Source organism: Hemicordylus capensis, chromosome 5 (assembly GCF_027244095.1).
Source record: "Hemicordylus capensis ecotype Gifberg chromosome 5, rHemCap1.1.pri, whole genome shotgun sequence".
In the NCBI taxonomy this organism is placed as follows: Eukaryota; Metazoa; Chordata; class Lepidosauria; order Squamata; family Cordylidae; genus Hemicordylus; species Hemicordylus capensis.
The window spans coordinates 171,141,541-171,213,629 of record NC_069661.1 but is presented as its reverse complement, the minus strand read 5'-3'; positions in this window follow the sequence as shown (position 1 = coordinate 171,213,629).

Here is a 72,089-nt window from a genome sequence, read left to right as displayed (position 1 = left end):
CTGCTGCTGATCAAAGTGTATGGGAGACTGCAAATTGATGGCCCATGAAGTCACTTCCAGTTTGCTTGTTCTGTTCTTTTGTGCCATGAAATTGCCTTCTAAGATACACATGATTATTTGTCTAACTTGAAACTGGTATGGCAAGATTGCACATTCTTCAGAAACCTTATGTATCTTCACACGCATTTCAGAATCCTGGAAGCTGGTCAGACAGGAGTCAGTTTGACACAAACATCTTCATTAGTCCCAGAAGGGGACTAATCTAGCCTTTTCTCCCTCCAACAAACTAACAAGAAGAGGAGAGTTTTGCAGGGGCTGTTTCTCTTTAAGGGATAGGTCTTAGTCTCTCTATCTTTGTGAGTGTTACTTGTTAGGGTTCCTTGCTAGGGTTCCTTGTTAGGGTTAAGATATCAGAGGGCTAGGAGTTCTTAGGGTTCCCTAAAGGCACTGTTTGCTGATTGGTGGGGGTGGAGTCAGCTAGGGCTGGGCGGGGCCCCACATTTCCTTTCCTTTGGCTCTCATCCTGTGCGACAGTTGGAAGGCTACTCTACATATGAGGTGAAGGCCCGAGAGCATAGCGAACAGGGATAGCAAACAGGACATAGGAGTTTTGCAGGAGTTTAGCGGGAAGTGTGCGGGGGAGCCTGGAATGAGCCCCTGAAATCGTGATCGCAATCGCGATCACAAGGAGCCTGGTGGAGAAGAGAACGTAAGTACATATCCCTCCCTCATATTCCTCATATTCTTGGGAAAGGCTGTTTGGACAGTTAAATAGCTGACCATTACAGCTGAGACCTATCCTAACAAAATATCTAATAAACGGACAATAAGCTCTCTGTAAAGAGCTAACTAAAACAGTATGAAGATAGAAGGTCAGCAGGGGAAGGGGCACTTCCCAGTGTATTGCACAGAGTGCCACATGTACGACTATTTGCCCCATGGGCAGAAGTCGTGGGTGTGTGCTCGGTGCAAGGAGCTCCTGGCTCTCAGGGAACAAATCCGTTCCCTCGAGACCAAGGTGGCGGATCTGGAGAAGCTCAGAGAGACAGAGAGGCATGTGGACGAGACCTTCAGGGATGTGATAGAGGCATCCCACTCCAGGGCTCATAGCTCCTCTGCTGTCAGGGAGAATGAAGGTCTTGGGCAAGGAGGACATCAGTCTGAGGAAGAGGGAGATGCTCCTTTAGAAGGGACCCCTTCCGTGGATGATGAGCCCATATCGTCTCGCACAGGGGATACTCCTCTGGGGGGTGGGGGCCTCCTTGTAGTTGGTGATTCGATCATTAGGGGGATAGAGAGATGGGTTTGTGACCCGCGTGTTGACCGCACAGTGACTTGCCTGCCTGGTGCGAAGGTTGCGGACATTACGCAGCGTCTAGACAGGCTCCTAGGCAGTGCTGGGGAGGAGACAGCTGTCGTGGTGCACGTCGGCACCAACGATGTGGGGAAATGCAGTCGGGAGGTCCTGGAAGCCAAATTTAGGCTGATAGGTAGCATTTTGAAGTCCAGGACCCCCAAGGTAGCATTCTCAGAAATGCTACCTGTTCCACGCGCAAGTACAGTGAGACAGGCAGAGCTGAGGGGTTTCAATGCGTGGATGAGACGCTGGTGCCGGGAGGAGGGGTTTAGATTTGTTAGGCACTGGGACACATTTTGGGGCAAGCAAGGCCTGTACAAAAGGGACAGGCTGCACTTGAACCAAGATGGAACCAGACTGCTGGCGCTTAAAATCAAAAAGGTTGCAGAGCAGCTTTTAAAATGACACTTGGGGAACAGCCGATGGGAGCTGGGCAGTATCCCGTTTGGCAAAAGCCATCCTTTAAAGTGTGAGGCTGCAAAGAATGCAAATAAAACAGAAGGGGATGGAGCAAAACCGCATAAAGAGCAGATGGGAGCCTGTGCCAGCAGGTCAAAGAGTCAAAAGAGTAGCATACATCAGGGGAGAGATTCAGGGTATAGGGGCTTGTATGCCAATGCCAGAAGCCTCCGAACCAAGATAGGTGAGCTGGAGTGCTTGGTTGCTAACGCAGAAATAGACTTAGTGGGCATAACAGAAACATGGTGGAACAGTGAGAACCAGTGGGACACTGTTATCCCTGGGTATAAACTCTACAGAAAGGACAGGGAGGGGCGCCTTGGAGGAGGGGTAGCACTGTATGTTAAAGAAGGGATAGAATCTAATAAGCTAGAAAACCTAAGTGGACTGGAGTCCCCCACAGAAACCCTGTGGGTGACTATACAAGGTCGGAAAGGAAACGTGCTACTGGGGACGTGCTATCGCCCTCCGGATCAAAATGATGACAGTGACTGGGAGTTGCAGGAGGAAATCAGGGAGGCATCAAGGAGAGGCAGGGCTGTAATAATGGGTGATTTCAACTACCCACACATAGACTGGGTAAATTCACATTCAAGTCAGGACAAAGAGGTCAAATTTCTAGATACGCTAAATGACTGTGCCCTAGAACAGTTGGTCATGGAACCAACCAGAGAGAAGGCGACCTTAGATCTAATTTGGAGTGACACCCAGGACCTGGTGCGTTATGTCAGTGTCATCGACCCTTTAGGGAACAGTGACCACAGTGCCATCAAATTCAGCATACATGCGGGGAGAGAATCACCAAGGATGTCTAACACGGACATTTTGAATTTCAGAAGAGGAAACTTCTCCAAAATGAGGAGTATGGTGAAAAAAAAGCTGAGGGAGGAAATCAGGAGAGTCACTTTGCTCCAGAGTGCATGGAGTTTACTCAAAACCACAATACTAGAAGCCCAGTTAGATTGTATACCCAAAAGGAGGAAAGGTACCACTAAGTCCAGGAGGATGCCAGCATGGCTAACGGGTACCGTCAAGGAAGCCATAAAAGGGAAGAAGACTTCCTTCCAAAATTGGAAGGCCTGTCCAAACAAAGAGAACAAAAAGGAATACAAACTCTGGCAAAAGAAATGCAAGGTGACAATAAGGGAGGCAAAAAGAGAGTTTGAGGAACATTTAGCCAAAAGTATCAAGGGGAATAACAAAAACTTCTTTAAGTACATCAGAAGCAGGAAACCTGCCAGGGAGGCGGTTGGGCCATTAGACAATGAGGGAGTGAAAGGGATTATTAAGGAGGATATGGAGGTTGCAGAGAAACTGAATGAGTTCTTTGCATCTGTCTTCACGGCAGAGGATACTGAGCATATACCTGTTCCTGAACCAGGCTTTTTAGGGATGGAGGCTAGAGAGCTGAGTCAGATAAAAGTGACAAGGGATGATGTTCTAAACTGTCTGGAAAAACTGAAAGCTAACAAATCACCAGGGCCGGATGGCATCCATCCAAGAGTCCTCAAAGAACTCAAATGTGAAATTGCCGACCTTCTTGCTAAAATATTTAACTTATCCCTGAAATCGGGCTCTGTACCAGAGGACTGGAGAGTGGCATATGTAACACCGATTTTCAAAAAGGGATCCAGGGGAGATCCGGGAAATTACAGGCCAGTTAGCCTAACATCTGTTCCAGGCAAATTGATGGAAAGCATCCTCAAGGATAAAATTGTAAAGCACCTAGAAGAACAGGCCCTGCTCGGAGTGAGCCAGCATGGCTTCTGCAAAGGTAAATCTTGCCTCACCAACCTTTTGGACTTCTTTGAGAGTGTCAACAAGTGTGTGGATCAAGGTGATCCAGTTGACATAGTCTACTTGGACTTCCAAAAAGCTTTTGACAAAGTTCCTCATCAAAGGCTCCTGAGGAAACTTAGCTGTCATGGGATAAAGGGAAAAGTACATGTGTGGATTGCTAACTGGTTGAAAGACAGGAAACAGAGGTTAGGTATAAATGGAGAGTTTTCACAATGGAGGGAAGTAAGAAGTGGGGTCTGTACTGGGACCGGTGCTTTTTAATGTATTCATAAATGATCTAGAAGCAGGGGTAAGCAGCAACGTGGCCAAATTTGCAGGTGATACCAAACTCTTCCGGGTAGTGAAATCTCAAACGGATTGTGAGAAGCTCCAAAAGGATCTCTCCAACCTGGGGGAGTGGGCGACAAAATGGCAAATGCAGTTCAATGTTAGCAAGTGTAAAGTGGGGTGGATGGCATCATTACAAACTATACCATTATGCCAATGAGTCATCTCTATGTGTTACTCACTACAACTGTACCAAATTTGGTTCAAATTGGTCCACAAGCTGACCCACTTGCATTTCAAACGTTTACGTGCCCACCGTCTTGAACCAAAGTGGAAGATATCAACACAAACAACGCCATTGAGGTATATCTGTGTGTCACTCTCTACAACTGTACCAAATTTGGTTCAAATTGGTTATACAGTACATAAGTTAGCTCACTTGCGACTCAAGCGTTCATGTGTCTGCCACCTTGAATTGGGGTGGATGACACCATCACAAACGATGCCATTGAGGCATCCCTATGTGTCCCTACAGCTGTAGCAAATTTGGTTCAAATCAGTTAGGCGGTCCACAAGTTAGCCCACTTGCACCTCAAATATTTACACATCTGCCATCTTGAATCGGTGTGGATGACCTCATCACAAACTATGCCATTGAGGGGTCCCTATGTCTCCCTACCACTGTACCTGATTTGGTTCATATTGCTCCAGGTATTGCGAAGTTGATAGCAGGGGACATACAGACATAGACGGACACACACATGGAATGCCACGTGGTCTCATAAGCCTACTGGAAAGTAGGCTAAAAATGCATAATACAACATAATACATATGCCTCAGCCATTCTACTACTGAGTTGTATGAGTTACATCCAATGTATTTGGTACCTTCGAGATTTTTTAACATGCCCGTTAACATTATACATTAGCCTGGGTGGGGGTGTTACTTTACCATCGGCCTGAAATATAGAGCTGTAAAGTTACCATATGATCAAACCTAGCAGCTGCCTTGCCAACCAGTTTTGTAGTACAAGTGTTATAGCACTGCACTTGATTTGTGTCTGGTGGTGGGTCAGGAGCAGTATACAGTATAACATGAGATGATAAAGGTCCAGATATTAAAGAATAAAGTATGTTTTCCTGCATCATTCAGAAGATAATGGAGGTACAAATGTATCTCCATCCATGACCCCTCTGGACATGCCTATGACCATAATTTCTCTACTATAAATTGTCCCATCCTAAAGCAGCTTTTCTCTAAGAAGTTTTTTACACCTGGCTTTTAGTTCACAACTTATCCAGAATGGAGTTGTGCATTCACATATAGGCCAAATTTACCCAGAAGTCCCTGCTAGCTATCGGCGAGGTTTTTCATCATATATTAGAGTGTTGCCCGATTTATATCCAGGGTAAAAAAGAATCCAATTTTGTGTGTGTTGGTTTTTTGGAGCAGCTTCGTACTTGTAGTAAAGCCTGCTGTCTGGGAAAGATCTAGGGGGTAAAGCCCTCAGGGTTAAAGCACACGTTTGCCTATAACAGTTTGGTCCCAAGAATATAGTTATTTTCCAACTGGAATGAAAACAATGTTTAAAAATTCAAATGGCTGCAAAAGCATTTGGTTTTGTTCCACTTGCACTTTGTACTTTCTAGCCACTGGTTCTGAGTAGGAATGGAGGAATTTACTGCAAGAACCAAGACCTTATTACACACACAATCCAGAACTTTCTCCCACACTGTAGTAGTGGGAAGGCTTTGAGGGAGGACTAGGCCTGCAGAAGGACCAATCCAGAGGGCTGGGTGGGAATTATACACACAGCCACCTTCTGGAGGGGAAAACGATTTTGTTCTGTTAGTCTGTCCCAGGAGGACCCTGAGGAAGCAGCAGGCTGAGCTGTCAGGGAATTGAGAAGGCCACCGCCTGTGAGTAGTAAGGACCAGTATAGCTAGATGCATTAGGAAAGTTATTTTTCTTTTAAGAACATAAGAACAGCCCTGCTAGATATGGTCCATCTAACCCATCTAGTCCACCATTCTGTTTCACACAGGGGGCCACCAGATGCTGCTGGAAGCCTATAGGCAGGAGTTGAGGACATGCCCTCTCTCCTGCTGTTACTCCCCTGCAACTGGTACTCAGAGGCATCCTACCTTTTTGAGGCTGGAGGTGGCCTACAGCCCTCCAACTAGTAGCCGTTGATAGACCTCTCCTCCGTGAATTTATCCAGACCCCTCTTAAAGCCTTCCAGGTTGTTGGCTGTCACCACATCTTGTGGCAGAGAATTCCACAAGTTGATTATGCATTGTGTGAAAAAGTACTTCTGTTTGTTGGTCCTAGATTTCCCTGCAATCAATTTCATGGGATGACCCCTGGTTCTAGTGTTATGTGAGAGGGAGAAAAATTTCTCTCTATCCACTTTCTCCACACCATGCATGATTTTATAGACCTCTAGCATGTCTCCCCTCAATCATCTTTTTTCTAAACTAAAAAGCCCCAGGTGTTGTAGCCTTGCCTCATAAGGAAGGTGCTCTAGGCCCCTTATCATCTTGGTTGCCCTCTTCTGCACCTTTTCTAGTTCTACAATGTGCTTTTATAGATGTGGTGACCAGAACTGTATGTAGTACTCCAGGTGTGGCCACACCATAATTTTATATAAGGGCATTATAATATTAGCCATTTTATTTTTCAATCCCCTTCCTAATGATCCCTAGCATGGAACTGGCCTTTTTCACAGTTTCCGCACATTGAGTTGACACTTTCAATGAGCTGTCCACCATGACCCCAAGATCCCTCTCCTGGTCAGTCACCGACAGCTCAGATCCAATCAGCGTATACATGAAGTTGGCGTTTTTCGTACCAATGTGCATCACTTTACACTTGCCAACACTGAAGCACATTTGCCATTTTGTCGCCCACTCCCCTAGTTTGGAGAGATCCTTTTGGAGCTCCTCACAATCCGTTTTGGATTTCACTACCCAAAGAGTTTGGTATCATCTGCAAATTTGGCCACCTCGCTGCTTACCCCTACTTCTAGATCATTGATGAATAAATTAAAAAGCACTGGTCCCAGTATAGATCCCTGGGGGACCCCACTTCTTACTTCCCTCCATTGCGAAAACTCTCCATTTATTCTCCATTCACCTACCCTCTGTTTCCTGTCCTTCAACCATTAGCAATCCACACATGTACTTGTCCCCTTATCCCATGACTGCCAAGTTTTCTCAAGAGTCTTTGATGAGGAACTTTGTCGAAAGCTTTTTGGAAGTCCAGGTTTACTATGTCATCTGGATCACCTTGATCCACACACTTGTTGACACTCTCAAAGAACTCCAAAAGATTTGTGAGGCAAGATTTGCCTTTGCAGAAGCCATGCTGGTTCTCTCCCAGTAGGGCCTGTCATTCTATATAGGTGAAACTTGGAAAATTAGAATATCGTGCAAAAGTCCATTAATTTCAGTAATGCAAATTAAAAGCTGAAACTGATATATGAGACAGACGCATTACATGCAAAGCGAGATAAGTCAAGCCTTAATTTGTTATAATTGTGATGATCATGGCGTACAGTTCATGAAAACCCCAAATCCACAATCTCAGAAAATTAGAATATTACATGCAACCAATAAGACAAGGATTGAAGAATAGAACAATATCGGACCTCTGAAAAGTATACAGTGTACTGTGCTTGATTGGCCAGCAAACTCGCCTGACCTGACCCCATAGAGAATCTTTGGGGCATTGCCAAGAGAAGGATGAGAGACATGAGACCAAACAATGCAGAATTGCTGAAGGCCGCTAATGAAGCATCCTGGTCTTCCATAATACCTCATCAGTGCCACAGGCTGATAGCATCCATGCCACGCCGCATTGAGGCAGTAATTGCTGCAAAAGGGGCCCAAACCAAGTACTGAATACATATGCATGCTTATACTTTTCAGAGGTCCGATATTGTTCTATTCTTCAATCCTTGTCTTCTTGGTTCCATGTAATATTCTAATTTTCTGAGATTGTGGATTTGGGGTTTTCATGAACTGTACGCCATGATCATCACAATTATAAAAAATTAAGGCTTGACTTATCTTGCTTTGCATGTAATGCGTCTGTCTCATATATCAGTTTCACCTTTTAATTTGCATTACTGAAATTAATGGACTTTTGCACGATATTCTAATTTTCCGAGTTTCACCTGTATGCTTTACAATTTTATCCTTGTGAGGATGCTTTCCATCAATTTGCCTGGAACCGGCACCTCTGCCAGCTCTACAAATCTCTAGCGGGCCTCAAACTGTCGTTGAGACTTTGGGCAGATTCAGAGGATTTTTTTCTCCTTCTAGGGTCCCTAATCAAGTCTTGTTTGATCATTTGCAGCTTACAATTCCAGCAGGGACAGGCCTCTGCTGCCTGCCTTCTCAGCTGCCCCACTGCCAAGGGTCCATGCTAGCCACACCTTTGCGCTGGCATCAGACACAATGCTGATGCAGGGAGTGTGGCCAGCATGGATGGGTGTGTGTGTGTGTATGTGTGTGTGTGTGTATGTGTGTGTACAGCCCTTCCCAGCTAGTCAGCAAAACACCAGGACCAGGTAGGTGTCCTTTCTCCCTCACTCCAAGCCAGCACCTAGCCAGGAAATGAAGTCTTCTCTGACTGGAAGGGACCAAAGGCTTACATCTGTCTCTCTCAGTAGCCAGTTCTTCATTTGCTGGCTGAGTGCTTGCTTTCCCTCCCTCACTTGGTGGTGTCCCCTAGCCCCTCTGGAAGAGGGGCTAGAGGGCACCATGGCAGGCCCTCCTGGCCCCAGGCAGCTCAGGGACATTTTGTGTGTACCCCCCCCCCCCCGTGTGGCTGTGTTCCTGGGCCTTTTCCTTCATTCCTAGAGTATTATAATGGCTTCTGGCTGGCTTTTCCTTTGGTAAAGGAGATCAGTTTAATAGCCAGGATGTCTGGCTGATGTTTCATTAATGGGAACTAATGACTGGGAGATCCTGCAGGATTCTCTCTAATTTTTTTCCATCTGTGTGCAGAATTAGTTGGGCGGCAGTATCAAGGCAGTGTGTGCACACATGCATTCAGAATGAGACCTTCCTGATTAAAGCTGAGTGGGATATAAAGTTAACTGACATCGAAATGTGTGAGCGCGCCAACACGCATACGTCTTAGAGGAAACACTGATCCCTGGATATATCTCTGGAGTGATGGTCATCAAACTTGGATGAGGTGACCCTTTCCAAGCTAAGAACTGGGGCTGATGTAAGGCGTACGAATGTGAAGAAACAGTTGGCAATCTTGGGGTGGAGAAACAGAGAGACTGCACAAGGAACAGAAAGTAGTTTGGGGTGCAGGACCTCTCTCTGAGGATCTGATGTGGGGTAATGGATCTGCTGCCTCATAGCAGTGCATTGTTTACTTGCCTCTGCTTACCCTCTACATGTATATTTCTAAATAAACCAGATATTACCAAAATATCTTTATACATCTTCAATTATTTTTCTTCCAGCAGAAGCCAAAGCCAGGTATCACTGCCTCTGGAACTTCTCACAACCCAGGGTAGTGGGGAGCACATAACAATATCTAGTTTCTTTCTTTCTTTCTTTCTTTCTTTCTTTCTTTCTTTCTTTCTTTCTTTCTTTCTTTGCATTTTAAATTTGTATTGGCTTTTACAATAGCTTTACATTCAAATTACATTCATTTCTACACATAAGTAAATATTGACTTCCCGCTTGCCTATATGCGCAGTTCACAATAACTATAAATATAAACCATTGCTATAATAATTCAAAACATACATACTCCACACTACTACTTGATTTTACACAAGCCAATCTGCTGTCGTTACTATATTTCAAACCCTACTGAAAAGTCCGTATTAGAAAAATAGTTCTTTAAATAAAGCAAAAATGGTTCCCAATCTTCTTTAAAACATTCCAAATTTTTGTCTCTTATAAGTGCTGTAAGCTTTGCCATCTCAGCATATTCCAAAATTTTTATCAACCAGTCTTCTTTGGAGGGCATTTTAGGGTCTTTCCATTTCTGTGCATATACTATCCTAGCTGCCATGGTTGCATACATTAAAAATGTTAAATTTCTTCTAGAGAACTCTCTTTCAGTTATTCCCAGCAGGAAGGATTCTGGCCTCTTAAGAAATGTCACTTCAAAAATTTTCTTCAACTCATTGTATATCATATCCCCAAAAGCCTTTGCCTTCCCGCATGACCAACGCATATGGAAAAAAGTTCCTTCACGTTGTCCACATTTCCAACATTTGTTTGAAACATTTTTATACTTTAAAGCTAATTTTTTCGGTGTCAGATACCACCTATGCATCATCTTATAATAATTTTCTTTTAAAGTATAACATGTAGTAAACTTTAAATCAGTTTTCCATAATTTTTCCCAAGCAGCCATATCTATATTATGACCCACATCTTGAGCCCATTTTATCATAGTTGTTTTAACCACTTCATCTCTTGTCTCCTCCAGAAGCAACAACTTATACATCTTAGAGACTAATCTTTCTTCATTTTCACACAGCTCCTTCTCAAATCTCGACATTCGATCCACAAACTTTTTATAAATTTCATTTAGCTGATGATACTGAAACCTATTACTAACCAAATTTTGTACTTCATTTAAAATTTTTAATTTACAGCCCTTCTCTTGAAAAGATAACAAATCACTATAAGTACCCCATTCAGATTGCATATTTGTCTCTTTACGTGCCAAACCCTCAATCAGGGATACCCATAGTGGAGTTTTACACGCCAACCATTTTTTATATTTTGCCCATACTCCCATCAGACTCCTTCTTATATAGTGATTAAGAAAGTCTTTATGCACTTTGCGTTTATCATACCTCAAATATGAGTGCCAGCCAAACCTTCTATTGAATCCTTTCAAATCAAGTATTCTGGGATTTCTTAATGTTATCCATTCCTTTAACCACGTCAAACAGACATCATCAAAAAACAGCCTTAAGACAGGCAGGGCAGGGTAAGATCACCTCTTTCTTTAGCATCTATTAAATTTTTAAATTTAATTCTTGGTCTTTTCCCTTGCCAAATTTAGTTATATCCTTTTGCCATTGCTTGAAACAGGTTTGCATATTAATTATAGGAATAGTCTGAAAAAGAAACAACATTTTAGGTAAGACATTCATCTTCACAGCTGAAATTCTTCCCATTAAAGATAAGTTCATTCCAGTCCATCTTTGCAAATCCATTCTTACTGTATTCCATATTTTAATATAATTATTTGAAAACAGCAAAGAGTTTTTATCTGTCAACCAGATGCCCAAATATTTGATTTTCTTCTCCACTTTCAATTCACTTATCTCGTAAAGTCTGTCATTTGATTTCTGGTCCATATATTTTGTCAACACCTTTGTTTTACTCTTATGAATATAAAACCCGGCCGATTGGCCAAATTGTTCTATTTTTTCCAAGAGCCTTCCAACCTTTCCTAATGGATTTTCTAGAAAAAACACCACATCATCCGCAAAGGCTCTGTATAAATTCATACTCCTAATGTTACAGCAAACTTATACTCCTGTTTCCCTATTTTCAGGCCTTGTAAACAATATCTAGTTTCAGCTTCTAAGATTTTATGTTTGGCACTCCCTTTGTCATGTAAATAACCTAAAAAAAAGTGATGGTAAAACCTTATTCCATAATCTCTCAACAGTTTGCTGTAACATTAGAACATGTATTAACATAATTGTTTCTGCTAATTTTAAGCATTCAGAAATATATATATTCACCATTTAAGTTCTGTAGTAATTGTTTCCTAAAACACAAATCCTGATTTTGGAATTATATTTGCAATCACATCTGCCCTGTAGAAATTAATTCTGTTCAGGAGGATTTTCATTGCTTTATCCTTTAAATACCTTATTCTAGTGCAATGGAATATATTTTCATGGTAAGTAGGATTGTTTCTCACTTCCACAAGAGAGAAAGAAAAATGTTTAATTTCCTTCTCAGCAGCAGTTAATTCACTTTGGATCTATTTTACATTTCTAGCTATTGAGTAATGCATATCCATCTGTTTCACTGCAAGGCTTGTAATCATTCTTAATTCTGAAATCTATTTTTCTTCAAAGTGCTCATGAAGATCTCACCATACTTTTGAGTGTCCCCTACTACGCAAGACATCCCAGATTTGAAGAGGTCTTGGATTCATCTTCTTCCACACCTTTTTAGTTCCTGCTCTGTTTGCGATACAAAATTGAATTTTTAACCCTGCCATTGTCCTTCATAACACGCTGCTGAACTGCTGGAGTCTGCCCTTAGGCCTATGCAGTCATGCATAGAAGTGCTCCTTGTTTCATCTGTGAAATGCTGGAAGGTATCTTGTTAGAAGCAATCAAATGAAATAAGAGGTGGGTTCACACGACTACCAGAAGTAAATAGAAGGGGAGCAGTTGTGCCTGGCAAGCACGCACTCCCAGTGCTTGTCAGTACCCCTACCACTTTCCGTGTCATCTGAACCCACCAATGTTGGGTGGAGAATGTCGGGTCCCCTCCACTGCCTGATGTTTGCCCAACATTTGTACCCCACATTTGAAGTTGAGTAGAGAAATGCTGCTTCCCTCCTTTTTACTTTCCAGTAGTCATATGAACCTATCCATAGCTTCTGTATGTCAAAGCGGGGTGGGTGGAATCCTGTTTCAGTGAAGGGTTTTTTGTTTTTGTTTTTAGGGGGGTGGGATTTAACCATAAATATGCTGGAAAGTAGGCATTTATAGATGTTTCTGAATGTACACATGCACATCTTAAATGATGCTCTGTACACCACATGAGCCCTTTCATGTACATTAGGTTCCATCTGGACTGCACAACCCAATGTGTGGTTTCTCTCCATTCTACCCATAGAAATGTTTGACTACATAGAAACAAACCATACGGTGGAGACAGATCCATGTAGTTAACCAGCATACCACAGAATGGTTTGCCACTACTGCCATGTAGATGTGGTTTCATTAGACCTCCACATAGACAGTCATTATTAATTCTAGCTCTTTCTCACACAATTATACTGAAACCTGTCAATTGGTACATTTGGCACTTTATGCTATGTCCTGTTTAGTATGATCTCCATTTCTATTTTTTAATGCTAAATGTTGTATCTCGTTAATTACGTACTAGCCTTACCGTAATGCCCCTAGAAGTAGTAATCGTAGTAAGCACAAATATTTGCAGTTCCAGTGGTATCCAAACCTTATCCTGTCTTTCCTTTTTTTGCCTTTAGAGCATTTAACCTTTTTTAAAAAATTATTTATCTCGTTGATGTGATCATGTTAACTTTTCCCTGACTTAGAATCTGCCTGTTTTGCGAGCTATAGTATAGATGCATTTTCAAAGGTGTTTTTCTCCTTTGCTGCTTAGAAAGGAACTAAACACTAGGGTTGTGCATTTTTTTTCCCCTTTTTGTTTTTGGCCCAAATCCGAAACACCCCTGTTTTGTTCTTTGTTTGAAACCAGCCAATCCGAAACACCCCAATTTTGTTCTTTGTTCGAAATTGCAAAATCTGAATCCAAAACATTTTGGATTTTAAAAAATGGCCCCAGGGAAAAACTAGTGGGTGTAGAGTGGTAGTGCTCAATGGGTGGAAACTACCACCCAAATTTCAGAGGAATTGGGCAAAGGGCTGGGTTTTGGTGAATTTTTGAAGTATATGATTTTTCCCATAGGGAAGAATTGAGGTTTTAGCAAAAGTATAGCTTCATGTTGGGGAAAAAGGGGTGGCCCAGAGCAGAGTAGGGTAGGTGGTAGTGCCCAGTGGGGGCAAAGAAGCTGCCAGAATTATTTCAAAGGAATTGGGCAGAAGGCTGATTTTCAAAGATGTAATGGAGTTTGCGTGTCTGTAAAGTTCTTCCCCATAGGGAATGATGGACCTCCTTAATTCCTGCCCCATAACTGCACTTGGGGGGCACCAGGGTGGCCCAGAGCAAGTGGTGGTGTAGAGCACATAGGGTGCCAACGACCCCCATGGGTTGCTAACCCATGGGGTACTGGGTTCTTTTGTTTCTGAGATGTTTTGAGTGTAGATTCAGATTCTCTGGTAGCATATGAGAGTGGATTCATGGTTTGTCATTGAAAATCTCACATGCTACCAGAGAATCTACACTCAGAACACCTCAGAAACAACAGAACCCAGCACCCCATGGGTTAGCAACCCATGGGGGCGGTTGGCACCCTATGTGCGCTACACCACTACTCACTCCCGGCCACCCCAGTGCCCCCCAGGTGGAGTTATGGGTCTGCTGAAACCTCCATTATTCCCTGGGCGGGGGGGAACCTAAAAGAAGCGTAAACTTCCAACAATTCCTAAGAAATCAGCCCTTTGCCCTATTCCTTTGGAATCTGGGTTGTGGCAGGCACCTCTTGGGGCACTGCCACCCAACCCACTATTTTGCCCCTTAGGCCCCCTTTCTGCCCCGAATCTGCCCCAAAGACATTTCAACTTCAGAAATTCTTTAAAAATCAGCCCTTTCCCCAATTCCTTTGGAATCTGGGTGGCAGCAGGCACCCATTGGGGCACTACCACCTGAACCACTCTTCTGCCCCCAAAACCCCCTTTCTGCCCCCAATCCACCCCAAATAACATCAACATCACACATCAACAACAGCAGAGCTTTGGAAAGAATCAGGCAGATTTTCAAAGGTCATGCACATCCACATCCCCCCCGCCCAAAATGCAATTGATCTACACACAACAGTGTGAAACAACAACAATGAAATGCACACTGCCCCACTGGGCAATGAGTGTAAAATTTACCCTTACATTTGCTTAAAAGGAATAAGGAGGCAATTGCCAGCACATCAGCCCATGCTTTCGCTGGCCAATCTGCGGGCTGGAAGGGCTGGAAATTCAAACAAACATCAAAACTAAAAATGGAGACTGAAGGAGAAAGACTTTCTGCAATTGCAAAATGGAGTTCCAAAACAGCCGAAACAACAAAACGTTTTGTATCCGAAACAGGGACATTTTGTTTTGGCTACAAAACTTTCTGTTTTGAGCATTGGGTGTTTTGTTTTGGCTACAAAACAGCTGAAATGGCCTGTTTTGTTCACAAAACGTTTTGTATCCAAAGTGAAACGCACATCCCTAACACATCCCACCCAAGGTAGCACTTGCTACAGGTGTGCTGCTCCAGCTGTCTGCAAATGATGGCCCTGGATAGCAATCCAGCTTCCATGGCAAGAAGAGGCACATGTATCACACGTACAAGTTACAGCAAGCCAAGACACAAAGTTTGCTTGAGATGAACAAGGAACAATGTGTTAAGAAGCCAAGCATTAAAAGACATTACTCCTTTTGAGAATGTTCTGCAAGAGAAAAGAACTGAAATTTAATAACATGGTTCCACTTCGACAGCTTCGACAATTGTGCCGGTGTAGTTAAGATGAAGAGTATTTTCAACATTCCGCCATTATAAGCCCTGAATATTCTATAGCTTATAAAATCAAAAGTATACACCCAATCCCTCTGAAAACATGCACACATTGACTAGGGTACAAGTGACGCTACTCCAAATTTGATGCGCTTTTGGTGCAAAATGGATGAGATGCAGCAGTTTAAGTTTTTAACTACTAAAAAGAGGGGTCAAAGTGTTGGCAACCTTTTTTCACCATAAATAATGTATATTTTAAATGTTTGGTGTGTGCTCAGCATCCCCCCAAATTCAGGTCCATTCTGGACTGGTGCCTTTTGATGGTTTTAAAAATCAGCCTAGTGATTTTTGAGTACAGTTCAAAATCCCCATAATGGGGGCGGGGGAGGGGGAGTTAGCTAGGAGCATTACTGAGTCTGCCCACTGAGAATTCTGAAGCCAAAGTTGGGAGGGACAAGTCCTGGCAATTTCTAGTGAGTGACTTCCTGGTTCTGAACATAGGTGCCTGATAAGCATAGTCTATGAGCACTCTGGCACTTGTATAGTTAAACAACCATTCACCCCCTCCTCCCCTTCATGGGCTTTTGTTTTCTCCCTCTGCCCCCTTTCTTTCACTCCCACCAAAGGGGGAAAGCAAAGCCCCTCAGAAAAGCTTGAAATAAATTACTAGAAAGTAAGCCCATTGATTTCACTGGGAATCAAGACCAGCAGGGGAATGTGGCAAGCATGTGGGTTCTTTTTTCCCCCTTTCTCCCAGCCCCTCAGCAAAGAATAGAAAAACTTACTGGGTGGGGTGGGAGGGATTTATTCATACTCAGCAAAGAATAGAAAAACTTACTGGGTGGGGCGGGAGGGATTTATTCATCTGGGGTTTCATTCTAAGTAAACATATATAAGATTGGGACGAAGGACCCCCATGCTAGGAAGGTCCAAAGACGTGCAGCAAGGAAACCCTAAAAACCATTCCTTCACAGCATTAAGAAACCATCATTCTGGAGTAGACTGCTCTTGAACATGGAGGTTCTACATCAGCGCCAAATTGCATGTGAATATGGAAGCTTCACTTGACCATACCAAAGAAATGAAGCCTCTATGTTCACAGGCAGTTTTGCTTTCATGTAGAACCTCCATGTTCAAGGGCAGTCTATACCAGAATAGTCATTTGTTGGCACATTTGTGAGAATGGATGCAATTCTTTACTCACAGTTAGAAGGGATTGAGGTCCATTAAACTCAGTGGGATGTGGTTTAAAATAAAGTGCAATAGTTAAACAATCCTTGAAAAAAGATTTTGGGAGCAAAATAATGGAAAGCTCTTGTTTAAAATGTGGGTGGGAAATATGTAAATATTCTGTAATATAAACCCAAAACCACTACCCCACCCAGTGAATTGTCTGTTCTCACAGAACCTGACATTATCCACAGCATGCCAGGGGGCACAGGCTCTTTTTGCTAGTATATTTAATAAAAGAATGCCAATAACCCCTTGTCTCCCCTACAGTGTACATAATACAGCAAGAAAGAGAAAGTGGCTGACATGATGAGGAAGATTACTCAAAATTAATCATATTGAACTTAAAAGGACAAGTTAGGTAATATTTGTTCTTTTAATTTCAATAGGACTACTGAGTAATCCTCCTCATGTCAGCTATTAACTACTAAGCAGAAGCCTATGGCTTAAATGTCTATGCTCAGAGTCTATGTTTTCTGTGAACAACTACTTTCTAAAAAAGCAGGAAAGAAGCAAATAAGTTTCATTAAAATATGCCACAATTTTATTAAAAGAAGAAAAAGAGCCAAATCAGGGGTGCCCTTATCAGCTTCTGAGAGGACAATTTTGTCCTAAGAACTTGAGCAGCCCTTTCCCCACCTTTCTATGGCTTGCTTAAGACCTGCCTGAGGAAAGGCAGGAGAAAAAGAAGAAGAAAAGGGCTCATAATAACTCTTTCAAGATAGAAAGTCTTTCAGGATAGAAACCTATGAGGCTATCCTGAAAAGGGTTTCTATCTTGAAACAGTTGGGCTTTCAAGAATTTGGAAACTTGTCCTATAGGAGGGCATCAGCAGAGTAGGAATTACCATATATGGGGTGTTGTTTTTTAAAGGCACAATTCAGAGAATGGGAGGCAGAAGGTTTTACCTCAGGAGGCCCAGAGAGAAAGCTGGCTTGGGGCCGACATTAACATGGAGACAGTAGCAAAGATCCGATCTCGACATCATCCTGAAGAGATTTGAAACAAGTGGGAGAACTGTGAGATTTGTGGAACATTTCTGGAAAGACTAGTTTTGGACACAGAGTCTAAAGCTCAGCCAGCGTGGTGTAGTGGTTAGAGTGCTGGACTAGGACCGGGGAGACCCGAGTTCAAATCCCCATTCAGCCATGATACTAGCTGGGTGACTCTGGGCCCAGTCACTTCTCTCTCAGCCTAACCTACTTCACAAGGTTGTTGTGACGAGAAACTTAAGTATGTAGTACACCGCTCTGGGATCCTTGGAGGAAGAGCGGGATATAAATGTAAATAATAATAAAGCGGTTATGCAATGTAATGTAATTTTATTTACAGTCATTGACCAAATAGGTAAAGCGGTTATTGTTTATAACTATGAGAGGTGTAGGGAGCTTTGTGGGGACAAAGTCTGACTGGCAGCTTCCCTGCCCCATGGATGTTCTTTTGTGCGCCCCAAGCCATGACCCCTGCGTCTGATGTCAGATGCAAGGGGGCGGGGCCAGTGCGGAGACTGGCCCCGCCCCCTTGCCCCCTTACTGTCACAGCCCCATTTTCTGCACTGGCCCCGCCTCCTTGCTTCTGATGTCAGATGCAGGGGAGGGGGCACTGCCCAGGGGAAGAGGAGAGTCCATCCCTCCCCAGCCAGCAAGAAACACTGGGTGGGTGTGCCTTGCGCTCCCAGCTGGTGAGCGCTTTGCTGGGTGCAGCAGGGGGCAAGGGGGTACCCTGACTGAGGAGACAACTGTCCCCCCTTGCTCAAAGGTCGCTACACCCTGCTAATTGTGATGTTTTTAATGAAGAACCAGGCAAGGCTCTTCCACTTATCTACATTCATTTACAATTCAGGTTGGTAAACTGTACAGCACTCATGAGGTCCTGCTGCTAAGTGAGCTTCCTTTAGTAAGAGACTGTGAGGCTGTTCTCGTGCGCAGGCAAAACCGGCCTAAGGAAGCCTAGCCTGGTTCTGCCTGTGCTTGAGAACCGCCGGGAGCTGCTCAGCTCCCAGCGGTGACATAGCAGCAAACCCACCTCCGGAGCCCGCCTCCAAAATGAGGTTAAGAGAGCAAGTGCTCCCTCAGCGCCATTTGTCTGCTAGTCTGCAAGCCTTGGTATATAATATGTGCCGGTATATTATGCTGGCTGGATGCATCCCTCCCTAGCCCAATACCAGATGGAAGACCAAGGCAAAGTGTGAGTACATGGAGCCTCATTTCTAAAGCCAGCATCATATACCAGACTATACAAAGTCTTTACAGCTTATATGGTGCGGAAGCTAGGATGGGCACCTTAACTTTCCTTGCTTTTTAGAGCACGAGTGAAAATGTAAAGCATCTTAACTCTCATCTTAAACTGAAGGTTTTTGGATGACTGAATTATATTAATGAATATTGTTGGTGATGAAGAAGCATGAACAATGGAAAATGAAGCTTCCTTTCTAAGTTTTAAAAAAAGCCCAAAACTTCCTTGGGAGATGAATGTATGATACCAAATGATGTTTTTATATTTAAGATTAGGAGGCTGAGCATGTGCATATATTAAATAATTGAGAATGGGATTATCATCACTCTCCCTCTGTAAGGAGAAGCTAAGCAGTTCTTATCCAAATAAAGCAACTCATTGTTGGTGAACTTACTGCAAGAGCAGTATTGAGCTATTTCCTATTATTATCTCCTTTCAAATAAGTGTGTGTCATGACTTCTACCCAAGCTGGAGTGGGGTGGGAAAGTTCACTGGTACTGAATCCCTGCCTTAAGGGGTTCAAAGTAGGCTGCTTCCATCCACTTTATTTTGATGTGAAAAATCCACTCTTCACATAAGGTTCCTGGGGGGTAAAGTGGCAAAACCCTCCCAAAAGAGGCTAAGCTGTCCTAGGCCTTCAGAGGTGTGTGACTGAGGCAAACCTAAATGAAAAAATAGCACACCTAAACAACAAAGGGTTGATTATTAGATTTAAAGAAAAGGTATGCAATATGAACAATTATAAGATGGAGTTTTAATTAACTTGGGCAACACAGATTTCAAGTAATACAGAAAATAATAATGCAGAGTATTTTTTATTGTCAGTGTAAATAATATTACATTTCAAGTAATACAGAAAATAAAGAATACAGAGGGAAGTAAGAACTGAGGTCCCCCAGGGATCTGTACTGAGACTGGTGCTTTTTAATTTATTCATAAATGATCTAGAAGTAGGGGTAAGCAGCGAGGTGGCCAAATTTGCAGATGATACCAAACTCTTTCGGGTAGTGAAATTCAAAACAGATTGTGAGGAGCTCCAAAAGAATCTCTCCAAATGGGGTGGGGTGGGGGGGGGTGGATGACAAAATGGCAAATGCAGTTCAGTGTTGGCAAGTGTAAAGTGATGAAACAAAACCCCCCAACTTCAAGCATACGCTGATGGGATCTAAGCTGTCGGTGACGGACCAGGAGAGGGATCTTGGGGTCGTGGTGGACAGCTCATTGAAAGTATCGACTCAATGTGTGGCAGCTGTGAAAAAGGCCAATTCCATGCTAGGAGTCATTAGGAAGGGGATTGAAAATAAAACTGCTAATATTATAATGCCCTTATACAAAACTATGGTACTGTGTACAATTCTGGTCACCACATCTAAAAAAGGACATTGTAAAACTGGAAAAGGTGCAGAAGAAGGCAATCAAGATTATCAGGGGCCTAGAGTACCTTTCTTACAAGGCTACAACACCTGGGGCTATTTAGTTTAGAAAAAAGACAACTGCCGGGAGACATGATAGAGGTCTATAAAACCATGCATGCAGTGGAGAAAGTGAATAGAGAGAAATTCTTGTCCCTCTCCCATAACACTAGAACCAGGGGTCATCCCATGACATTGATTGCCAGGAAATCTAGGACCAACAAACAGAAGTACTTTTTCACACAATGCATAATCAGCTTTTGGAATTCTCTGTCACAAACCATGGTGACAGCCAACAACCTGGAAGGCTTTAAGAGGGGTTTGGATAACTTCACGGAGGAGAGGTCTATCAATGGCTACTAGTTGGAGAACTATAGGCCACCTCCAGCCTCAAAGGCAGGATGCCGCTGAGTACCAGTTGCAGGGGAGTAACAGCAGGAGGGAGGGCATGCCCTCAACTCCTACCTGTGGCTTCCAGCGGCCCCTGGTGGCCCCCTGTGTGAAACAGGATGCTGGACTAGATGGGCCATGGGCCTGCTCTAGCAGGGCTGTTCTTACGTTCTTAGAGGATTCTCGTGGCCATAGTTCACAGTTGGCCATAATTCATTTTCTCACAAAAGAGGCAGTGCTCTCCGCTCTGGAGTTCTGCCTTGCATGCAGAAGGTCCCAGGACAATCCCCAGCATCTCCATGTAGGGCTGAGAAAGATTCCTGCCTGAAACTCTGGAGAACTGCTGCCAGTCAGTGTAGGCATTAGGCAATCCGGAGCTAGATGGACCAATGGTCTGACTTGGTATAAGGCAGCTTCCTATGTTTATCACACCAGAGTTCTTGCCCAAAGGAACTGAGGGTCACTTCGCATGGGACAGAGTTTTTAAATACTATAGGAAGTAACTTGTAAAGTATTTGTAAGCTCTTTGGTGAAGGGAGCTGGCTTTTTGCTTATGCAACATTACATTGATGTCACTGTATAAACAACACACACAGTCTACCCCCAATCAATTTTATGCTAACAGACAAAAGGGAATAGCTGGATGAACAGAATTAGGTCTTTGGACAGGGAGCATAACTACAACTGAATGGTCGTGGTGGGGTGGGGATGTCCCTGGGCCCCAGAGGGAGGGAGGGGGCCCACTGGCTAGGTGACAGTCTTTGGGCTTCCCTGCAGGAGTGTAGCTATAATTGAGCAGATGGGTTCAAAGAAACCTGGCCCCCATCTCGCGAGGGGCCCCCAGCTTCACCCTTCCCTATTATCTTCATTATCTCCCTCAATCTGAGGCGCCATTGGGGAGATGGGTGAACACGGGCCCCCTCTCCCCTAGCTGTGCTCCCTCTCTGAAGGAGAAGGTGGGGAGGCAGGGGCCCATCTTCATTTTTTGTCCCAGGGCCCACTCCAACCGTCTACATCTCTATTGTGGACTCAGAGGACACAGAGTAGCACAGAGTTTGACTTGCTTAAGCCCACCGATGACAACATTGCTGCAAAGACATGTCAATGCTTTCAGCTGGATTGGGACCAATGTTGTTGTTCTGCTGGATTGATGCCAATACAATTAAATAACCTGTCCAAAGTCACACAGGCATTGAGCTAAAGACAACCAAATCCCCATCTCATCCTTTTTATCTAGTAATTTCACTGCAAGTGCATCCGTCAATTAGACTTAAGGAGCCATGTAATGTTTGGGATGTGAGTAATTGAGATATAATTATAACACAATAGCTAACCTGCCTGCCTTCAGCCTTCCCGCTCCCAAATGTGAAGTTATCTGACCAAAATAAGACTGCAATGAGAAGAGTTTTTGCTGACTTGCACACCTTTCTCAGGGACGTTTATATCCTTCTCTTTTAATAGCTACACCAAACATTACTTTGGGGGCACTCAGTGCAAGTTGTTCCTTATCATCTGAGCTTCACCAGTCTTTGTATGAGACCCGGCCCCTAAAAGCAAGGTTTCTGAGGGAAACATGCACAGTGGCCTCTCATTACCATTCCATCCTTCCAATATCATGCTGTGCCGGGGAAAGGGGAGGTGTCTAATAACTGTTTTTGCTGCAGTGAAGAGACTGCTGGCTGGGAGAGTAACATTTCCTGATGGGCTTCATTCCAGTTGGCTGCCTTAGCATGCAAAACATCCTCACATCCCAACAACTCTCCTTAGATGAGCACTAAGGTGAGCAACTCTTTATCTACCACTGGGTTATGCTAAATTAAGAGCAAGGGACTTTGGGCAGTGCTAAGGGAAAGGCTGGACACCTCTCCCCCAGTCTCAAAGGTCTGATCTGAAATGTTCCTCCCTGCCGCCTGCCCCCAGTTGCAGCTGCCTCCTCCTGCTGCTTGGGGGTATTTCATCTGGCCATCTCTTCTCTATAACACAGGAAAGCTGCTGATTGCTAACATATAAAGAGATGGATGATACAATTCCATTGCTTTGCCTAGTTAGGCCCGAAGAGGCATCAGTTGCAAAAATATCTTGCTCCCAATCCACTTCTTTTCAAGTGCAAAAAGTGTTGCATGCAGCTAATGCCTTCAGACAGTGGATGGGATGTGCATGCACATCCCTAGGTAAGGAACCTTGGAGATTATAAATGAGGTCACATTGAGATCACATCATTGTCTGGATAGGCATCTATACAGCAAGGAAATTGTTCATGTAAACCTGCTTCCATCTCCCTAATGCACTACTCTCAGGTATTTAATGTACCTGACAGCAGTGCATTACACCAAAAGACATTTCAGAGGGTTTGTTCAAATACAGCTGCTTCCCCCAAACTTGGCTCTGCACTAATGGTCTATGGTCAAGCAATGATCTCTAAACTCTTCTTAAGTGGCAGCAGAAAAGTTTCTACAGCACACAGGCAATGCATACAATCTGTGCATCCTACTTCTGAATCTCATCAAAACTGCACTGGCCTAACTGCAATCAGCTTCTTGCAAACTTGAACTGAGACAGGGTGCTGAAAAGCCATTTTGGTTTGCTAATGCTATACAGTGGTAGGCTTGTGCAATATGTAGTCTCACAAAATAGACCACCTTCTTCAAAAGACATAGCTGTGTCGGGGCACACTTTCACGGAGGGAACCATTTGTGATCTTTTTTCTTAGGATGGGTCAGTTGCTGCTGCAGCTACTTCAGGCAGGGATAAAGTCACTCTCTCCTAAAGGACCTGCTACGGCTTGACGGTACTTCATCTGGCCAGTCCTTTCTCTACAAGACCTCCTATTGACATTGCTGCTCCATGGAAGAAGACAAAAAGGGTGATGAAATTGGCAAGGTATTTGTCAATTTCATCTATCTCTTTTTGCTTTGAAACTGTGGTGAGACTAGCTGTCCAGGTGTAGTAAACATCTTTCACCCTTATTTTTTCCTATCAAAACCAATATGTGCTTACCCTAAATGAATCTGATAAGCTTCCTCATCTCTACACTTCTGAGCCATACTACAGTATTTCACTTTTGCTGACAAAGGGGCACAAGAAGGAGAGCACTGGCGTCAGGGGGCGGGGCCAGTCTCCCTCCTCCTCCCTGATGCCCAGCTTGCAGCCAGTCTGGACTTGCTTTTCTCTCTTGCAAAGTTCAGGGGAGGGGTGATGGCTTGCAGCCCTGGATGGCACCGGCTGATGGAGAAGGGCTTGAGGCAAGTGCCCTGATTTGCCTGCCCTGAAAGGATGGGCCAGGGATGATATGTAACTGGCCCTATCCACCCCAGCACAGCACTTCCAGTGACTGTTGCTGGTGTCTATCTTATGTTTCTTTTTAGATTGTGATCCCTTTGGGGACAGGGATCCATCTTCTTTCTTTCTTTCTTTCTTTCTTTCTTTCTTTCTTTCTTTCTTTCTCTGTGTAAACTGCCCTGAGCCATTTTTGGAAGGGCGGTATAGAAATCGAATTATTATTATTATTATTATTATTATTATTATTATTATTATTATTATTAATGTAAGAAAAAAACAGAAATGCAACTGTATGTGGGGAAAGTCATCTATATTCTCAGGAATAAATGAGTGAGTAAATTGTGTCAATAGGATAAACAAAAGCTAGCATGACAGCAACATCATTCTGAGATGGAAGTGGTGCAAGAACCAATCAATGTTAGCATTGACCGTAGCATTAAAATGAAAGGAGAAATGAAGGGAAGGGAAGTGGTGTGTGGAGCTTCTTTGGAGCGGCTTATGGGGAAGCATGCAAATGGGCATCTGAAATGCAAATCTACCAATTAGCATTCCAACTGAATCCAAGAATGAAAGATTACTGTGTATCAGAGAAGAAAATGACATTTCCAACCATATGCTTCTTGGTACTGCATCTCCTCTACCCAGGTTAATTTAAATAGGTCTGCTACCAGCAGTTATTTAATTCATGTAGAGGGGAAAAGTCAAGCATCCCCCCGCCCATACTCTGTTTGTGTGCATGTGTCTGATTTCATAAGTGTTTTATATGTGCAATTAATAAAAGCAGAGACTTGGTTAAATTAAAGTAGGTTATTAATGATATCTTCAAAAGATATAGTTTTCAATGATAATGACTGGATAGTAGAGCTGTGAGTCAAGGAAAAAATAATAAATTTTAAATAGAACACTCTGTTTCTGAAATGAATACTAATCTTACTAGCTGTTGTTCATGTAAATGAGGGCTAAACTAGATGTTTGCAGAAATGCATGGGAGAGATTCTTCCAACCAGCAGCACCTGTGTTTTTACTAGCAGCAGCCATGCATGGCAATTCTGAATGGAACCATGGCACACGGGAGAGGGAAAGTTAACATTTTCCCACTCAAAATTGCCCCAAAAGAACTATTTGCTGCAGAGATGTATGTGTAGCTGTGACTAAGTGGATGGGTTCAAAGAACCTGGGCCCCCGAGCTCCTGAGGCACCCCCAGCTCCACCCCTCCCTATTTTTTCATGCTCCCCCTGACTCAAGTGACTGCTTAGGAGAGGGGCAAACACAGGCCCCCTCTTCCCTGGCTGCGCCCTTGATTTGCTGTTTGCTGCAAATAGCAGTTTGGGAGGCAATTTTCATTGGGAATGGGACTCCAGGGGAAAGGGTTAATCCTTCCCTCCTTGCTGCTGTAATCCCAATCAGGACTGGCCCTTTAGCCATTTTGCGGGTAAAAGATAGAGGTGCTTCCAGTTGGATACACACCCCTTTCAAATGCATTTCTGCTGAATGTCTAGTGTGGATATGAGTGCAGAATTTTTTAAGCTGTATACCATAGCCTTAATGTTGTTTTTTTACTTTGAATCTCCTTAACTGTAATCACAGTACATTATAAGACAGCCATTTTTGTAGATTAATTATGAGCATGTGGAGCTGTTTTGTACTCAGCCAGATCAGATTACTGGTCTTTCTAGCCCAATCTTGGTCTAGTTTGGATATCTTTCACAACATCCCAATGCCCATCACAATGACTTTCATGACATTCTAATGCTCTCCTGCTGTGTCCCTTTTTGTCATCTGAATGGCAGTTCTACACACACTCAAAATATTAGTTTAAACTAATTTAATGGCGCAACTCTCTTTTAATCACATGGGACCAGGGAAAGATCTAAAATGGCCCTTTGTCTGCTTTGAAACTGAGCAAAAAATGGTGATCCCGTGTTCACAAAACTTTTTCAAGAATCCATGTTTAACAGTCTTTCAGGAGACACACGAAGAAGGGTGAATGGGTTTCAAGTTATTCCTCCTGTCCTGTAAGAAAGAACTTTGCTGATTGAGGGAAGTATTATGCTGTGAGTCTAGTTTAACCTCCTTTAAAGTGAAAAATTGCAAACAAACTGCCATTTTCAAGAAGGCCCTCCAAAGTGCAGTGCATAGTGTTATCCTCCCCGTGTTCTGTCAAGATGTTTTAAAATCTTGGGGCTATTACACGTACCTTCCTCCTAGTTTGCAAACATTTTGCCTGCTTAAATGCAAATTGTTCCTGATTGGTTAGGATCACTCATATCACCATCTGCGGAAGTATTGCACCCGCCCCCCCACGGTCACTCAGCTACGTTTGCCCTCACACAATCACACTGCCTTTGTGATCCTTGGTTGGCTGGGATCATTGCAGAAAGCTGAGAGAAGAACAAAAATGGCACTGAAGCAGCAGTCTGTAAAATTCTCTTCTTTCCCCCTGTAAGATCGACGTTTCAGCAAAATGAATGCATTTCCACACTACAGTGTTTTCCTGGAAAAAAACTACCAAGACTTTTCAAATAAAGAAAAATTTAGAATTTTCTGTCTCATTCTTCATCATATCAAACGTGCAAAATTTGATACATCAGTATCTAAAAGCAAAAGGAACACAGTCTACACATATCAAAATGGCATAAACCTTGAAGCAAGGAGCACCCAGGATGATGTTCAATGTGTAATTAAGACTAATGAGGTATAATTAAGTGAAAATTCAGGCTGATCACCATGACGTTAAATATATTACACTATGCACTATTTCCTTTAGAGAAGTGGAGAAATTGTGTTACTGGGCTAGATCTATTTTATTTTGTAATTTCTGTGATCCATTGGTATTAGCAATAATAAGGAACAATAAAAGCATTTTGTTGTGAATGGACTTTATGAATATATTTTGCAGTTTTATTTTGTACTATTAAGTAATGTAATATTGTATTCTATTCAGCCGACATTTGTGTGGGTAAATGTCAACACCAAAAATCAGGAAGGTCTTCCACACTTGTTCACCAACAGTATTCCCACCGCTACTACCCTGTGCCACCGCTCTGCTGTGTGTGTGAAGTTTTTACTGGGCTGGCCCTCAAATGGCTGCTGCACATGTGCATCAGCCACTTCAGCAGCAAGGGCAAGGTGCGTGAGCAGGGCGGAGGGGGGGCTCCACGCAAAGTGGAGCCGTGGTGCAGTGTGATGGCAGCTGTGGGACATGTTTCCTCACTGTCTGCCACCACCCAGCTGCTATTGGGAACCACGGTGGCTATTCACTGCGGGAGCACCTGCTCCTGCATCCCTCCCCCGCAAGATCTGGTGCCCTAAGAAACCATCTAGGTCCACCTAGTGCATTGGCCAGCCCTGATCCTACCTCTGACGTCTACTCAGGTTCTGAATGTCCTGACCTCACAGGTGGGGCAAAGAGCAGGCCTTCTCCAGACGTGTCTGCTACCATCCCCCAGACCAAATCCAGTAGTGGAGCATGAGTCAGAAGAACATGGTTCTTCTCAAAGGCTGCTGGCTTGATGGTAGTTCAGACTAACACAGAAGGGTGCTTGATGGAGCCACCCTCCTTTGCTGAGGTCCACTGAAGTTCTGACTGTTTTTGCCTTGGCATTGGGATAAGAAGCAAGTCTTCTCCAGAAGCAAGTCCTCTACCAGACCAAATCCTAGAGGAGAGCAGACGGCAATGGCTGGGTCAGGAGAACAGGATGCTCTTGCCACACAGTTCCTCCCACAGAGAGCTGGCCTGATGGCAATTGTGACAGCCATATATCTGGCACAGACAGTGTGAATGTTAGCAGTTTCATTCTGAAACAGATTTTATTTGGCTTCATGATGCTTTTTCAAGTTATTTCAAATATCAGGGAATCTGTGTTTACGGAAAGCTGCTCTCCTGTTGAACAGAGTATTACTATTTTTCTCACCGTAATCTTTGCTATTGTAATCAGAGGTGGTCTTACCCCTGGACTTTAGGGCCGAGGCCTCCACACCTCCTGGGGGCCCCAAAATCCTCTTTAGTGTGTCCTGGGTGGTGTGGTCGCTGCACCGCTGGCCTGCACTGTGCCGGGTGGCCAAGTGCAATTGTGACCTGCATCGGGTGCTTTATAGACAGAGTGGGGAGTAGAGAAAGAAATAGGTGGGATGGGAATATAAGTTGCATGTTGAAATGTTTCTGCTAATGCATATTTGCATAATTATACCTGTTTTATTCTTCCATTCTTGTGAGTTCAGTTGCTGTTTGTGCCTTCAAGAACCCACATGTTAAAAATAGTGTGTGTGTAGTGGGATGATGCTTAACTTGCAGCGGGGTGGGGGACCTCTAGGCTTCAAAATTTCTTAGGTGCACCTCCGATAGTAATGCAGGAATACATTTCACTGGTATATGATTAAGTTGCTCCTATAAAGTATTGTGTTGTATCTTGCCATCTGGTTATTCAGTAATACGATTAACTCATGATCCAAGTAACAGCATTTTACTTGCATGTTTTCTGTGTAAGCTTTATACTGAAATGAATTCAGCAAAAGCAGAAATGTCACATCCTTCCCCGTAAATCTGTGAAGATGGCAGGCATAAAACAGGAGGCAGGGGCTGCATGAGAATCTTTTTGTAAATAAATGACTAGTAAGTAAGGTGCAGCAGGGAAGTAACTTGCCTAGAGAGCAGGAGGCTGTTGGTTTGAATCCCCAATATTTCAGAGTTTCCCACAATATGGGAAACTCCTATGTTGGGCAGCAGCGATATAGGAAGGTGCTGAAAGTCATCATCTCATACTGCACGGGAGATGGCAATGGTAAACCCTTCCTGTATTCTACCAAGAAAACGACATGGTTCTGTGGTCGCCAGGAGTCACCGACTCGATGGCACAACCGTTCCTTTTCCCTAAGTGAGGCCTGTCATTGACTGGATAATGTCATTTTGCATAGTTTACACTTCTAGGAAAGATTAAGAAATTAAATATATATAATAGAAATTTTTATTAATGTCCTTGCAAAAGGGAAGTAAAAGAACAGTTTGAAATTTGTAGGATTTCAGCTTCAAACATTATTCATTTTATTGAATAATGACCACATATGGTAAATTTAAATCATAATACATTTGAATCTGAGAAAGATCTGCTTTTTGTGGATGTGATGTTGTTTTGGAATTACTGATCTGATTATTGAGTGCTAAAAATAGGTTAAGAGCAATAACAGTAAAAACATCATTATCTTCAGAATTTCTTACAGAAATATATATAATATATTTTTATTTGTTTATTTATTTATTTATTTTATTAACATTTCTTAACATATTTTAACATATTTTTATACCGCTCCAAACTTACATGTCTGGGTGGTTTACAACAAAATAAAAACAGAAAGTAAAACATTAGTTAAAACAAAAAAGAAAAGTTTAAAACATTACAATAATTAAAAAAATTTTTAAGAATATTTTAAAACAGCATTAAAAACATTAAAACAATATTAATTAAAAGCCTGGGTGAATAGATGCGTCTTTAAAGACTTTTTAAAAGCTGTCAGAGATGGGGAGGCTCTTATTTCACTAGGGAGTGCATTCCAAAGCCTCGGGGCAGCAGTGGAGAAGGCCCGTCCCTGAGTGGCCACCAGACGGGCCAGTGGCAAATGTAGACGGACCTCTCCAGATGATCTCAGTGGGTGGTGGGGTTCATGACGAAGAAGACGTTCTCTTAAATATCCAGAGCCCAAGTTGTTTAGGGCTTTATAGGTTATAACCAACACAATTTTGCCCGGAAACATATCGGCAGCCAGTGTAGCTCCTTCAATACAGGAGTTATATGGTTTCTCCAAAATGACCCAGAGACCAACCGGGGGGAAATCTGAATTTAAGTCAGAACTTGGAAAATTCCAAATCTGATCTGATATCCAGCATTGCCAAAGCTTGTAGAATCCAAATCCAACTTTGTCTAAGTCAGATCGGGTCAGATGTGATTCTGAATTTTCTGAACATGCACAAGCCATTCCAACAGACAGGTTGGAAACTAGATATGAAAGTACCAACTGTCTGGTTAAACAAATAAAAAGGTTAAGGCAGAAGAAGAAATGGTGGGCTGGATTTAAGGAAAGGATATGGTGGAAGGTAGGTTAGCGGAGGAAAGTGTGAAGTTCTTTGTCTCCACCTTCAGAAGTGCTTCGATGTCAAACCCTGTCACTTATACTCCCTAAAAATGTAAGGCATATCCTTAATGCATGTAAAGGTTACTTGTTTGATTACACAATTGGTTGGACTAGGTAGGTTGGGGAATATATAGGGCATAACTCAGCAAAGGTTCAGTGCTAGGTTCCACTGAGCACAGCTCACTGGGTGACTGGGCCAGTCATGTATCTCTCAGCCTAACCTCCCTCACAGGGTTGTTGTGAGGATAAAAATAAAATAACCATGTACACCACTCTGAGCTCCTCGGAGGAAGAGCGGGATATAAATGAGATAGATAGATAGACAGACTACAGGAAGAATTGCATTTCCACTACCTGCCTCCAATGGAAAGTTTTGTTTGTGTTTTAAAGGAAAAAGCAGTTGCAGGAAGAGGCTATTTGGAGCAGCAAAGGAAGAGTAGGGAAAGAAGGTGTTATGAGTTAAATGAGTTAGTTAAATGAGGTGTTATGAGTTAACTATGCCTCTTTTCCAATTAAATTGGCCCCCTGGCCCACTAAACATACACCTGGAACCCCACATGGAGGGGAAAAGAGTGGGTTGGGAGATTTTCAAAGAACCCAGCCCGCCCGCCCCCAGCTCCTGAAGGCCCCCCCAGCTCCACCCCTCCCTATTTTCTTCATTCACTCTGAGGGGCTGCTGGGGGGTGGGGTGAACATGGGCCCCCTCTCCCCTAGCTACACTCCTGATTAGGCACCCCTTCACTTCTCCCCTCCAAACTGCCCATTCTTAAAACTGCTTTTTCATATAGGAAGCAGCAGCTAAGGCTATGTCTTTGCCCTAACTTAATACTTATGGATCATTAATTTCAATAGGATTTAATCATAACCAACTAACTCTTGATGGATTGTGCCTAGTCAAGAGAAGGTGAAAAGGTCTGTCAAGGTTTTTAATGGCGTAAAGCAGCTTCTGTGAGGAAAGAATGGTAAAGCCACAGGGATTCATTTAAACAGCTGGTGGTGGGCAATTGTCTTCAGATGAGAGACACACCACTTGCAGATACAGCAAGCTTTTCCAGGAATTTTGCAGGACTGCAAATTACTGAGGAGAAGAAGAATACAATGCAATTACAACTGCTGATACAGTCTCCTACTGAGACTACATTCAGCACACAGAGATAAGTAGTATTTCGTGTATGTAAATGTGCAGGCATGAAACAGTTATTGCATATTATATATGGTATGCAGAAACAAACAAGGGAAAACATCCTCCTCCTAAACCAGTATTATACATAAGACCAGGGGGTACACACAAAGTGACAATATCTAAAGATATTGTTATAACTGGCACACAACGATTAATACCAAATTCAATGCACAACCATCGACAGCATTTTTTAAAAAGGTTTCTAATGGCATGATTACACAGTTCATCACAAATTCAGTATTGAGTAGGGACATGGTCTGAGTGTAATAATTTTCATAAAATTAAGCAGATCGGTCTGGTCAGAGCTTGGATGGGAGACGGTTGGATAATTTCATGTATGCTATCTTGAGTTCTGTTGAAGAAAATGAATTACATAATGTGGGCAATCTCTGGGGAAGTACACAGATTTATGTTTTCACTCAAAGTAGTACTCATGAGAAATAAATGCATCAGGAAATATACTCTACAACTATCCAAGATCTTGCTTCCATAATCTAGTGCTGGAAATTAAAAAGAAGAAGAAGAAATAAAATTCAATCATCATTTATCTCACAAAACTCAACATACATTGGAGCAAATCGAGGACAATAAGTCCAGTATGGTAACCTCTAACCTAATCCAGCTTCTGGGTAAGGGAACTTGTCTATGATTTACTTTTTGGACTTACTGAGGTTCTTACAGCATAGACGCAAGCCTCAAACATGGTTGACACTGGAAGAGGGGCGTAGCTAGGGGAGAGTGGGCCTGCGTTCGTCCCTCTCCACAGTAGCCCCTCAGAGTGAGAGAGATAATGAAGAAAATAGGGAGGGGTGGAGCTGGAGGGCCCTCAGGAGCTGGGGGCTCTGGGTTCTTTGAACCCATCCACTCAATTATAGCTACACCCCTGAACTGGAAGGTGTAATGATAGGTCACATGCCAGCACCCTCAGGCCATCATGAGGGCCACTGAGGTAGGTGAGGAAAACCCTCAAACCAAAGTTAGTCTTAACTAAGGGTATTCTTACCTTTCTTTGAAAAAGAAACAGAGGCCAAAATTGGAATGTAAAGCTCTAGAACAATCTAGTATTTGACCTGTGACTCAGTAGCCTCATTCAGACATTTGGAAAGAAACCCCACTCATGTTTACAGCTCAAAAAGCAAATAGGGACGGGTGACCTGGAGCTGCCACTCACTCCTCCAGCCGCTCATGGTTACAGCGGTGGCTGTCTGTAGAGGGACCCAATGTAACCATGAGGGAAGGCACTTCCATGTTTGGCAGCCTCGGAGATCCAGGATGCTGATCACAGAAGTGCCTTTCCTCATAATTAGGGTTCTAAAAGGGTACAGAATTAATATGAAGGAAAATCTATAAAACGAGCAGGCTTAACCCAAATAGCTACAATCTTACTATCAAAATAGATCTTTAGGAATAGCAATAGCAATAGCACTTACATTTATATACCGCTTTATAGCTGGAAGCTCTCTAAGCGGTTTACAATGATTTAGCATATTGCCCCCCAACATTCTGGGTACTCATTTTACCGACCTCGGAAGGATGGAAGGCTGAGTCAACCTTGAGCCCTTGGTCAGGATCGAACTTGCAACCTTCTGGTTACAGGGCGGCGGTTTTACCACTGCGCCACCAGGGGCCCATGACAGGAGAACCCCATTATTTGCTGGGGTTCCTTTCTGGGGGAGGGGACAGATACTGAATCTGTGAATAACTGGGCATTAGGGAATCGGGAGCTTAGGTTACCATACCACCCAAAATGGACCACAAATCATGAGGGCTCGCCCATTTTTCTAAGTAAAGGAGCCATGAAATGGCTCCCAAACACAAAATGGTGGCTGTTGTGGCAACCCGCGGATACACGGGTTTAACCCTCCTCCCCTTTTTTTTCAGTGTATGCTGCGGTCAAGTGCTAACTACCCCTCTGTGGATACGTGAAATTGTGATTACTGAGTGAGGTCCTCCTGTACATTTAAGTACTGGTAACACTGAAACACACCCCAAGTGTTCCTCAGAGACACGTATCTCAGAAAACCAACTAGCAAATCCCAAATGTTTTTCTCACACTTCCCCACCCCCACCCCGCCTCTTCAAGGTTTTGTTTGTAGGAAGGACATTCTGTTGGGTGCGCTTCAAACCACTCTACCTGTCTGGTTGAATGCTTTTTATTACATATGAAATATGTATGAAAATTTAACCTGCACCTTTTTGGACCCCCCCCCCGCCTTATTTTCATATATTACTACTTTGACCAATCCCTGCATATATTATTTAAGTACAAATGGCACATAAGCAAGAACAAAGAATGAGCGGGGGGGTGGAGTTTGTGGGTTTGGTTATTTTTTTTTAATATTGAGGGTTTGGCAGGGGATATCATATAATTCCAACACTTTGTTGGAGACACACACACCCCATTGGGGACACCCCCCCTTGACCCCAACATTCAACCCAGAGATACCAGCCCAGAATTATATGGAATTTAGGCCTGTGTCTAGTTCCATTTTATTAAGGAATGAATTACTGCCTGGACTCAAGGTGAACTGACACCCAGGTCTCTTGCCTGCCTCATGCACTGCTCTGTGAAAGAGGAGGCAATCCAGCATTTTATTGTGAAATGGGTACTCAAGGAAGCACAAAAGCCAGGCCAGAACAATTCAAATGCTAAAATGTGACTCACTATCAGATAATGTCTGTGGAAGAGGCCAGAGGCTGATCTCCCCTTTCCTGTTGCAAGAAGTCTATGTTAATCTTTGTCAATGATTGACTCAATTGCTCTCTATAGAAATTTAACATAGGTAAATGCACACAAATAAAACACCTATAGTCTTTAATTCTTACTTTACTAACACTTTAACACCTTTTGGGATCAGGCTAGCAAATCTGGGACAAGAGAAGATGCCCATTTGCAGCTCAGAGATGCAGATTTGCTTTGGGCAATGTTCCCCCCCTCCTAAGCTCACAGCTTACAGAAGATGGGATTCAGATCTCTCTGGACTGGCCAATATCCTGAATAATTAAAAGACATCCAGAAGGTAACAGCATTGTCACCCTTTTGGGGACCCAGGAAAAGATGAGGAGATATGAATAGACTCTATGAGAGATCAAAGGAAAATACAACTATAAAGAATGAGGTTACTGGACAGAGAGCTAGCAGTCTTGTGCCTACACGCAATCTTGTGCCTACAAGCAAGATCTGCTCACGAGCAATCCCAGAGTTTGCTGCTAAGCCACGGGGCAACAAGCAGGAACTCTGTCCATGAACAGGAACTGTCTGTGACTTCCACTGCACAGTGAGAAGTCAAGACTTCCCCAGCCATGGTGCTCTGACTCTCAGCCGTGCTCTGAGCAAACGGCATACTTGATCCAAAAGCTCCTGTCTCCAGCCAACAGCTTCTCTCCTTCAGCTGAAAGATCCACCGTTCTCAAACCTCTGATCCTGGTAATATGCTGCCTCTACAAGCCTTGGATCCCTCCATCCTTTCCCCTTCTTCTCCTTTCCCCTCGTCCCTCTACTAATTCCTGATCTCCCCAAACCATGCCAGCCCTCAGCCTTCCTTACCTCCCCCCCCTTTTTCCGTCTATATCTGAATTGTATTAGGCTCTAGGAAGATTTAACACACAAACATATGTTAGTTAGGAACACTGGGTGAATATTGTTGCTGGTTAGGGTTGAAATACTGTTAGTAATATTGATAGAATGTTATGCTTTCTGCTCAGCTAGACTGATGTTGTTATTCTTTTATACTCAATAAAGCCCATTGAATCATTTAGGATTGGTTTGATCTCCTTTCTTCCTTGCGCCCAGATCCTACATGGTCACTATATTAAAGAACTTGGTCACTTGGTGACACTATGAGACAGGCCTAATTTTGTATGCTAGCTAATGAGCATATTTAGTATATAAATCAGGCCTGGACCACAACAACTTCCCAGATAACCCCTCAAGCAGTCAATATCTAATTTTTTAAGTTGTCTGTCACTCTTATCTTTGAGGACTGCCAAGGTCTGTTTCAGAAGTATAATTTCCCTAGTTTCTCCAATCAACACAAAACAAAGCACTCACATGCTGTCAGAAAAACAACAAGAGTTCCTGTTTGGGTGTTCTTTCATGTGCTCATATTAACTTTCCCAAGGACGGTGACAAAATATCAATACTGTAACATAATAACCAATCAGGCAGTGCTCAGCCACCCAGACAGTCTGATGAAATGAATCTGCCAATATCATTTTCAAGTCCACATGCCTAAATTAGGAAATGTCCTTTCACTGTCTGGGAGCTTGTATTCATTCAGAATGCAGAATCAAATTTAACAAACAACAGAAACAGATAATTGTTTAAAGAGACATTGATAGCACACATGGTTTGTAGTTCAGGTCACTGTGAAATTTCCTGTCACCTACGTACAGGACAGGGCATGCAACTACCAAGAGAGGAGGCTGCCAGACTCCCATCACCTACTATTTGTGGGGGTGTTGCTGTTAGAAAGGCCTTTCAATTGCTGGAGGCCTCACTGTGATAAGGGGAGGGGAAAGACGCAGTCTGGCAGTAACAACAACATTGCGCTGTCTCGGTTGTTGGAGTCACTGACAAATAAACAAGGCCAGACCACCACCCCGTAGTTATTGAGTGGATGCTTGCCCCTCCTCCCTTCGATGGACCATGACCTGAAAGTTGGGACTGTAATACATGAAAGATTCCCAAATCCTCCAAGTAAAATACATTTTTTTCTTGATTACTCCTATCATGGTTTCTGTTATTCGCAGGTGGGTTATAGAGACCCGAGTTCTTTGTTGGAAGCCAAAAATAGCCAAGTTTCCAGCTACTCGTGGTATAGAGACTTGGTTTCTTTGTTTGCACACCTAAAACTAAGGCTATTTTTAACTATTCATGGCATAGAGTCCTAGGTTGGTGGGTTTTGTGCGTGTGTGCGCGCGCGTGCATTAAAACTAGGGCTATTTTCAGCTATTTGTGGCTAAGTGCCACCTGGAAATTACTTCCGAGGGCCATTTTGTGACTTTCCCAGCCCCAGCCCCAAAATCAGAGGATCTGGGGGTTGGGAGGGGCATTGCTGGGGAGCTAGAGAGCAAAGTAATGTGATTTATTACTTCTATTCCCCGCTTCACTTTTTAATGATATTTGAGTACACCTAAGTGTGCTGAAGAACCTAACCCCCCAGTTCCCATAAGCTCAAGGTTTCTTTCTTTCTTTCTTTCTTTCTTCCTTTCTTTTGCAAAAGGAAAAAGGAACCTCTGCAAAAAAAAAAAAAATAGGGTCTCCTGTGGACATCTAGGTTGCTAGGCAAGGACCAAGAATCCCTTGCTGGGGAATAGACATGATAGCAGAGGATTCTAAATTCCATGCTTGCTCTGCCTGGAGGATCTGGCTGTTCAGCTACCTCAGTTGGTTTCCAACATATGCTGCATAAGCATGCAAGCAATCTCCAAACCATGGCTGTAGTCTGAATGCACTTAGTCCAGGGGTTTTAACTTGGGGTCCATGGGGTAGGTCCAGGTGGTCTGAAGAAAAGTTCTGCTGCATTGAATTTAATTTGCTTCCTGGTGAGCCAGAACAAGGTTATTGAAAAAAACTATTCTCTGAATACAAGCTATTTTTAATTGTAGCCTTATGAAAACATATTATATAAATGAGATTTGGGATCATCTTATTTGAGATCGGGGGATCCATAGGTGCACAAAGGTTAAGAATCTTGGACTTACTTAAATGGACTGTACAGGAGTCCATAGTTCATTCTTACAGTATTTTACATTGACACTGCTGTTAGAGGGGATGTAAAGTATAAATATGGGCAGTATTCACACAACAGTAACATAAACAGAACAGTGATACTTCCAATGTTCAACTCCCAATGTTGAACAATGATACTCCCAATGTTCAGAGCTGTCAATTTATAGTTCATTTTCTATGTATGATTTCCTCATAACAAACAGCTCTGAATATCTGTTTACCAAACATTTTGCATATAATTCCAGACTATTTTTGGAAACTATATAAAGCATCATAACCACAAAAGAATCAAAGAACAGAATGGCCTTGAAGCTTGTCCGTGGGGGGAACCTATGCTGAGTTTATTTTTAATTAAAGGATCACTATTTGCCATATTTCTGTACTCAGTATAATCTCCCTTTTGTTTACAACATACATCCTTGTCACATTAACTAATTATAAATAGTACAAATGGCTGGTCTTCAATTAGGAGATGCAAAACAAAACCAGTGATGCGTGAACCATAGGTTAATGTAGAACAAGGGTGTAAATCACTCAAGCCGGCATTCAGCAGATTGCACTCTGTTCCTTAGGCATTGCTTTGGAAAGACTCCATAACATAATGAAAACAAACCAACATATCACTGCATGTATATTTGCTTTTAATTAACAGGAACAATTTTTAAAAAATCTACTAAATAAATCAGTGAAATGCTGGATTAAGAATCGGATTGCCAGTGACATAGCTACCATTGAACTGGGGAGGACACACTTGTCTCCTAGACCCCAGGCTCCAGGGGCTGCCTGTGGGCTCCATCCCCCAGAGCATCCCTTCACCCCCAGGGCACCCAGCCAGTGGTAGTGTGTCCATGTTCCGATGCTGGCCTCACCCTCTGCATTGCCATCAGAAATGAGGGAGAGGAAGAAAGCACCCAGCTGGTGAACAAAGAATGCAGTAGCTGAGAGAGACTGATGGACCTTGCCTCTGTACCCTTGTGCCAGCCACACCCCCTGCAATGCTCTGCTTTTGATGCCGATACAGGGGACATGGCTGGTAGGGAGTAGCATTGCCCAGTCATGGCAGACTGGCAGTGGCAGTCACTGGAAAGGTAGGCAGTGTGGCAAGGTTCACCCTCAGATCTTGCCCCAGGGCCACCTTTGACCTTCCGACACCCCTACAGATTATAGGAACATAGGAAGCTGCCATATACTGAGTCAGGCCATTGGTCTATCTAGCTCAGTATTGTCTTCACTGACTGGCAGCGGCTTCTCCAAAGTTGCAGGCAGGAATCTCTCTCAGCCCTATCTTGGAGAAGCCAGGGAGGGAACCTGAAACCTTCTGCTCTTCCCAGAGCGGCTTCATCCCGAGGGGAATATCTTGCAGTGCTCACACATCAAGTCTCCCATTCATATGCAACCAGGGCAGTCCATGCTTAGCTATGGGGACAAGTCATGCTTGCTACCACAAGACCAGCTCTCCTCTCCTCTCCTCGATTGTATCACTGCTTTTAAGCAGAGATACAAACATTAAGGGGGGATAATTATATACTGTATTTGCTCCACCTTGACCCCACCAGATTACAATTCCATACAAAATATTCCTTTACTAGGTTATCATCCAGAATAAAATCCACTTTATAAAGACAATTCATGATATGTGTGTGTTTGGGGGTGGAAGGAGTCAAAGCAGGCTGAAGCGGAATATTCTGAAACTTCAGTTGATGCAGAGTGCAGCTGCCAGGATTCTCTCTGGAACTGCTTGTTTAGAGCATATTACAACTATTTTGAAAGAGCTACACTGCCTGCCAATTTGTTTCTGGATTCAATTCAAGGTGCTGGTTATTACCGTTAAAGCCCTTAATGGTTTGGGCCCTGGATACCTCAAGGACCGCCTGCTCCCAAGGGTTTCTTCATGCCCAGCAAGGTCATCATGGGATCTTTTGTTCTGTGTGCTGATGTTGAGAGAGGCTAAATTGTTGCGCACACGGGACAGAGCCTTCTCTGTTGTCGCCCCAATGATCTGGACTGCTCTCCCAATGAATGTATGCTCCTTGGCCTCTCAGCTCTCCTGCTTCTGTTGTCATTTTTATGGTTATTTTCTTGGTGTTTTATGGTTTTTACTGTTTAACTGGTTTAAAGGTTTTGGGTTATTTTTATGGATATTTTTTGGCTTTTAACTTTGTAAACTGCCATGGAATGCTTCATGAAAAGTGCTATAAAAATTGAACAATAAATAAATAAATATGTTCCCAAAGCTTTGTGCAGCTGTATAGAATATCAGTGCCTTTAATTCAAATATGTATTTAACAAATCCTGTAAAAAAGTATTCACATGACCAAATGTATTGCCACATTACTTTTATACTGAATTATGTTAGTAGGAAGAAACTTCTTCCATTTCCAGAGAGTGAAAGATGATATTCAGTAACTTTTGCATTTGTAGCAAGCAGATCCCGTTTTTGCCTAGATCAATCAACTGTACATAGCAACACTTGCTTGATATCAAACGACTATGCAATATTTCTGCCAGTCCCAAACATAACTGGTAGACATAGGCTGAACTAAACTACAACTGAAAAAGCAACCAGTGGAGGCTCCTCTTTAGGGCCAAAGCCTGTCCCTCCCAAGAACAGGAAAGAAAGAAAGAAAGAAAGAAAGAAAGAAAGAAAGAAAGAAAGAAAGAAAGAAAGAAAGAAAGATTAAATTAAATATTTTGGGCTTTCCATTGCTTCTTTCATATCTGAATCATGAGTCTAGGCTCTTGCTGGCAGAGGACCTGCAGATCACAGATCACATGACAAGGTTTCTTTGCTCCAGTCTTCTCAATACAGGGATGGCCAAATTGGTTTCTCTTGTCTTGGTCCCCTCTTGGCAGGAAAAATCCCATGGAAACTGCTGAGTTGGCAAATGATCAGGCAACAGAATTTTTCAGCAAACAGCAATTTTCAGCCAATCATATAAAGCACAATGGCATAAGTAATCTTGGGCAGGGCCGGTCCCTTGGATATCCCTTCAGATATAACTTATTGGTCAACTTTGCACTGTGAGGGCTGGGTCACGTACACAGAGACCAGTTGGCATATTGGCAAGAAGAGGCACAGTTCTAAAGAGCAGATTATTCTCCTCCCCATTTGCTTTGCTGTTTCTAGACACAGCAGAAGGGCCTGGCTCTAGTGGATGGAATTCAAGGTAAGTAGGCCTAGGTTAGTAGGCCTTTACCTTCAATTTTTTGTTCCAGTTAGCGTTGGCAACTCCGACTGAAGCTATTCCTATTCCTGTTTTTCACAATATTAACCCAGGGGAAGGGCCTGCCTGGGTCTTCTAACAGGAAGCCCAGTGGGTGAATTATTCAAGGTACTAGGCATAGTGTAGTTCACTTAGGTCTTTGTTTTCAAATGTGTGTCCCAGTTAGTGTTGGCAACACCTTCTGAAGCTTTTCTTGGAGGATCCACACACACACACCTGCCAATGTTTTTCACAATATTAACCCAGGGGAAGGGCTTGCCTGACCTATGCTTATAACAGCAGTACATACAGATATTACTACATATTGTATTGTTTTATTAGCTTGATGTAGAATAAAATATCCACCTTATTTCACTGTTTTGCAAAGATTTACATACTCAAAACTGAGAATTAAATGTTCTCCCCTCCTTCACCAATAATGTTTTATTTTGTGATCTGTTCTTTTCTGTTGCATTTTTGAATTTTGTTGCAATAGTTCTAAGTAAAATTAATCATGGGGAATTGTTTTAAAAGATGCCCTTATGCCCTGCTACTGAAGTGCTTATTATATCCTATTTTTAAATTTTAAAAATGGGGTAAATCCGGATATGGTTTGAAATCAGATTGGTGGTCAATATTGTCTGCAATTTGATCTTTTCTGTCTTGATAGATCTTTTGGCAAGGTAATCCTAATCTAATTTTTTGCGAGGAAGAAGTTGTATTTGTCCACTTGTCTGAGAATTTGAATAACTTCTTGGCCACACTTAGTGATATTCAAAGGTATACCGCCCCTGAATCTGGATGATTCACATTATAGCCATATTATTATTTATTTATTTATTTATTTACACAGTCAGGCAGGTGTTATTGACTGGTTTGTTTTATCCAGACATCGAGTCCTTCCCAAGGATCTGGGATGCCAGAATTTAATTATCAATGTTGTTGCTGTTATTATAGATATCGTCGCAGAATATAGGCTGTTCCCAGTAAAGTTGCTTTTTGTAATTGGCTGATGGTGATTTCTGTGGCCCCTATGGTGTTGAGGTACTCTTCAAGTTGTTTTGGAATTGCACCTAGGGCGCCAATTACCACTGGGATTATTTTCGTCTTTTTCTGCCACAGCCTTTCAATTTCAATTTGTAGATCTTTTTATTTTGTGATTTTTTCTATTTCTTTTTCTTCTATTCTGCTATCCCCTGGTATTGCTATGCCGATTATTTTGACTTGTTTTTCTTTCTTCTCGACTACAGTTATATCTGGTGTATTGTGTGGCAGATGTTTGTCTGTTTGTAGTCGGAAGTCCCATAATATTTTTGCATCTTCATTTTCTACCACTTTTTCAATTTGATGGTCGCACCAATATTTGGCTACAGGTAGCTTGTATTTTTTGCAGATGTTCCAGTGTATCATCCCTGCTACCTTGTCATGCCTTTGTTTGTAGTCAGTCTGTGCGATCCTTTTACAACAGCTGATTAGGTGGTCCACGGTTTCATCTGCTTCTTTACAGAGGCGGCACTTGCTGTTTGTTGTTGACTTTTCGACTTTTGCTCTTATTGCATTTGTTCTTGGTGCCTGTTCTTGTGCAGCCAGTATTAAACCCTCTGTTTCTTTCTTCAAGTTGCCATTCTTAAGCCATTGCCAGGTCTTGCTGATGTCTGATTTTCCACTTATATTGTGCAAAAATTGACCATGCAGTGGCTTATTTTTCCATTTTTCTGCTCGGTTCTTGACTTGTTCTTTCTTTTAGGCCTGCTTTGTTTCATTGGTGTTGAATAGTTTCTCGTTATTGACCATTTGAAGTACATCTTCTTCACTGTCCTTGATATATTCTTCAAGGTCTCTTTTCTCCTCTTCTACTATTTGATGGACTTGCAGCATTCCTCTTCCACCTGAGCTGCGAGGGAGGTATAGCCTATCTACATCACTGCGGGAGTGCAGAGCATGATTGATGGTCATGATTTTCCTGGTCTTACGATCTAGCATCTCTAGTTCTCCCTGGGTCCAGTCTATTATTCCTGCACTGTACCTAATAACAGGTATAGCTCGGGTGTTTATGGCTTGTATGGTGTTCCTGCCATTGAGTTTGGACTTTAGGATTTTTCTAACTTTCCTGATGTATTCACTTCCAATTTTGTGTGCGATATTATCAGCCTAGAGAATGCCCATGTATTTGTAATGTTCTTTCTCTTCCAGGTTCTTGATGATTGGGCTACCATTGGGTAGTTCTATTCCTTCTGTTTTTGTTATTTTCCCTCTATTCATTATTAATGCAGCACACTTGTCTAGTCCAAACTCCATTGCTATATCACTACTGAATATACGGACAGTGTTTAGCAGTGATTCTATTTCTGACTAGGACTTTCCATACAACTTCAGATCGTCCATGTACAGCAGATGGTTGATTTTACTTGATGTTTTAGATGTTTGGTATCCGAGGCCTGTTTTGTTTAGTATTTGTGAAAGTGGGGTCATGGCGATTACAAACAACAGAGGGGATAGTGAGTCCCCTTGGAAAATACCTCTGCTGATGCTAACCTGTCCAAGTGTCTCGCCATTGATTGTTAACTGTGTACTCCACATGCTCATTGCTTTTTAAATAAATATCTGAATTTTTTGCTGATACCAGTTGTTTCTAAACATTTTAGTATCCATGTGTGAGGCAATGAATCGAAGGCTTTCTTGTAGTCAATCCATGCAACACTTAGATTGGTTTTTCTTCTCTTGCAATTTTCTAAAATCAATTTGTCAATCAGCAGCTGGTCTTTTGTTCCTCTGGTGTTCGGGCAATTTCCTTTCTGTTCAACTGGAAGCTGTTTGTTAGTTAATAAGTGTTGCATGACTTCATCTGCTATTATTCCAGTTAATAATTTGAACATGGTTGGCAGACAGGTTATCGGTCTATAATTACTTGGAACTGCACCTTTTGCTGGCTCTTTCATGATGAGATGAGTTTTCCCAGTTGTTAGCCATTGTTCAATATCACCTCCTTGCAAAATGTGATTGAACTGTGACATGTGATTGAATAATAATAATAATAATAATTATTATTATTATTATTATTATTATTATTATTATTATTATTATTATTATTATACATTTTATATCTCGCTCTTCCTCCAAGGAGCCCAGAGCGGTGTACTACATACTTGAGTTTCTCTTTCACAACAACCCTGTGAAGTAGGTTAGGCTGAGAGAGAAGTGACTGGCCCAGAGTCACCCAGCAAGTATCATGGCTGTCTGAATGGGGATTTGAACTCAGGTCTCCCCAGTCCTAATCCAGCACTCTAACCACTATACCATGCTGTTTCTCTGATCATGATTAGATCATGACTAGTGACAGACCTCTCTTTCTGTATGAATTTGACTAATCTGTGTTTATAATCCTCTAACCTGTGCTAAATTGGAGTGTGGTATCCTTGGATGGCTGTGTTAGTAAGGGAATTATGGGTCCTTGAGGTGGCTGTTAGAGACCATAGGAAGCTGCCTTCTACTGTGTCTATGTTTTTATATTTGTATGTACTGTAGTTTTTGTGTGTACTTTGTTTGGGGGAAATATGGGAACTAGTGTTCAATATGGTGAATAATAGTATTATTATGTATCTGAGTGTTAAATGTACTTCATAGATACAATTTCATGAGCCATGATAAAAGTACTGTAAAGTAGGTTAATTGGGGCAATGGATTTAAGCAATATCAGTTGCTATCTACTAAGTTCATGAAGATGCTATACTGTATGAGAATTGGAACAGCAAACACACCAGGCCAGTAGTCATGATAGCTCCTAATTGTCCTCTCCAACCCACTTCAAAATTGACCCCTTGGTATACAGAAGAACTACTGAAGCAGTGATGACTGGAGTGCAAGTGGAGGAAGATGTGACTCGAATCCAACAGATTACAACATAGAGCATTCAAGATCTGTGCTCTGGAAATACGGGCGGCAAAGAAGCAATTCTTTTCAGCCTGTATTGTGTCCACAAGTTCATGTCCAGCGGAGTTGTTCAGGGTTGTGAGAGGGCTAGTATGTGCCCTTCCTCCCTTGAATCAGAACTTGGAACCATCTATAACCCACTGTGATGTGAGTTTTTTGTGGATAAAATCTCATATTTGGGCTGACTTGGATTTAGACCCCACAATTGACCCCAGTGACTGCTTTATGTGGAGTCACATAAATTTAGACCCAATTTAAACCCCAGTGACTCCTTTATGTGGTCAGGCTGGATCAGTTCCAGTTTGTGACTTGTGAGGATGTAGACAAGCTGCTTGGAGCGATGCAGCCTACCACCTGTTCTCTTGACCCTTGCCCAACATGGCTTATACTATCTGGCAGTGAGGTTGTTGTAGAAGGCCTAGCAGAGATTATAAATGCTTCTCTGAGATAGGGCTGGATGCCTCCTTGCGTTAAGGGGGCAATTAGACCTCTTTTGATTAAACATGTGTTGGATCCCTCAGAGGTAAGCAACTATAGGGCTGTCTCCAACCTTCCATAGTTGGGCAAGGCAGGAACATAGGAAGCTGCCATATACCGAGTCAGACCCTTGGTCCATCTAGCTCAGTATTGTCTTCACAGACTGGCAGTGGCTTCTCCAAGGTTGCAGGCAGGAGTCTCTCTCAGACCTATCTTGGAGATGCCAGGGAAGGAACTTGGAACCTAGATGCTCTTCCCAGAGTGGTTCCATCCCCTAAGGGGAATATCTTACAGTGTTCACACATCAAGTCTCCCATTCATATGCAACCAGGGCAGACTCTGCTTAGCTAAGGTGATAAGTCATGCATGCTACCACAAGACCAGCTCTCTTCTTCCACAAGACCAGTTCTCTCTACCACAAGACCAGCTCTCTCTTACGAGGGTGGTGGCCTCCCAACCGCAGGCAGTCTTAGATAAAACTAATTATCTAGATCCATTTCAGATGCTTTCGGGCAGGCTTTGGGTTGGAGAATGCCTTTGTCGGCCTGATGGATTATCTCCAATTGGGAATTGACAGAGGAAATGTGACTCTGTTGGTCTTTTTGGATGTCTTGGCGGTTTTCAATATTATCGACCATAGTATCCTTCTGGAGCGTCTGAGGGGGTTGTGGGCAGTGGGCACTCTAATTTTTTTCATCTCTGTGCAGAATGAGTTTTGTTCTGTGTGACAGTATCAAGGCACTGTGTGAGCGCATGCATTCAGAGTTGGGCCTTCCTAATTCAACCTGAGGGGGGTCTAAAATTAACTGAGCAGACATCAGAAAACTTGTGAGCATGAGCACATGTACACGCATTAGAGGGAACAGTGGTTGGGGGTGGGAGAAACTCCTTAGCAGTGGCTCCACTCATATTCACTCCTACATCTCAGGCAGATTCCAGATGGTGTCCCTCCGGGACTGTCGTTCTTCAAAATCTGAACTTTGGTATGGTGTCCCTTAGAATTCCATATTGTTAACATCTACATGAAACCGCTGGGAGAGATTCATCAGGAGATTTGGTGCAGGGTGTTATCAGTATGCTGATGACACCCAAATCTTTTTCTCCATATCAACATCAGAAGAAGAAGGCATAACCTCCCTAAATACCTGCCTGGAGGCAGTGATGGGCTGGTTGAGGAATAACAAACGGAAGCTGAATCCAGATAAGATGGAGGTGTTTATTGTGTTGTGTCGGAATGGGAGATGACTTTGATCTGCCTGTTCTGGATGGGGTCACACTTCCCCAGAAGGAACAGGTATGCTGTGAGGGTGCATCTGGACGCAAACCTCTCCCTGGTGTCCAGGGTTGAGGCAGTGACCAGAAGTGCCTTCTATCAGCTTTGGTTGATATGCCAGCTGCATCTGTTTCTTGTGATAAATGACCTCAGAACACTAGTACATCTGCTGGTCATCTCCAGACTTGAAAACTGCAATCCTCTCTATGTGGGGCTGCCTTTGTATGTAGTCCGGAAACTGCAGTTGGTCCAGAATGCAGCAGCCAGGTTGGTCTCTGGGTCATCTCGGAGAGAACATATCACTCCTATCTTAAAAGATCTACTCTGGCTGCCAATAAATTTCCGGGGAATATACAAGGTCTTGGTTATAACCTATAGAGCCCTAAACAGCTTAGGCCCTGGGTATTTAAGAGAATGGACCGGGTCTTACGATCCATGAGACCTGGTTTGTTGCAATGAGCAGGAAGACTGGGCTAAGAGCAGGCTAAGCCCACTCTCCCCACTCACGAGCGGGGAGAGAGCCCTGGGCAGCTGCATTGGCTGCCCACACAATTGCCGGCTCCAAGACGGAGCCGGCAGGGGCTGCGGGGAGCGGGAGCCAATTGGCCCCCGCAAGCTCCAGCATGCCCTGCGCGAGTGCGCAGGGCATGCTGGCGAGACCTCCGGAGCTGGGAGGTGGCTTTTCGCCTCCCCTCTTGAGGGGTCTCCTCATGAGTAGGTGCGGCACAGAACTGCGCCGCAGCTACTGATGATCTGGAAAACCAGGTTTGCGGATTGCTCGCTCCGCAAACCTGGTTTGGGGGCAGGGATTCTTGAGCGGGTTACCTGCTTTAGAACCACTGGGCTCGCAGCCGAGCCCGGTGGTTCTTACGATCTGCAAAAATCGGGCTAGGCTCTCCTAGCCCGATTTTTGCAGATCGTGGGAATAGCCCCAATGTCTTCTTGGCTGTGAGCCCCATCACCCATTTATTTTATCAGGTGAGGTTTGTCTGCAGTTGCCACCAGTTCATCTGGTGGCTACTTGGGGATGGGCCTTTTCCATTGCTGCCCTGAGGCTTTGGAATGGGCTCCCTGCTGAAATAAGAGCCTCTCTATCTCTTAAAACTTTTTAAAAGGCAGTCAGGACACATTTGTTCACCCAGGCTTTTAATTAGGTATTGTTTTAATAGTTTGATGGTTTTTAATAGTTTTACCATTGTTTTAAATTTTATAATTATTGTAATGTTTTAACCTTTTTATTTGTTGTTTGTATTGTTTTGTTGTAAGCCCAACAAAAGAGACCTGTGTTTTGGGTGGTATACAAATATGCTAAATACATACATACATACATACATACATACTACCCTTTGAATTTTAAGGGCTTCTGGTTTGCATACAGTAGCTATCCAAAAGTGTGTCATCGTACCCACACCCATACAATTATGTGTGTTGTGGCATGATAAAAAACCCAGATTGGCCCCACCAACTTCAGACTTCACCAGCCGCCACAGAAAACAACTTCACCAATATGCATTGTGCCATGCCCAACAATAGTATACCTGGTGTTTTAAAAGATGAACAAACTAAGAACTTGCATCTGCAGTGCCATGACAGCACCTTCTTATATTCCAGCACAGAAGAGACAAAGTCTCATCTTTCATTTTTGTGAAGAGGAGAAGTCTCTAGTGCTCATTATTAAAGTGAATAATTTTAAAGCACTCAGATCTTGAGCTAAGTTCAGAAATTAGAATGGATGAGAATGGTATTTCTAGTAGTCAAAGAGAAGACGGGCAGGGGGACTTAATCTATTTGCCCTTCTCCAAAAAGGTGACTGGTGATGTCAAAGCAATCATATCAGCCATTGGGCGGTCAGATAGATGCCTGGGGCCCACTGCCATGTTTGCAGATCTCCAGACTGGGGCGACACATTCTTTGTAGTATTGGTGGGAGAAACAGAAAGAACACCACTCCAATAGCTTCTCTCTGTGTGTGCTTTTTAAAACTACAGCAAAATAACAAGCTCTCTGTTATCCCTTTGCTTTGATCAAGGTCAAGGATATTGTATTGGTTTTTTGCAGGGGATAAACAACCATGTTCATTTTGTTTGCTACCAAACAAAACAAACATAAACAAACAAGATCCTATGAAAAACCCATTTTTACCAGAAGATGAATATATTCTCTTATGGATACATTTTACAAAGTTCTTTCATCTGTTCATTTATTATGATTGCATGGCTATTGAGGGAAACCCACAATAAACTTATTTCATATTTTGATGAGTTCTCCACTCAAAAGAGGACATCCTGCTGGTATGGATAAAAGGGAACAGCTAACTCTACACAGGGAAGAGTAGAACAAGAGATCACAACCATAAATGAACAGCTGACTCTGTATAAAAGGGCATCACAGATCTTGCAGGTTGAGAAACATAACAGAGAAAATGAACTCGCCTAAGGAAGATGAGAAACCTTTCCAAATAAATGCAGGGAGCTATTTATTTATTTATTTATTACATTTCTATACCGCACCATCCAACAGGTCTGGGCAGTTTACAAAACCAAAACAAAATATAATCCTTTAAAAATCAAACTTAAAACCAGGAAAACTAAACAATTCAAACACAGTTTAAAACATTTAAAACAATTTAAAGACCCTGGAAGGCCAGACCCCCCCCCCAAAAAAAAATGTTTTAAGGGCTTTCTTAAAGGCCAGCAATGATTCCAAACCACGAATTTATGCGGTGAGTGCATTCCACAACCCAGGAGCAGCTACAGAGAAAGCCCGGTCCCAACTCACAACCAGACATACTAGTGGCAGCTGGAGCTGGTCCTCTCCAGATGATGTCAGCATGCAGTGGGGATCATACAGAAGAAGGCATTCTCTAAGGTAACATGGACCTAAGCCATTCAGGGCTTTAAAGGTAATAACTAACACTTTGTATTTTGCCCGGAAACGTATCGGCAGCCAGTGCAGCTGTTTAAGTCCAGGCATAATATGGTCTCTCCGGGTCACCCCAGAGACTAATCTGGCTGCCGCATTTTGAACTAACTGAAGTTTCCAAACTACATACAAAGGCAGTGCTATGTGGAGCACATTGCAATAGTCAAGCCTGGAGGTTACCAGCTGGTGCACCACTGTTTTGAGATTGTTCTCTTCAAGTAATGAACGCAGCTGTCGAATCAGCCAAAGATGATAAAAAGCTCTCTACCTGAGCCTCCAGGGTGAGACTGGAATCTAAGAGCACCCCCAAACTGCGTATTTTTTCCTTCTGGAGAAGTGTAATGCCGTCCAGAACAGGAAGATCTACCCCATCACTCAAATTCTAACCCTCACAATGAGCACTTCCATCTTGCTTGGATTCAGCTTCAATTTGTTATCCTTCATCAAGCCCATTACTGCCTGTAGGCAGGTGTTTAGGGAATGAATACCATTAGATGATGATGATGATGATGATGATGATGATAAATAGATTTGGCAGTCATCAGCATACTGATAACACCCTGCACCAAATCACCTGATGACTTCACCCAGAGGTTTCATGTAGATATTTAAAAGCATTAGTGACAGAATGGAGCCCTGAGGGACACCATATAATAGCTCCTGTTTGGAAGAGCAACTATCACCAAGTGCCACCATCTGGAATCTCCCCAAGGATAGGAGCGGAACCACTAGAAAGCAGTGCCTCCTATCCCCAAATACCCCAGGCAATCCAGAAGGATACCATGGTGGATGGTCTTGAGAGCCACCAAAACTAGCAAAGTCACAATCTCTCTTTTGATTCCCTGGTAGAGGTAATCCATCAGACTGATGAAGGCTGTCTCAATCCCATAGCCAGCTCTAAAACCAGTTTGAAATGAGTCAAGATAATCAATTTCCTCCAGAACCACTTGGAGCTGATTCAGTTGTGGAGCCAGCCGAATGGCGGCCTGGGTCTGGCCCCGCTTGGTGGCCCCTTCCAGTTATGCCCTGTGCACATGATGTCACACACACGGGGACATGGCTTGGACTCCAGAGGAACCCAGAGTGAACTCCCCCCTCCCATGCCTGGGCTCCTGAGAGCCCCGAGCAAACTTTCTGCTTGTTATTTCAGGCAGCGCTGGCTGCCTGACAGAATGTATTTCCCTTTCTCTCTCCCCAGAGAGGGAGAGAAAGAGAAATACGTCCTATCAGGCAGCCAGCGCTGCCTGAAATGACAAGGTGAGAACTAGTTCAGGCTCTTGGGGGCCTGGGCCATGTCCCCTTTGTGACATCACGTGCAAAGAGGGTGTGGTCCGGGCTCCCAAGAGCCCAAGTGAGCTCTTAGCTTGTCATTTCAGGCAGCACTTGCTGCCTGATAGGACACATTTCCCTTTCTCTCCCTCTCTGGAGGGAGGGTTTCTTTTATATTTCCAGAATGGCCTGGCCTAGAGTTCTAAAATTTGGCACAGATGTAGGATAGGTTAGCAGGACTGTATTGATTTTGAAGCAGATTGATCAATCAGTTGATTCTGAATGATATTTTGCATTTTAAAAAACTTCAAAAAAAGTTGTATAATTGTCTTGTTTCAAAACTATAAAAACTTCTAGAACTCCCCCCGCCCAGACCATCATTCTATTCCCATATGAAGGATTCTGCCCTTTGCCTTCATTAAAAAGTTTAACATGCCCGCCTCCCCTTTGCCCAAACTTTTACATTTCCAGAATGGCTAGGCTTAGAGTTCTGAAACTGGGCACACATGTAGCCCAAGATGGCAGGACTTGGTGTATTTTTATTTCAAGGGAATCAGTAAATCCTGTGGTTTTTAATGAATTTGTTCCTATTGCAGTAAAGCTGCCAGAAAGCGTTCTCTCTCTATCCATAGAGTACTTCACACCTAATGAAAGTGGAACTAATCGTAACATCTGAATAAACAAACACATGTACTATGCTGAAGTAGGTTTGTGATCCAAAAGGTCTACATGAGAACTGTGAAGCAAGGGAGATGGGCTATGGCTGTAATTTTTTCCCTTACAAATGCACCTTATGTCCAAGTTGGTTTTGTGTTTGAACTGTGGAGCAAGGGACACATTTTGTGAATAGTTTGTGAATAGTCAAGAAGTAGTGTGAATCCACTGGGGCTTATGGTTGTTTGTTTGCAAATGCACTCTGGCTCAGACTTGTGTGTTTGTGGTAAAATTTGTAAACACTGAGATGATACTTATTTTGCCGGGTCAGGGGGCTGTAACCTCATTAGAACCAGGATCCAACATTATCTAGCTGCACCCGTGTCCTTGCATCTAACGAACTTGCAGAATCCCTGTGGCTCATTGTTCCCAATGGGAAGCTTTTCACTGTAGCAAGTGTGCAAGTTCTAGGAGCCATGGAGGCTCTGCATAGTTGACTAGATGAGAGGACATGATTTGAGGATGAATGGAGAGAGTGCATATGCCCAGCCCTGCACTTTATGTGAGTCACTATTATCATGTCTCATCATGCATGTTAAAAATATGGATTCCCATCCCCTCAATTCCCCCTAAGATTCTGAGCCCCTCAGCCTTTGCTTTTGGGGGTAGAATATATATTGCTTTATGTTCAGTTCCCTACAGGGCAAGCATAAGAGGAAAACAGTACAATATTTTTATGCCTATGGAGCAATGCATCCAGAGAATAGAAGAATAAGAACATTCTATTGTATTTTGGTTAATAAGCTTAAAGTTTAAACAAACAAGCAAACAAAACAAAAAGACCCCACCACCACCACCACCTCCTTCTCCTCCTCCTCCTCCTTCTCCTCAATAACAGGTTCATAATAGGGAGGGAAAGCAATAACCAGGGATGAAAGTACTGTAGCATAAGAAAGGCCTGCTAAAGCAGGGCTATACAAGTTTGGCCCTCTTGCAGCAGCTGGACTATGATTCCCATCATCCTTGAATCCTGGCCACTGTGGGAATGATGGGAGTTGTAGTCCAACAACAGCTGGAGGGCCTCAGTTGTGCAGCCCTGTGCTAAAGACATTCATACACATATCACTCATCTGGTGCACGCTCTCTCGCTCTCGCTCTCTCTCTTTAAGCCTTCTGAATCTTCTGCTAATGTCTTATTGATGGCTCAGCCACTAGACATTTTATTGGAAGTAACTAACTTTTTTAAAAAAATGCTTTCCATATGTTTTTATACACAAGTCCAGCAGAAGGTTAACTTTCAGAGCACACCTTCCTCTATTTGAGGCTGCAAGTCTTTAGAGAAGTGCTGAATGCAGGCAGGGCCATACCAAGGTTGGAGATGAGATTTTAAAATGGGCCCTCCAGGGCTGGTGCCAGACTATTTTGCGCCCTAGGCAAACACATTGACACTCTACACTCTGCGCCCCTCTGAGGTCTGCGCCCTAGGCAGCTGCCTAGTTGGCCTAATGGTAGCACCGGCCCTGGGCCCCTTGCTGACTTCCACTCCTTCTCCTGGCCCCATGTCTCTGATGCAGAAGAACATTAAGGACACGTGTAATATAGTGTAGCAGATTAAAAGAGGACAGGAGACTACAGTTACAAGGTGTAAACAACAGCAGAACCAAATACAACATTACTGACTTTGTGAAATGCAAGGGGGCAATTCATGCTTGCTACCACAAGACCAGATCTCCTCCCCTTCTGTGGGCTCCAAAGGAAGCTTCTGTTCCTAGCTTAACCACTTTTGACAGGGCTGTAGCGTGGCGGGATTTATTTTTTTAAAACACCAATATTTTTTATTTGTTCATTTAAAACAAGCAGTAATATGAACAATGCATTACATTAAAAATATACAAGCAAAATTCAGCATTATTAATACCAAAAAGGGCATATAAAATATCCACATCCTTTTGAATTGAAACATTTCACATCATATCATCTTTAACTGCTCTGATTCCCCTCCCTGGCCTCCTTGCTGTTTCTTCTCTGAAAATTAGCCTCAGCCATCACGTTCATCCCCTTAATCAGGAGGTGAATTCCACCACCACCTTCCTCTTGCAAAGGAGCATTTAGTACGAAGGACTGTGTCTCCAGCACCGCCCATCTCTAAGTGGAAACATCTCTTCCCCTGCTCCCATGGTCTCACTCAGCTGTTTTCGAGGGAGCAGGGAAGGGAAAACACACAGAAAGAGGGACAACAAAGTTTCTGGTGCGGGCGGCTTTGCTCTGTCTCCACATTCATCTCCGGCATGGGCTCCTCTTCCCTTCCCGCCTTCCCTTCCCTCTTCTTCACCGCCTTGGCGTTGGCGCCTTTACGATTTGTGCAGGCTTGGGCTGCTCTGCCTCCTCCTCTAGAGTGGGGCGGGGCTTGCTGGTGGGGTGGCCAGGGCCAGGCACCCACCACCCAGTCTCTCGGTCGGAGGGATGGGCAGCAACATGGCTGGCAGGGCAGCAGCGGGCGGGCAGTGCCGGGTGAGTGCCCCCATCCACGTGGCTAGGGGCGAGGACAGCCCTGTCTGTGGAGAGAGGGTAAGGACTGGCCTTGGAGGCCAGTCAGAGGCTGTGGGCCAGGAGACATTCCTCTCCCTTTGTTTTATTGATGGTATGCCCCTGAATGCAGCGATGGCCAGGGGATGACCAGGACAGAGGCATGGCTAACTGGCTGCTCTCATCCTCCCCACCCCCCTGCCCCCATGCACTGAGATCATCTTCAGAGGCCCTCTTCCAGTGCCCTGCTTTTAGAGCTGGTGGGGAGACTGGGCAGAAGGCTTTCTCACTTGTAGCATCCACTTGTGGAAATTTCTCTCCAGGCAGGCCCACCGAGTGCAAATACTATTGTCTGCCGGGCCCTTTTATCCTACCAGGCCTCTTAGAAATTCTTATTTTTAGAGCTGTTTAACTGCTATTTTTCATTCTGTTTGAATCTACTTGCCAAATTTTGCTGTTTTGTCATTTTCACTATTGTTATTGGCTGGCATTCTGCGCAATGAAATGTTGGCATTAGGGACCTGCCAGGACTGCTGCAAAAGCTGAGAGTCAGCCCCAACAGTGTCGTGCGACAGGTTAGCTGTGGGAGGACTTCAAGAATGCTGCTGGGCAGTTGCACAATGCTTCTTCCACGGAATGGTGCCATGCGATTGCCCAGAAGCAGTTTTAAGTCACCCTGCAGTTGCCCTGTCACTGTTGGAGCTGCTTTTCAAGTTGCAAAGAAGCCCTGGCATGTCTCCCATGCTGATGCTCTGCTGCATGAAATTTTAGTCATTATTTTCATGTTATGCCACTTTGCATATTTTTAAAATACAAAAACTAAACTATCTTAAATAAATATCTTAAATAAATAGAGAAATCTCTGCAGATTTAATCACATCCAAAGAGGGATAGTGATGAGTTCTATACAGTACTGGCATTCCTGTCCAGTTGGAGCCAGGTTGATTTGATAACACGATTGGTTCCATAATTCTGCTCAACCTCCCCACCACCCCAAGTGAAAGAATGAGTTTCAGGATGAAGTGAAATATTTTTACAACTCTTTCATTGGTTCAAAATAAAGTAATAATCACAATTACAATAATAACAGCAGCAACCTTGATATTAATGTTATAATAATTTCATCACAATCTGATGAGTTCAAATTAATTGAAACCCAAGATTTTATTTCATGCATTTGATTTAAATTGCCAGGATTTTACTTTAGAAAATCCGATACTGCTAGCAATGATAGGAACCCTAAGGAGATGATAGTGTTGCTCATACAAAAGAAGGCAAACATTGAATAGAGCAGAAGCACAGAGATTGCTAAAATAGATGTTGACATCTAGGTAAATACCACAAAGAAGGAAAAAATAGAATCAAAATGATAGAAGTGAAAGACTTTAATGAAAGAATCCCAGTAAATTGCTATTTAGGTGAATTACAGCATTATCAGGAACAACCAGTTCTCTAGAGAACTGGAGTTGCTGGCGATTAATTTTTTTAAAAAACCATTCTCCTGAATAAGAGCTTTTGCCCTCTACATATTATAGTCCTTTCACTGAAGGTTTCCACTTGCATTATTGGATGTCTTCTTTGTTCTTATGCTAACAGTTACACAAACTCAAATGACGAAGAGATGAGAAAATGAGTATTTTCACATTATATGACTCCCTGCCTAAAAGTGCACAAACTAAAATTAGAGTCATTTAGCGAGCATTTTGCTGATTCTCTAATACAAAGCAAGTCATCCTCTGAACTGAGTCTCAGCTTCAGAAAGCATTTGGATTATGGAAGCTGCTGCTGCTGGTGGTGGTTTGGGGGTGGGGGTGGGGACCAGATTCTTCTCACCATCACCCTGAACTTGACATTCCTTTGGAAAGGACTGACATCTCCAAAGCTCCAAAGGTACTGCAGTGCCTGAGGCAAGGCGAAGGTGCCAAATGCTGCCTTGCCAGATGCCCCTAGTGGGGCCCAGTCATCCTCTTTCAAACCAACCCTTTCCAGCTTTGAAAGTGCATGGAGGACAGGAGGGACATTTGCCAGCAGTCTTCTCTACTCTTCTTGTGCTTCTTACACACTTTGCAAGGCGTGTGAGAGAACGTGCTCTGCAAAACTTGCAATGGTCAGATTGGTCCCAAAAAGCTGCTCCAATGGGGGTGGGGACATCTTGCCACTTTACTGGTGCCCCCATAATCTGAAGTGACTGCCTATTTTTGCCTCATGAAAAGGCCCCACTGTCAAAGATTTAAAAAGATGAAGAATAATCCTCGGAGGACAATTGGGAAACATAAGCTTGTCCAAGCTGGAACTCAGGTTAGAGGTTCTTCATCTCCCAGCTGAGCCAAGCTGCAGAGAAACTGACACAGAGTGTCAACTGACTTTCTGAAGCCCCAAGCCTGCTTTTCACCCACTTCTTGAAGTGGACTAAGCCCTAGTGGGGCCAAGCAATATAGCTCACATTTAATTCTCATGAGCATTTGGGCACAGGAATCACTTGTAAGTTTAATCCAGCAACTGGAAAATGTCCCATTAGAATTAACTGGAGAACAATTTAAATCTAAAAGGGTTTCCTTCACTCCTTTAGTTTGTAGCATTAACTAAAGCTTCCTCCAGAACTGCTGCCATCTCTCAGAGCCTGTCAGGACCCGAGGCTGGGACTGGGAGATTAGTGTTATTATATAGATGTTAAAATTAGGGATGTGAGAATCGATTCAGACTCGAATAGATTTGCCTCAAATCTAGCTATTTTGAGTGTTTCTACTTTGAATTGAATTACCCCTAAAAGGGGTGATTCACCCTAAAAGGGGTGATTGATTCAAAGTCAAATCAAATCAGCCAGCTTTGGATCCAATCTATCAGGATTTATCTAAGTATGGGATGAGAAGAAGGAAGGGGAGGAGAGCCACATTTCTGCCTTTTTTTTAAAAAGGAGGTGCCGGGGGCCCCTTTATTTGTCATTATTATGCAGAGCCTGCAGCGGGGGGAGGCAGTGATCCAACTCACCATGCCTCTGTGGCCTGCTGGCCACTCCTTCCAAAAAGAAGAGGTGCAGAGGCATCGGAGCAGTAACTGCAGAGCATGCAGTGGGGGGGGGGGAGGGGGAGGTGGCAGCAAACCAACCTGCCCTGCTATCCCTCACTGCAACCAGCTGGCTGCTCAGTGCTCACACCGGGACCAGGATATCCTTTAAATGACCTCCACGCATGCACGCATTTATTTGCTTGCACATTGGTGCTTTCAAAAATATTGAAAGGGGACTCTCCTTCCTCCCCCACGTTAAACTCAAGACAATAGAATGGCCATCCAGTGGCCATTCGTTCCTCAGACTCTATCATGGCTTTTAGAAAGCTTGTAAAGACTTGGCTTTTTACCCAGGCTTTTACATAATCGTTTTTACTGCTGCTGTGGGTGTTTTTATCTGTTGTATTGTTTTATGCCTGTTTTTATATGTGTTTATACTTTTAGCATGATGTTTTTATTGTGTTTTTATTGTATGTTTTTAACTTTTGTAAATCGCCTTGGGGTTATTTTTTAATGAAAGGTGGTATAAAAATGCAAAAACAAACAAACAAACAAACAAACAAACAAACAAATGTGGATCGACTTGAATCGAGACCAATCTGAATCAAATCAGGCCCGTTTCAGGGAGATTGGATTCAAGGTCGAATCAAATCCCATGTGTTTCTATTTAACTTGAACTGAATCCCAATTTTCGATTCGTGTAAAATTTCTGGTTAAAATATTTTGAACCTTTGATTTGTTTTAACCCCTTTATTTATTTATTATGCTGCCAGCACTAAATTAAATCCCAGTTTGGGTTTCCAACACTAATTTTGGTATTGTGACCAAGTGGTAACATGGGGAGAAGTAAGAAGAAACTGTTGAAACAGTTTTAGAGTTCTAATCCAAAGAAAATAAATATTCCTGTACAATACCATCAGTGTTTTCTTATTCACTACAACATAGGGTCATACATATAATGGTTCTGAGACAAAGTAACAACTTTAGAACTGGCAAGACTGTACACCACTTGTATTCAAACACAGGTATTTATATAAGATTGTGTCATCAGTACAGCAAGAAAGTAACTTTCAAGTTACGGAAGTGACTATTTAAAAATAACAAGCTTATTTACACTTTCAACACCTTTTCTGGGTTACAGCCTCCCTGGCTATATATCCTATGTAATCAACCATTTACACAGGAGAGGAGAACTGGTCTTGTGAACTTGTCCCCTTAGCTAAGCAGGGTCCACCCTGGTTGCATATGAAAGGGAGATAGAAGTGTGAAAACTGTAAGATATTCCCCTCAGAGGATGGAGCCGCTCTGGGAAGAGCAGAAGGTTCCAAGTTCCCTTGGCTTCTTCAAGATAGAGCTGAGAGAGATTCCTGCCTGCAACCTTGGAGAAGCCGCTGCCAGTCTGTGAGCTAGATGAACCTATGGTCTCACTCAGTATGTGGCAGCTTCCTAACCATACACTCCCAAGCATTTGCATTTGATAGTCAAACTTGCCTTACAGTGGTCATGCCTGGTGTGTAAAACCTACCCACCAACCTCCTAGTTCCACCCTCAGATCTGCCCTAAAGACCCTAACCAGAGATCGTCTCTCTAGCCCTAACCGTCCCTATCTGAACCTGTCAGTTAATACCAACTGAATTTTATAGCCACCTGTTCACTCCATTCCAAAGCCCCTCCTTTAGGAATTCTCTCCAGAGGAGGTTCCTAAGTTTAAATTCCTCTTGATTTACAGTGTTTACTAGCCAATCAGTACAGAGCTACAATAGGTTATTTCAGATCAGAAGCCTTGACATCCAAATGAGTGTTTTTAAAATACTAATATTTAACTTGAGCTTTTAGGTCACATTGAGCTTGAGCAAGATTATAATGTGCAGCAGCTTGTGTCATTAAACTTCCCCTTATTCACATGAGACTAATAAATCTTCCCAGTGCTTTCTGGTCTGAGTCAATTGATTCTCACATCAAAGCTGGGACACATGAGCTCAAAGAGGAGCACCAGCCAAGAGAAAAGCCCAAGCTAGATTACTGTGTTGAGAATATTTTTCTACGTCTGCACTCTTAATGTGGATAAAACTTGTCACTTTCTGAGGAAGAGCACAAGACAAGTTGACCAAAGGCTTTTATACTATTTCAAATACAAAAATGTCATTTAGAGAGTATGTATAGCCCAGGAGCTCAGAGTGTGACACTGAGATAATACAAGTTGTTCTAGCAAGAACTAATCAGCCTACTTTCCTTTCACTGTCTCTACATCTGGACTAAATTTGGTGCAAATCAAGGTCCACAAGTTAGCTCTCTTGCGCCTCAAATGTTAATGTGTCTGCCATCTTGGATCGGGGTGGATGTCGTCATTACATACTGCACCATTGAGGTGTCCCTCAGTGTGTGTCATTCACTACAGCTGTTCCAAATTTGATTCAAATTGGTTAGACAGTCCTAAAGTTAGTGCACTTGTGCCTCAAAAGTGTATGCATCCACCATCTTGGATCGGGGCCATAATCACAAATCACACCATTGGGGCCTCCCTATGTGTCCAGTCCATTCAGCTGTATGAAATTTGGTTCAAATCGGTTAGACTGTCCACAAATTAGTGCACTTGCACCTACAAAGTTTACGTGTCCACCATCTTGAACTGAGGTTGATGACATCATCACAATCTTCGCCATTGAGGCGTCCCTATGTGTCCCTACAGCTGCAGCAAATTTGTTTCAAATCAATTAAGCAGTTCACAAGTTAGCCCACTTGTGCCTCAAAGGTTTATGTGTCCGCCATCTTGAACTGGCATGGATTACATAATCACAAGCTATGCCACTGAGATGTCCGTGTGTGCCACTCACTGCAACTGTACCCAATTTGGTTCAAATCGGTTAGGCAGTCCACAAATTAGCGTGCTTGTGCCTCAGATGTTCATGCAGTCACTATCTTGAATTGGAGTGAATGACATCATCACACACCATGCCATTTGGGCATCCCTATGTGTACCTACATCTGTAGTAAATTTAGTTCAAATCGGTTAGGCAGTTCACAAGTTAGCCCACTTGCACTCCAAAAGTTTACACATCTGCCATCTTGGATTGTGGTGGATGACATCATCATAAACTATGCTGTTGAGGTGTTCCTGTATGTCCCTACAACTGTACTCAATTTGGTTCATATTGGTCCAGGCATTGCAAAGTTGATGGCGGGGACACACACACACACACACACACACACACACACACAGAATGCCGGGTAATCTCATAAGCCTATTGGAAAGTAGGCTAAAAAATGAAGCGGGGGGGGCAGGGAAGGGGGCAGGAAGCAAGCTTAAGCCATGTTCAAGCATCTTTAGTTTCAGGATCATAAAGTGCCATTTGCAATCTTCACTTGGCCACATGAATCCCTGCTGCGCCTGATGGCCGGAAGGGACCAGTACAAGACCACAGTGGCTGAAAAACAGGCTTACCTATTGACAATGTAATAATAAACTTTATTAGATACAGAGGACCACAGGCTATGTTTTTGCTGGTACGCTCAGCGCATACTGTACTTCCCCAGCCTATAATCAGTGGATGGTGTGTGCAACTGTTAAGGGGTGTGAGGAGAAACATTAAAATCCTCACACAGCAGGGTATGTTCTGTTGGAAGTTTAGCCCAAGAGATTATCTGGAGACAGTATGTTGAGTTCCAAAAACAAAGATTTATTAAGAAATGAAAATATCACATATTGAGTGAGAGCCATTTAACAACATAAAGGCACTAGCCTTTAACCAAGAGAGACTTATTAACGTAACTCCTCATGCCTCTAGTGGCCAGAAGAGGTTACTGCGGTGCTAAGAGCAATGCTTTAGAATTTTCACTTCTAACAGGAATGTCTCTGCTCTGTGTCTCTTTCCTCATCCCTGATGCATGCTCTCTCTTTCACTCAGATTCCTTTCTCCCTCCCATCTCTGTTTGTCAGTGAGTAGCTCCAAATTCAGAGGTGCTGGTGTTCTCCATGATAGTCCCCATAGCCACGCCCACTCTGACAGCTCCCTCCCTCCCTCCCTCCTTGTTCCGGTGTTCACATGTCTCCTGCCCTCTTGCCCGTCTCATCTCTCTCCTTTCTTCCACTTCCTCCCCAACAGTTTTGGATACTACTGCCAGGATTGCTACTATTGCGGCTGCAATGACAGTGGCTATGTCCTGTTCCACAGGCACATTTTCAAAGCTCCACCTCCTTTCCCTCTCTAATAGTTCCCCCTCTGCTGGCTGCTTTGCATCCTTACTGAGACCTGTAAGGGAAAAGGTACTGGGACTACATGTTTGTCTTTCTTGTGCTGACTCCTCATTTTCTCTCCTGCTGTCTTTACTTTGTCTCTCTGTGTTTCTTATACTGAGACTCTTGCATGCACATGTTGCCCATTTCGAGTGTTCTCTCTCCCCTCATTCTCCTAGGCTAACACATGCACCTTTTGCTGTAAGGTGTCACTGCTACAATCACAATACATGATTATGGGTGTATTCCCTGCTGAGCTCCAAAGAGCTCAAAGCAGCTTACATATGGTTTTCCAGGTAGGCTTCCACCTACACAGCTTACAGGGTCAGACCCCTTACCTTCAGCATTATAATTACATCATGTGCTGGTAGATCATGTTCTGGCTTCCTGTTCTGAGTTTAAAGAAATGTTCCATGGGAGTGGGGGAAAGGTATCTGCATGCTAGTTATACGATACAGCAACTCACCAAGAACATGGAAAGCTGACAGCTGGGCACACTTTGAAGCTCTTCAAAGTTCACAGTTGGGTAGCTCCTTGAAAAGATGCTAGGAAATGAATAAGAGAATGAACTAAAATTGTAGCCATGTCTGTATACAGCAAATAACACATTTTAGTTATAGGGTTGTATCCTAAGAGTTTGTTTTGCAAACAGAAGGCACTTCTGCTTGTGCAATGGGGAGGGACAACTTTTACCAATCTCTCTCCCTGCTGCGCCCCATGTGCCATGCCAACCTGTTCTGTTAGAGGGGTTGCAGGGGGAAGGGTTAGCAGCGAAAACTGCCTCCCCTTCAACTGTGAAAAGAACGGTGCATTCTGTTCGTGAAAGTACTTAGGATCCAACCCATATTAATCAACTAAAAAATGGCAGGACTTGACAAGAGCTTGGACATAAGGAGAGAAGGAAAGAAAAAGGATTAAAAAGAACTCCAAGATTCCAAACATATGTCACCCATGATACGTGCAACCACTATCATGTAACCCATGATAGTTGTGACTCATGGAACTCATGTGCCCACTAGAGTCAATATGAAGGCCAGACACTCTGATCTGGTATTTTCACATAACACTTCAAGTAAGCCAAGCTTTTCCTTCTGTATATGATTAACTGGACACTGTCTAATATAAACTAAGCCCTGTATTGGCGACCCAATAAATTAAAATTTAATTTTCTCTAAGTGAGTGGGGTTGAAGGAAGAAATTAGGGACACATTGAATGGAAAGTATCTTCCACTGTGTAAGATGCTGCTAGTGCAATTACATTTCACTTTCCTACTAGGTGCAGGTGACTATGGTGCTAGTGTCCAGTCTCTTGGCCATGATTGGGAAAAGAACTACTTACTTCTATAAGGCATAGCCCTGCTGTACAGTATGCAAGGATCTTCATATATTACACTTGATCTCCCTTTGGTATGCAAAGGAGGATTTTCTCCTAAAGTAATTAAGACTTTTTTTCTCATTCACCAGAAGCTCTTTTCCCATTACTTGGGCAGAGATGGCCAAGCAGCTACTCATCTATACAGAATCTTCTTTAGCTTGAATTGCCTCACTGTTGTCTTGGTTTTGCATGATTATTCATCACTATGTAGCTGAAAGTGTTGCCTCTATTTCAATCTACTTTGTTTTCCATTTTAACATTTGATCACATTCTGACGTATTAAATGTCTCTGAAATATTTCTAGTACAGGCAGTCATGAAGCTGAGTGCTTAGAATATTTCCTGAAATTTCCCCCTAATCAGTACTCAGCAGTGTCAGAAATATAAACACTCTGGTTTTCAAACCACAAAATTAGATGGCAAATCATGGATGCCAACACAGCACATGTGCTAGTCCATCTGGGTTTGACAGTTGCGCTTAAATGTTCTCAGCTTTTCTTCCAAAAAACCTATGGCTTGAGCTGTAGTGTTGATGAATCAGTATATATGTGCTAGTGGTAAGATGACTAACCCAGGAAATATATATCATTTAGGAGCTGGCTAACAGCAATGTCTTTTTGGGATACAAACTTAATGGCAGTAGCTTACACTTCTGATTATGCACTGAACTATCAACAGAAGTACAAAGAACATCTCTAGAGAAGGCAAGTATGATGGTAGGAAGCCAGTCCTAACACTGATGGCTGCAGGGTTGATCCCTTTCTTCACCACTTCAACCATGAGAATGATCATATTTGATCCCTAAAAGACTTTACTTGACTCCCCATAGATTTCAAGGGGATTTACACATGCAAAGTTCTGAGAGTGTTGTGCCCTTGATTGTAACTCACTTGGAATAGAATTGCCTTTTTCAGTGGAGGAAACTGCTTCTTCCAGCCTGACCATTGAGAAGCTGTGCTTTTCTGCTCTGGATGCTCAACCTGCTTCTGCTACAGTAAGATAACCCCTGCTAACTAGGCAAAGAGGCACCTTTTAACATGGTGATTCTCTTTATTTAGCAGGGGGAGAGTAACTGGCTCTATCCACCCCCAGCACAGTACCTCCAGTGACTGTTGCTGGTGTCTATCTTATGTTTCTTTTTAGATTGTGAGCCCTTTGGGGACAGGGATCCATCTTTTTTTCCCCTTTTTTATTTTTGGAATTTCTCTGTGTAAACCGCCCTGAGCCATTTTTGGAAGGGCGGTATAGAAATAGAGTGAATGAATGAATAACAAAAAATAAACACTTTGTAATCTCACTTTTCATCCAGTCAGGGCTTAAACAATCATCCAGTTTATTGGCAGAAGCTTTGACCTCTAAGTTTTAAGAAAGAAATTTTCAAAGCTAATTCAATTTTTCAATGGAAATGGACAAAAATCTATTTCCTAGGACATTATTCCATCAGTATCTACAATACCATCAGGCTACGTTAAACTTTCTCCCCATTTCTGTGTTACAAGGCCAACTTGTTAGCTAACTGATGAGACTCACATATGATGAATAATGATGGGTTAGTTGTATCTGGGAGTTGGACAAGCTTATGGCTGGTGTTAAGTATATTCAACTGAGATATGGCGGCAAACTGTTTATTTTGCAATGTATTTTATTGCCTGCATGGAACTTTAAGTCATTTGCGTAGGCAAAGGATTATCATTCCCATGAACCCTTTTTGTATTCTATTCCTTTTGAGGTTTCCAAGGCAAGGTGTTAAGAGAAAGAACAAAGACTGTACTGTCATTGCCTGAACACTTAAGCAGATGCAGGTGTTGTACAAAAAAATCCTTAGGGAAAGTTGGATTTAATACGGTGGTGGGGGGGATCCCAACCCTCATGTTAACAGAACGAAAACAACTTAGAATACTGCAGTTGTTTTGTTTATTGTAGCATCACATGGCAAATAGTGACACTTTGCAATAAAGTGATAAATGTTCTCTCTCCTTATGGATAATGTGGAGAGTTAACAGTTCTCAGCGCTCTAGAAAGAAGCTTTTTTCCTCTAATCCAGCTCCCAAGGCCTGTTTAGCTCATGTATGCATGTTTAACTCTGTGTCATAAAGCACCTCTCCTCCATCTTGGATTTGAGTTTCCATTTTGGACAAGCAAGATTGTCACACAGCCAAAAGATTATGCCTTGATCCAGCCTAGGAAAGGTGGGAAGTGCATCAAGTGCCCTTGCATTTTAAATGCAGAGAAATTACTGCTAGCAAGACAAGCACAGTCTTAGGACAAAGGGGACTCTGAACAGGCCAACTTAACTCCACTTAATGCAATCAGAACTTCTTGCCAATTATTGAATTGGCATACCCAGAAGTCCTATTCGGACTTTACTAAAAATGAGGCTGTACACAATTATAGTTCCCCTATTATTAAGTTTTCTGGGACATTCAGATTAATTTTATTTAATCTGGCTTCTTTCTCATAAATATCCAGGAGTCACATATAACTCTGCAAAATTCTGTGCTGCAGTATGTAACAGATGATGCAATTAAGGATAAGTAAGGATTGTATTGGACAAAGATTGTATGCTCCTTATTATATTTGTAATTTTACTGTATTCATGTGTGCAAGGTTGTGCAGCTGGTTGGAAACTGAAATGATGATGATGATGATGATGATGATTATTATTATTATTACACTGCCAAAAGTGGGTTCGGAAGTCCCCTGTGTTATGTACCCCAACCTTGGACTTAAATGTACTACTCAGAAGTATGTGGAATATAGGCCTGTGTCTGATTTCATTTTATATTAAGAAATGAATTAATGCTTGGGCTCAAGGTGAACTGACACCTGTTCTGGGCAGTATTTACAAGTCACAACAGAGTGCAGGCCAGAAGAGAGTAAGGCACCCCCACCTGTGCTGTTGCAGCAGGAAGGTCATGCAGGCAAGGACCTGCTTACTTTCTTTTTAAAGTGCCACTCACCGCCAGCCCCCTACCGTCGAACTGCTTCACTGGTTTGTGGCTGGCCTGAACCAGAACGAACTGGTTTGTGGAACCATGGACCAGTCCAAGGTCGGACTGGTACACAGAGCTTGATTCGTGCACATGCCTACTACACAGTAATCATAGCAGAGTGCAGGCTGGAGGAGATAGTGAACAGAGTGCCTTCCTCTCTTCCAGCCTGCACTCTGTTGTGACTTGTAAATACTGCACAGGCTGGAGGAGATGGAGAACTGCTCGATTCCCTCTCTTCCAGCCTACAATGTGCTATAAGTTACAGCATGGCATTGGCTGGAAGAGAGGAAATGGGCAATCTGCCATCTCCTCCAGCCTGAACAGTGTTACGAGTCACAGGCACAGTACTGGCTGGAAGAGAGAGGACAGGAACGTACTCCCTGTCCTCAGCACAATGGGTAAACTTCATCTTTCTTCAAAGTCTCCCAAACACTGGGGGAGCAGTAGCTTTGGAGCTCATCAGTGAGCCCGAGAAGCTAGGGCTAGGCTGAGCTCTAAACCGACCTCACAGGATTCTTGCAAGAATAAAACTGAATAAAACTCCATCAAGCTATTCAAGCTCCTTTAAGGAAGGGTAGGATGTATGTGATGTCAAATAGCACTCTTCTAATGCTATGCTTTGTTTTCCAAGCTATGCCCATTTTTAAAAAAATCTTCTTTTTATTCACTTAAACAGAGACCTAGTTTACTAGACCTGTGGTTTTAAATTGTTTTAAGGTTTTAATTTCTTTTTAAATTTGTTTGTGTTGCTGTAAACGGCCCAGAGACAGAAGTTTGGGGTGGTGTACAAATATAATAAATAGATGGGGGGGGGGGTTGGTTGAATTCTTCATTTCCATGGAAACTATACTTGCAAGGGAAATGAAAAATTCAGTGTTCGGGGTTATATCAGAGTTCAAGCTATCTTTCTATGCAATAAACAACTTAATTGCACACTACAAATATGCAGTGAACCTTCACAGGTCCCAGCTGGGAAAAGTGGCTTTTTGTAAAGATAGTGTGATGGTTTCTGACATGCAATCTTTTGCAAAATATAGTCCTTTGATTGGTTGCTGGTAATCAGAGGTGTGGTTGAAATTCCCTAAGTGGACGGGTGGGGGACTCATTTTGCAGGGTCAATGAGCAGCGGCAGCCACACTTTGCCTCTGTGAGCCAAAGGCAGGAAGCCCAATGTCGCCTACCCCATGTGTATCCTCTTCCTCCCTTGCCCTTTCTTTTAAAGTAGGGAGCAGGGTGGCATAAATGGTGCCTAAATAGTGGCCCAATATTTTGCTGCCTGAGGTGACCGCCTCACCTCACCTCATGGAAGGTCCTCCCCTGGGTTTGAGACCAATTTTCTGCACACACACACACAGAGGGAGAAAGAGGGAATATGAGTTCGGAATTTAAATGAGCAGAGATGCAGAGAGAGAACTGAGAGATTCCAGCCCAGGCTGTAGCTACAAAAAGTAACCTGGTTCCTGTCTTCCAGTGTTCTAATCTAGCCAATGAGTGGTGCAAAGGCACTGGGATAACTGACAAACACTAGGCTCTGATTTTAAAAAATTGATTATTGTAATCAAACAAATTTAAACATAAGAGGTTCCTGTATTGAGGTTCTGGCTGTTCTGCAAAGATTCCCTGTTCCCTTAGTCCTATTGTGACAACATTTTTGGCTACGGACTTTTTTCTAGCTGGAGTTAGCCTTGAGGGAGAAAGAGCTTCACAAGTTGCTCCCTAGGGATTTGCTGCCTCTTTTTAGCAGCTTGCTTGCTTCAAATAGTTTCTGTTTCAATATTTGTCAATAAAGCAAACATTACAGACACCACAAGATTTCCATACTCTCTTCTCAAATGAAATCAAATTCTGTACCACTGCCTCTGGAACTTCTCATTGCTTGAGGAAGTGGAGAATCTGTAAAGAGCTATGCGGAATATTTGTGTACCAGAAGGCACAAAGGGCATGACAACTTGGTGTGGGTGGCTGCAGCTATATTTAGCATTTAGTGCCTCTAATCCAGAACGAAAGCTCTATTGAGCTTATAACAATTCATTGAATAACTTGCCAAAAAGAGTCATTCTGAAGCAAACAGCCTTGCTCCTTCTGGCCTTGAATGTTTTGGGACCCTTATACTGTTAGTGAAAGAGAAAGCAGGATGCAATTTTGGTCATGCGTGCTATTTGAGGTCTCCAATCTTACCCTGCTTTCATGGAAAAGGTTTTAGAATCCTGATGCTTCCCAAGGCTGAAGTTCTGGAGGGTTGCTTGCCTGAGAGATCAGCACTGGGACTAGGAGCTGGAGCGGGATCAAGGAGCAGCATGATAATTTCTGCCCCTTGCTATAGGCGACAGTCTTCCCATAGTAATGCAGAATGGAATGGAAATAGTGCTGTTTTCATTGTTACACGGAGACTCTAGCCTGAAGGAAGGAGAGGGGGAGAGAGCCCTTTCTGTCCAAAGAATGCCCTGAATAGAAAATAATCCTATCTGCAATACCAAACTGTTCCTCTTCCTCCCCCGGAGCTTTCCCAGACAGCAGGTTTTACCGCAGGTTTACTGAGAGGCTTTAATGTGAGTTCGAAGCTGCCTCCAAAAAAACCGACCAAAAAAGTGGATTTTTTTACTCTGGATATAAATTGGGCTACATTCTAACGCACAGTGAAAAATCCAAAGTGTGTGAAGTGCTCGCTGATAGCTCACAGGGACTTCAGGGTAAATCTGGCCAAAATGTGAACACACTCTCTATTCCGGAGGAGATGTGGTCTAAAAGCTGGGTGTGGAAAACTTCCTGAAGTCACAAGAAATCAAAACCACAGAGGCCGTTTTTATTCCCCTTAGCAAGCATGGGGCCTTAGAGTGCAAGTTGCAGTCGGAGTGTATTCTGCTCTCCCCACTTCAAGCTGTTAGTTTCTGTTGGAGATGAACTTCTAGTGCATCGACCTTTTGCACCAACTGTCCTAATGACCACTAGGGGCATTGGGAGTAGAGACAGTCAGTCAGGGTCTCCCTATCTGTCCCTACTCTATGACCCCTGAACTGACTCTGCAGCACTTCCTGTGCTGAGTCACAATCCTTCCTTTCCTCCTAGAGAGCAGATGGAAACATCTCTCTCTCTCTCCTTACCTATCCACTATGTAGTCCTTTAGATTAGATATAGGTCTTTCCTGTCTAAGTGTATTTAACCAATAAATGTTTAGTGTTTAGTCATACAAGGATCTCCATGTGTTTTCTCTAAATAGCTGCAATATCCAAACCATCCTCTGCTACCTACTCTGTAACTGGAGTGTGTGCTCTTTCCTTAGTGCTCTGCGGTTTTACCTATTGTGGGTAAAAATCAACAACCTCTAACAGTTTCTTCCCTAGCTTGACAATTATTTGAGGGGTGTGTGGTCCTCACAGAAAACCATCCATTTCGGAAGGCTGTTTGGGAGGCAAGATGTAATTGAATCTGAAAACATAAATGTTTACATTTTACCCTCATCCTATTGCATAGATCAGGGATAGGGAACCTCTCCAGCTGTTGTTGAATCACAACTGCCATCATCCCCAGCCACAATTTAATGGCTGGGGGTGTCTTAATTCAGGGTGTCTTGATGTACGAAAGTATCTCCTCTTCTATACAACTGGCACATCCAAAACCCATGACAAACACTGAATCCACTCTCATTTGCTACCAGAGAATCTACTCTCAGAACACCTCAGAAACAACAAAACCCAGTGCCCCATGGGCTTGTGGGTTTGGGGGTGGTTGGAACCTATGTGCACTACACCACCACTCACTCTGGGCTACCCTCATGCCCCCCAAGTGGAGTTATGGGGCTGCTGAAATCCCCATTATTCCCTATGGGGGGAAAGCTTAAAGACATGCAAAATTCAGAAAAATATTTAAAAATCACCCCTTTGCCCAATTTCTTTGAAATTTGGGTGGTAGCTTCTACCCGTTGGGCACTATCACCCATCCCACTCTTTTGGCCCTGGGACCCTTTTAAAAAATCTGAATCGATTCGGAAAATTCAGGTACAAATTGAATCTGGGGTGATTCGGGGGCAGGTCAGATTCAGACCCAAAACAAATCAGGGATGATTCAATTTGGGTACAAATTGAAATGAAAAAATCCATTTGTGCACACTCCTACCAGAATCCAAGGTGTGTTGTAAGCCCCTGGAAATTCTTATTGCTCAGACAAGTGTGACAGCCAGAGGGACACTACTTGCTGTTTTTAAATTGTTTTTTTTTTAAATTAACTCTACCTCTTGCCAACCCCATCAGGCATCCTTTCACACATTCTTGTTCTTTTTATCACTGATCTCCCTTGGACCAACACAAAAACATAAAGTATTATCTGATACCAGTTCTCCCTGGTATCATCCCCAACCTTTCCACTGCAGTTCACTTCCAGTGTCATCAAAACCCCTTCCTCCAAACCAAAGACACCAATTTCTCTAAAAACACGGGCTAAAAACACAAACCCAGGGATTTCTCTGTTATATGATGCCCTGAAACAGCCCTTGACAAGGTTCTAAAAGAGAAAGAATGCAGAACCATTTAGCTGGAGAGCCTCTGCTATGGAGAGCAAGTTTCTCTTTCCTCTCCAGTTGCAATAACTTCTGCAGCAGTTTGGATGACAGGAGAATCTTTGCTGCAGAGTCCGCTGCCAAATGTGAATACTGAAAATCAAAACAGAGATGAAAAACTCTTCTGCACACCCTTAAATGAGATGATAGGTCCTAGGGGACAATTGTGGAGATGAAGACAAATGTACAAGTCATAGGAAATGATAGAGAAATAGATAATAGGCTTGTGCAAATTTAAATTTGAAAATTCAGATTTTATCCCAAACTGCTCAAAATCAGTAAAAATCAGTAAAATCTGAATCTGATTTAAAACAATACAGCCTTCCCCAGGGAAGGGATGGGGCCAATTCTACCTGGGCAATAGTTATAAAAATTGGCAATCAGCTCCAAGTATCTACTAGTGACCAAGCCAAAGAGGTGCCTATGAGTAATAATCACATGTCAGGAGAGGGGGGGGCGCTGGAGTGGAGGGCGGGGAAGACAGATTGTTCCCTCTATAAATGACACCCTTAAGGCTGCTACTTAAAAACAACAACAACAAAAACTTAACAGCCTGACATTTTGCATGGTCAAATAAGTGAATACGGGCAACAATACATTACAAGCTGCATTTCCCCATATTCTATATTGTGATTCATCTCTTTTCATGTCTTTGCAAAAATCTCCCAAATTGTACTATTTCCTATCATTGCAAAACATTCCTCATTTGATTCTACAATGATCTGGTCTGAAAATGCTGAATTGGCTGTAATGATAAAGAAGAGCTTCTTGCTGCCTGGTTTGCTCAAGGGGGAAAAAATCTATACACTAAGCAAGGCAAAGATTCATTTCAACAGGTTATTACAATAAATATACTCTCTGCTAACTCTACCCTCAGCAATTCATTTTACACTCGTCAGAGCTGTCAAGTTAATATGCTTGTAGATTCTTTAGTAAATGCACTGGCCTTTCATTCAATATTAAGAGCTGTATTTTCATACTTCTGCTCCTAGAGCTTCAACTGAGCATAAAACCATGAGTGATTACTGTTGATCTCCTGTTTTTCTTTTAAATCTATTTTTATCTTAGACATTCCTACTGCAATTTCCCACACTTTTAAGTTCTTGTGGATATTGGCTCCTATTGCCAAATTCAATATTTCCTCTACCATCTTTACTTTGCATATAAAAGTGTCAAATCGTTATGCTTCCTATTTTTGGTTTCCTCCTTTATCCTCCTCAAAGGTCATCATACATGTAGCCAGATCCTAAGCATACTCTGAAGGAAGTTTAATTGAGTTTAATATTTAATAGTTCATTGAGTCAGAAAAATCTTTCAGAGAAGCTAATCCATAAAACATGTACAGAAAACAATGGACCTGAAACTGATGAGGAGGAATGGATTTCTTTTCTTGTTAAGAAAACTTACTTATTGTCAAGATTCCAAATGTGAGGGGAACCCCACCTCCCCGCGCTTGTGGGGTGAGGCAGACAGGTCAGGGCAGATAGGATGATAAGCCCCTATGACCCAGACCTCAAGTGACCCCATGCCACCAGGACCACCACCGGAGAACCAGAGCCAGTACTCCCCCTCCCTTCATATCCCTAGGACACAGGCCTACATTTATCCTCTGACTAGGAGGAGTCCCTGAAGAAACTGGCAACCCCAGCAGAGGTTCCTCAAAGTTGCCAGAGCCAGTGTTAAAAAAACTGGCAAGGGCCCATTAAACAATACAGCCTTCCCCAGGGAAGGGATGGGGCCAATCCATTCTACCTGGACAGTAGCTATAAAAATCAGCAATCAGTTTCAAGTATCCACTGGAGCAACATCACTTGGAATACAATTACTTGCAACTATTTTGACAATAACAGAGATCAGACCACTTTATGCTTTGCAGGCATAAGATCCAAGCTTGAACCTACAGATGTTCCACACTGGAGCCCTTTAGTGCTGTTGACATATTGGCTGCATTTGCACATAATAGAGAACCAGAGTTGCAGAGGCCTGAGGTTTCCGTGTTACGTCTGAATGCATGCAACTCTGGTCTGTCCCTTCCTGTCCCTTCCCAAGGTTTTGCTGAGAAGACTCCAATTTGAACTTGCAGTTTGTAGTGCGTTTCACTGCTCAAAACCAGGGTTCAATGAGGTTTCTGTTGCGTCCTAATGCAGCACTGGAGGCTGTATTCTGCCTGACTGGAGTTGAGGGAGGAAGTGCCTCCCTCTCTCCCCCTGTGATTGGTTGTTCAGGCTGTCCTTCAAGCAAGAAGGAAGCCCGCACAGCCAGTTCCCCCTCCTCTCTGCAATCTTGCTGCAGTAGGCTGCGAAATGGGGGAATGGAACTGTGAGTTCACTGGACCTGCAATTCTGCATGATGTGCAAATGTGGCCATTGCTTTGCTGCAATTAACTGAAGTGGAATTAAAATAGAGGTTCTACACAGTATTTACTATGGTCAAGATCCTTCTGTAACGTCTACACACAAGTTTCACTCACTAAAATTCCTTAACAGTGTTAATTGAAAGTATTTGGTTTATCAATTCAGCATGACTGTGGGATTACTGCAAAACTGAGAGAGAGAGAGAGAGAGAGAGAGAGAGAGAGAGAGGAGAAAAAATAATGAAAGGAAGGTATAATTCAGTACACACACTTACTTACACACACACACACACACACACACACACACACACTCATGGGAACAAAGGGTGTGTACATAAGGGACAATTCAGTATTAACCTCCTAGCCAGAGTTAATAGAAAAGCAACCAAATAGGCTGTAACAGGAAACTTCCCATTAATGGAACTGTTCCTTTAATTTAATTTAAATGGTTCACTAGTGCCTTGCCAGTC